At 58.3% G+C, this 57,434-nt stretch overlaps 1 protein-coding gene across 1 annotated transcript; it reads right to left on the reverse strand.

Annotated features, from left to right (window-relative positions):
• Positions 1–28,469: 28,469 nt before the first annotated feature.
• On the reverse strand, positions 28,470–51,657 carry LOC142477103 (uncharacterized; the record flags this gene model as incomplete). The annotated part of the gene is made up of 9 exons (XM_075582153.1): positions 51,520–51,657; positions 50,952–51,028; positions 46,505–47,222; positions 44,151–44,217; positions 37,310–37,392; positions 36,612–36,676; positions 34,997–35,149; positions 29,155–29,221; positions 28,470–28,594 (listed from the first exon to the last, which is right to left on the reverse strand). Coding segments are annotated over exons 1-9 (1,395 nt in total), but the record flags the coding sequence as incomplete, so codon positions are not given.
• Between the last annotated feature and the right edge of the window lie 5,777 nt (positions 51,658–57,434).

Below are 57,434 nucleotides of genomic sequence, written 5' to 3' on the forward strand. Positions count from 1 at the left end.
TTGGGTTAGGAGGCAGCGTGTGTGGGGTTAGGCGGCAGCGTGTGTGTGGGGTTAGGGGGCAGCGTGGTGTGGGGTTAGGGGGCAGCGTGCGTTGGGTTAGGCGGCAGCGTGTGTGGGGTTAGGAGGCAGCGTGTGTGGGGTTAGGCGGCAGCGTGTGTGTGGGGTTAGGGGGCAGCGTGTGTGGGGTTAAGAGGCAGCGTGTGTGGGGTTAGGGGGGCAGCGTGCGTGGGGTTAGGAGGCAGCGTGTGTGTGTGGGGTTAGGCGGCAGCGTGTGTGGGGTTAGGAGGCAGCGTGCGTGGGTTAGGAGGCAGCGTGTGTGGGGTTAGGAGGCAGCGTGCGTGGGGTTAGGAGGCAGCGTGTGTGGGGTTAGGCGGCAGCGTGTGTGTGGGGTTAGGGGGCAGCGTGTGTGGGGTTAGGAGGCAGCGTGTGTGGGGTTAGGAGGCAGCGTGTGTGGGGTTAGGAGGCAGCGTGTGTGGGGTTAGGCGCAGCGTGTGTGGGGTTAGGAGGCAGCGTGTGTGGGGTTAGGCGGCAGCGTGTGTGTGGGGTTAGGAGGCAGCGTGTGTTGGGTTAGGGGGCAGCGTGTGTTGGGTTAGGCGGCAGCGTGTGTGTGGGGTTAGGAGGCAGCGTGTGTTGGGTTAGGGGCAGCGGGCGTTGGGTTAGGCGGCAGCGTGTGTGTGGGGTTAGGTGGCAGCGTGTGTTGGGTTAGGTGGCAGGGTGTGTGTTGGGTTAGGCGGCAGCGTGTGTGGGGGTTAGGCGGCAGTGTGTGTGTGGGGTTAGGGGGCAGCGTGTGTGGGGTTAGGCGGCAGTGTGTGTGTGGGGTTAGGCGGCAGCGTGTGTGTTGGGTTAGGGGGCAGCGTGTGTTGGGTTAGGAGGCAGCGTGTGTGTTGGGTTAGGCGGCAGCGTGTGTGTTGGGTTAGGGGGCAGCGTGTGTTGGGTTAGGAGGCAGCGTGTGTGTTGGGTTAGGCGGCAGCGTGTGTGTGGGTTAGGAGGCAGTGTGTGTTGGGTTAGGAGGCAGCGTGTGTGTTGGGTTAGGAGGCAGTGTGTGTTGGGTTAGGCGGCAGTGTGTGTTGGTTAGGCGGCAGCGTGTGTGGGGTTAGGCGCAGCGGTGTGTGTGGGGTTAGGGGCAGCGTGTGTGGGGTTAGGCGGCAGTGTGTGTTGGGTTAGGGGGCAGCGTGTGTGTTGGGTTAGGAGGCAGCGTGTGTGGGTAGGCGGCAGCGTGTGTGGGGTTAGGCGGCAGTGTGTGGGGTTAGGGGGCAGCGTGTGTGGGGTTAGGTGGCAGCGTGTGTTGGGTTAGGCGGCAGCGTGTGTGTTGGGTTAGGAGGCAGCGTGTGTGGGGTTAGGCGGCAGTGTGTGTGGGGTTAGGCGGCAGCGTGTGTGTTGGGTTAGGCGGCAGCGTGCTCTATATACAACTCCCCCCTGCTGTATATTTATGTATAATATAACTAGGAATAAATAATAATAATAATGGAGACATACCTCTCGTTTCCTATGCAGCGTGCGTGGGGTTAGGCGGCAGCGTGCGTTGGGTTAGGTGCAGCGTGCGTTGGGTTAGGGCGCAGCGTGCGTGGGTTAGGCGGCAGCGTGTGTTGGGTTAGGAGGCAGCCGTGCGTGGGGTTAGGCGGCAGCGTGTGTTGGGTTAGGAGGCAGCGTGCGTGGGTTAGGCGGCAGCGTGCGTTGGGTTAGGCGGCAGCGTGTGTTGGGTTAGGAGGCAGCGTGTGTGGGGTTAGGCGGCAGCGTGCGTTGGTTAGGGGCAGCGTGCGTGGGGTTAGGCGGCAGCGTGTGTTGGGTTAGGCGGCAGTGTGTGTTGGGTTAGGCGGCAGCGTGTGTGGGGTTAGGGGGCAGCGTGTGTGGGGTTAGGGGGCAGCGTGGTGGGGTTAGGCGGAAGCGTGTGTTGGGTTAGGCGGCAGTGTGTGTTGGGTAGGCGGCAGCGTGTGTGGGGTTAGGCGGCAGCGTGCGTGGGGTTAGGCGGCAGCGTGTGTGGGGTTAGGAGGCAGCGTGTGTTTGGTTAGGCGGCAGCGTGTGTTGGGTTAGGCGGCAGCGTGTGTTGGGTTAGGCGGCAGCGTGTGTTGGGTTAGGCGGCAGCGTGCGTGGGGTTAGGCGGCAGCGTGTGTGGGGTTAGGAGGCAGCGTGTGTTGGGTTAGGGGGCAGCGTGTGTGGGGTTAGGAGCAGCGTGTGTGTTGGTTAGGCGGCAGTGTGTGTTGGGTTAGGCGGCAGCGTGTGTTGGGTTAGGAGGCAGCGTGTGTTGGGTTAGGAGGCAGCGTGTGTGGGTTAGGCGGCAGCGTGTGTGTGGGTTAGGGGGCAGCGTGTGTGGGGTTAGGGGGCAGCGTGCGTTGGGTTAGGCGGCAGCGGTGTGTGGGGTTAGGAGGCAGCGTGTGTGGGGTTAGGCGGCAGCGTGTGTGTGGGTTAGGGGGCAGCGTGTGTGGGGTTAGGAGGCAGCGTGTGTGGGTTAGGGGCAGCGTGCGTGGGGTTAGGAGGCAGCGTGTGTGTGGGTTAGGCGGCAGCGTGTGTGGGGTTAGGAGGCAGCGTGCGTGGGGTTAGGAGGCAGCGTGTGTGGGGTTAGGCGGCAGCGTGTGTGTGGGGTTAGGGGGCAGCGTGTGTGGGGTTAGGAGGCAGCGTGTGTGGGGTTAGGAGGCAGCGTGTGTGGGGTTAGGAGGCAGCGTGTGTGGGGTTAGGCGGCAGCGTGTGTGGGGTTAGGAGGCAGCGTGTGTGGGGTTAGGCGGCAGCGTGTGTGTGGGGTAGGGGCAGCGTGTGTTGGGTTAGGCGGCAGCGTGTGTGTGGGGTTAGGAGGCAGCGTGTGTTGGGTTAGGGGGCAGCGGGCGTTGGTTAGGCGGCAGCGTGTGTTGGGTTAGGCGGCAGCGTGTGTGTTGGGTTAGGCGGCAGCGTGTGTGTTGGGTTAGGCGGCAGCGTGTGTGTTGGGTTAGGCGGCAGCGTGTGTGGGGTTAGGTGGCAGCGTGTGTTGGGTTAGGTGGCAGGGTGTGTGTTGGGTTAGGCGGCAGCGTGTGTGGGGTTAGGCGCAGTGTGTGTGTGGGGTTAGGGGGCAGCGTGTGTGGGGTTAGGCGGCAGTGTGTGTGTGGGGTTAGGCGGCAGCGTGTGTGTTGGGTTAGGGGGCAGCGTGTGTTGGGTTAGGAGGCAGCGTGTGTGTTGGGTTAGGCGGCAGCGTGTGTGTGGGGTTAGGGGCAGCGTGTGTGGGGTTAGGCGGCAGCGTGTGTTGGGTTAGGCGGCAGCGTGTGTGTTGGGTTAGGGGGCAGCGTGTGTTGGTTAGGAGGCAGCGTGTTGTGTGGGGTTAGGCGGCAGCGTGTGTTGGGTTAGGAGGCAGTGTGTTGTTGGGTTAGGAGGCAGCGTGTGTGTTGGGTTAGGAGGCAGTGTGTGTTGGTTAGGTGGCAGGGTGTGTGTTGGGTTAGGCGGCAGTGTGTGTTGGGTTAGGCGGCAGCGTGTGTGGGGTTAGGCGGCAGCGTGTGTGTGGGGTTAGGGGGCAGCGTGTGTGGGGTTAGGCGGCAGTGTGTGTTGGGTTAGGGGGCAGCGTGTGTGTTGGGTTAGGAGGCAGCGTGTGTGGGGTTAGGCGGCAGCGTGTGTGGGGTTAGGCGGCAGTGTGTGGGGTTAGGGGGCAGCGTGTGTGGGGTTAGGTGGCAGCGTGTGTTGGGTTAGGCGGCAGCGTGTGTGTTGGGTTAGGAGGCAGCGTGTGTGGGGTTAGGCGGCAGTGTGTGTGGGGTTAGGCGGCAGCGTGTGTGTTGGGTTAGGCGGCAGCGTGTGTGGGGTTAGGCGGCAGCGTGTGTGTTGGGTTAGGCGGCAGCGTGTGTGTTGGGTTAGGCGGCAGCGTGTGTGGGGTTAGGAGGCAGCGTGCGTTGGGTTAGGGGGCAGCGTGTGTTGGGTTAGGAGGCAGCGTGTGTGTTGGGTTAGGCGGCAGCGTGTGTGGGGTTCGGTGGCAGCGTGTGTGGGGTTAGGCGGCAGCGTGCGTTGGGTTAGGAGGCAGCGTGTGTGTTGGGTTAGGCGGCAGCGTGTGTGTTGGGTTAGGCGGCAGCGTGCGTTGGGTTAGGCGGCAGCGTGCGTTGGGTTAGGCGGCAGCGTGCGTGGGGTTAGGCGGCAGCGTGTGTGTGGGGTTAGGCGGCAGCGTGTGTGGGGTTAGGAGGCAGCGTGCGTTGGGTTAGGCGGCAGTGTGTGGGGTTAGGCGGCAGCGTGTGTGTTGGGTTAGGAGGCAGCGTGTGTTGGGTTAGGCGGCAGCGTGTGTGGGGTTAGGCGGCAGCGTGTGTGTTGGGTTAGGAGGCAGCGTGCGTTGGGTTAGGAGGCAGCGTGTGTTGGGTTAGGAGGCAGCGTGTGTTGGGTTAGGAGGCAGCGTGTGTGGGGTTAGGCGGCAGCGTGTGTTGGGTTAGGCGGCAGCGTGTGTTGGGTTAGGAGGCAGCGTGTGTTGGGTTAGGAGGCAGCGTGTGTGGGGTTAGGCGGCAGCGTGCGTTGGGTTAGGCGGCAGCGTGTGTGGGGTTAGGAGGCAGCGTGTGCGTTGGGTTAGGCGGCAGCGTGTGTGGGGTTAGGCGGCAGTGTGTGTGGGTTAGGAGGCAGCGTGTGTGTTGGGTTAGGAGGCAGCGTGTGTTGGGTTAGGAGGCAGCGTGTGTTGGGTTAGGCGGCAGCGTGTGTTGGGTTAGGAGGCAGCGTGTGTTGGGTTAGGCGGCAGCGTGTGTGTTGGGTTAGGAGGCAGCGTGTGTTGGGTTAGGCGGCAGCGTGTGTGTTGGGTTAGGAGGCAGCGTGTGTTGGGTTAGGAGGCAGCGTGCGTTGGGTTAGGAGGCAGCGTGCGTTGGGTTAGGAGGCAGCGTGTGTGGGGTTAGGCGGCAGCGTGCGTTGGGTTAGGCGGCAGCGTGTGTGGGGTTAGGAGGCAGCGTGTGTGGGGTTAGGAGGCAGCGTGTGTGGGGTTAGGAGGCAGCGTGTGTGTTGGGTTAGGAGGCAGCGTGTGTGGGGTTAGGCGGCAGCGTGTGTGTTGGGTTAGGAGGCAGCGTGTGTTGGGTTAGGAGGCAGCGTGTGTGTTGGGTTAGGAGGCAGCGTGTGTTGGGTTAGGAGGCAGCGTGCGTTGGGTTAGGAGGCAGCGTGCGTTGGGTTAGGAGGCAGCGTGTGTGGGGTTAGGCGGCAGCGTGCGTTGGGTTAGGCGGCAGCGTGTGTGGGGTTAGGAGGCAGCGTGTGTGGGGTTAGGCGGCAGCGTGTGTGTTGGGTTAGGAGGCAGCGTGTGTGGGGTTAGGCGGCAGCGTGTGTGTTGGGTTAGGAGGCAGCGTGTGTTGGGTTAGGAGGCAGCGTGCGTTGGGTTAGGAGGCAGCGTGTGTTGGGTTAGGAGGCAGCGTGTGTGGGGTTAGGCGGCAGCGTGTGTTGGGTTAGGCGGCAGCGTGTGTTGGGTTAGGAGGCAGCGTGTGTTGGGTTAGGAGGCAGCGTGTGTGGGGTTAGGCGGCAGCGTGTGTGTTGGGTTAGGAGGCAGCGTGTGTTGGGTTAGGAGGCAGCGTGCGTTGGGTTAGGAGGCAGCGTGTGTTGGGTTAGGAGGCAGCGTGTGTGGGGTTAGGCGGCAGCGTGTGTTGGGTTAGGCGGCAGCGTGTGTTGGGTTAGGAGGCAGCGTGTGTTGGGTTAGGAGGCAGCGTGTGTGGGGTTAGGCGGCAGCGTGCGTTGGGTTAGGCGGCAGCGTGTGTGGGGTTAGGAGGCAGCGTGTGCTGGGTTAGGGGGCAGCGTGTGTTGGGTTAGGTGGCAGCGTGTGTGGGGTTAGGAGGCAGCGTGTGTGGGGTTAGGCGGCAGCGTGTGTTGGGTTAGGCGGCAGCGTGTGTTGGGTTAGGCGGCAGCGTGTGTTGGGTTAGGCGGCAGCGTGTGTTGGGTTAGGCGGCAGCGTGTGTTGGGTTAGGCGGCAGCGTGTGTGGGGTTAGGCGGCAGCGTGCGTTGGGTTAGGCGGCAGCGTGCGTGGGGTTAGGCAGCAGCGTGTGTGTTGGGTTAGGCGGCAGCGTGTGTTGGGTTAGGCGGCAGCGTGTGTGGGGTTAGGCGGCAGCGTGCGTTGGGTTAGGCGGCAGCGTGCGTGGGGTTAGGCAGCAGCGTGTGTGTTGGGTTAGGCGGCAGCGTGTGTGGGGTTAGGCGGCAGCGTGTGTTGGGTTAGGCGGCAGGGTGCGTTGGGTTAGGAGGCAGCGTGTGTTGGGTTAGGAGGCAGCGTGTGTTGGGTTAGGAGGCAGCGTGTGTTGGGTTAGGAGGCAGCGTGTGTGGGGTTAGGCGGCAGCGTGTGTTGGGTTAGGCGGCAGCGTGTGTGTGGGGTTAGGGGGCAGCGTGCGTTGGGTTAGGCGGCAGCGTGTGTTGGGTTAGGAGGCAGCGTGTGTGGGGTTAGGAGGCAGCGTGTGTGTTGGGTTAGGGGGCAGCGTGTGTGTTGGGTTAGGGGGCAGCGTGTGTGTTGGGTTAGGAGGCAGCGTGTGTGTTGGGTTAGGCGGCAGCGTGTGTGGGGTTAGGAGGCAGCGTGTGTTGGGTTAGGCGGCAGCGTGCGTTGGGTTAGGCGGCAGCGTGTGTGTGGGGTTAGGAGGCAGCGTGTGTGGGGTTAGGAGGCAGCGTGCGTTGGGTTAGGCGGCAGCGTGTGTGTGGGGTTAGGGGGCAGCGTGTGTTGGGTTAGGCGGCAGCGTGCGTTGGGTTAGGCGGCAGCGTGTGTGTGGGGTTAGGGGGCAGCGTGTGTTGGGTTAGGAGGCAGCGTGTGTGTGGGGTTAGGGGGCAGCGTGTGTTGGGTTAGGAGGCAGCGTGTGTGTTGGGTTAGGAGGCAGCGTGTGTGGGGTTAGGCGGCAGCGTGTGTTGGGTTAGGAGGCAGCGTGTGTTGGGTTAGGAGGCAGCGTGTGTGTTGGGTTAGGCGGCAGCGTGCGTGGGGTTAGGAGGCAGCGTGTGTGGGGTTAGGCGGCAGCGTGTGTGGGGTTAGGAGGCAGCGTGTGTGTTGGGTTAGGGGGCAGCGTGTGTGGGGTTAGGCGGCAGCGTGTGTGTGGGGTTAGGGGGCAGCGTGCGTTGGGTTAGGCGGCAGCGTGTGTTGGGTTAGGCGGCAGCGTGTGTGTGGGGTTAGGGGGCAGCGTGCGTTGGGTTAGGAGGCAGCGTGTGTGTTGGGTTAGGAGGCAGCGTGTGTGTTGGGTTAGGGGGCAGCGTGTGTGTTGGGTTAGGGGGCAGCGTGTGTGTGGGGTTAGGCGGCAGCGTGTGTTGGGTTAGGAGGCAGCGTGCGTTGGGTTAGGCGGCAGCGTGTGTGTTGGGTTAGGAGGCAGCGTGTGTGTTGGGTTAGGGGGCAGCGTGTGTGTTGGGTTAGGGGGCAGCGTGTGTGTTGGGTTAGGGGGCAGCGTGTGTGTTGGGTTAGGAGGCAGCGTGTGTGTTGGGTTAGGCGGCAGCGTGTGTGGGGTTAGGAGGCAGCGTGTGTTGGGTTAGGCGGCAGCGTGTGTGGGGTTAGGTGGCAGCGTGTGTTGGGTTAGGAGGCAGCGGGCGTTGGGTTAGGAGGCAGCGTGTGTGGGGTTAGGAGGCAGTGTGTGTTGGGTTAGGCGGCAGCGTGTGTGGGGTTAGGTGGCAGCGTGTGTGTGGGGTTAGGAGGCAGTGTGTGTTGGGTTAGGTGGCAGGGTGTGTGTTGGGTTAGGCGGCAGCGTGTGTGGGGTTAGGCGGCAGTGTGTGTTGGGTTAGGCGGCAGCGTGTGTGGGGTTAGGCGGCAGCGTGTGTGTGGGGTTAGGGGGCAGCGTGTGTGGGGTTAGGCGGCAGCGTGTGTGGGGTTAGGCGGCAGCGTGTGTGTGGGGTTAGGGGGCAGCGTGTGTGGGGTTAGGCGGCAGCGTGTGTGGGGTTAGGCGGCAGCGTGTGTTGGGTTAGGCGGCAGCGTGTGTGGGGTTAGGCGGCAGCGTGTGTGTGGGGTTAGGGGGCAGCGTGTGTGGGGTTAGGCGGCAGCGTGTGTTGGGTTAGGCGGCAGCGTGTGTTGGGTTAGGGGGCAGCGTGTGTTGGGTTAGGGGGCAGCGTGTGTTGGGTTAGGAGGCAGCGTGTGTGGGGTTAGGCGGCAGTGTGTGTTGGGTTAGGAGGCAGTGTGTGGGGTTAGGGGGCAGCGTGTGTGGGGTTAGGTGGCAGGGTGTGTGTTGGGTTAGGAGGCAGCGTGTGTGGGGTTAGGCGGCAGTGTGTGTGGGGTTAGGCGGCAGCGTGTGTGTTGGGTTAGGCGGCAGCGTGTGTGGGGTTAGGCGGCAGCGTGTGTGTTGGGTTAGGCGGCAGCGTGTGTGTTGGGTTAGGCGGCAGCGTGTGTGTTGGGTTAGGCGGCAGCGTGTGTGTTGGGTTAGGCGGCAGCGTGTGTGTTGGGTTAGGCGGCAGCGTGTGTGTTGGGTTAGGCGGCAGCGTGTGTGGGGTTAGGAGGCAGCGTGCGTTGGGTTAGGGGGCAGCGTGCGTGGGGTTAGGCGGCAGCGTGTGTGTGGGGTTAGGCGGCAGCGTGCGTGGGGTTAGGAGGCAGCGTGCGTTGGGTTAGGCGGCAGTGTGTGGGGTTAGGCGGCAGCGTGTGTGTTGGGTTAGGAGGCAGCGTGTGTTGGGTTAGGCGGCAGCGTGTGTGGGGTTAGGCGGCAGCGTGTGTGTTGGGTTAGGAGGCAGCGTGCGTTGGGTTAGGAGGCAGCGTGTGTTGGGTTAGGAGGCAGCGTGTGTTGGGTTAGGAGGCAGCGTGTGTGGGGTTAGGCGGCAGCGTGTGTTGGGTTAGGCGGCAGCGTGTGTTGGGTTAGGAGGCAGCGTGTGTTGGGTTAGGAGGCAGCGTGTGTGGGGTTAGGCGGCAGCGTGCGTTGGGTTAGGCGGCAGCGTGTGTGGGGTTAGGAGGCAGCGTGTGCGTTGGGTTAGGCGGCAGCGTGTGTGGGGTTAGGCGGCAGTGTGTGTGGGTTAGGAGGCAGCGTGTGTGTTGGGTTAGGAGGCAGCGTGTGTTGGGTTAGGAGGCAGCGTGTGTTGGGTTAGGCGGCAGCGTGTGTTGGGTTAGGAGGCAGCGTGTGTTGGGTTAGGCGGCAGCGTGTGTGTTGGGTTAGGAGGCAGCGTGTGTTGGGTTAGGCGGCAGCGTGTGTGTTGGGTTAGGAGGCAGCGTGTGTTGGGTTAGGAGGCAGCGTGCGTTGGGTTAGGAGGCAGCGTGCGTTGGGTTAGGAGGCAGCGTGTGTGGGGTTAGGCGGCAGCGTGCGTTGGGTTAGGCGGCAGCGTGTGTGGGGTTAGGAGGCAGCGTGTGTGGGGTTAGGAGGCAGCGTGTGTGGGGTTAGGAGGCAGCGTGTGTGTTGGGTTAGGAGGCAGCGTGTGTGGGGTTAGGCGGCAGCGTGTGTGTTGGGTTAGGAGGCAGCGTGTGTTGGGTTAGGAGGCAGCGTGTGTGTTGGGTTAGGAGGCAGCGTGTGTTGGGTTAGGAGGCAGCGTGCGTTGGGTTAGGAGGCAGCGTGCGTTGGGTTAGGAGGCAGCGTGTGTGGGGTTAGGCGGCAGCGTGCGTTGGGTTAGGCGGCAGCGTGTGTGGGGTTAGGAGGCAGCGTGTGTGGGGTTAGGCGGCAGCGTGTGTGTTGGGTTAGGAGGCAGCGTGTGTGGGGTTAGGCGGCAGCGTGTGTGTTGGGTTAGGAGGCAGCGTGTGTTGGGTTAGGAGGCAGCGTGCGTTGGGTTAGGAGGCAGCGTGTGTTGGGTTAGGAGGCAGCGTGTGTGGGGTTAGGCGGCAGCGTGTGTTGGGTTAGGCGGCAGCGTGTGTTGGGTTAGGAGGCAGCGTGTGTTGGGTTAGGAGGCAGCGTGTGTGGGGTTAGGCGGCAGCGTGTGTGTTGGGTTAGGAGGCAGCGTGTGTTGGGTTAGGAGGCAGCGTGCGTTGGGTTAGGAGGCAGCGTGTGTTGGGTTAGGAGGCAGCGTGTGTGGGGTTAGGCGGCAGCGTGTGTTGGGTTAGGCGGCAGCGTGTGTTGGGTTAGGAGGCAGCGTGTGTTGGGTTAGGAGGCAGCGTGTGTGGGGTTAGGCGGCAGCGTGCGTTGGGTTAGGCGGCAGCGTGTGTGGGGTTAGGAGGCAGCGTGTGCTGGGTTAGGGGGCAGCGTGTGTTGGGTTAGGTGGCAGCGTGTGTGGGGTTAGGAGGCAGCGTGTGTGGGGTTAGGCGGCAGCGTGTGTTGGGTTAGGCGGCAGCGTGTGTTGGGTTAGGCGGCAGCGTGTGTTGGGTTAGGCGGCAGCGTGTGTTGGGTTAGGCGGCAGCGTGTGTTGGGTTAGGCGGCAGCGTGTGTGGGGTTAGGCGGCAGCGTGCGTTGGGTTAGGCGGCAGCGTGCGTGGGGTTAGGCAGCAGCGTGTGTGTTGGGTTAGGCGGCAGCGTGTGTTGGGTTAGGCGGCAGCGTGTGTGGGGTTAGGCGGCAGCGTGCGTTGGGTTAGGCGGCAGCGTGCGTGGGGTTAGGCAGCAGCGTGTGTGTTGGGTTAGGCGGCAGCGTGTGTGGGGTTAGGCGGCAGCGTGTGTTGGGTTAGGCGGCAGGGTGCGTTGGGTTAGGAGGCAGCGTGTGTTGGGTTAGGAGGCAGCGTGTGTTGGGTTAGGAGGCAGCGTGTGTTGGGTTAGGAGGCAGCGTGTGTGGGGTTAGGCGGCAGCGTGTGTTGGGTTAGGCGGCAGCGTGTGTGTGGGGTTAGGGGGCAGCGTGCGTTGGGTTAGGCGGCAGCGTGTGTTGGGTTAGGAGGCAGCGTGTGTGGGGTTAGGAGGCAGCGTGTGTGTTGGGTTAGGGGGCAGCGTGTGTGTTGGGTTAGGGGGCAGCGTGTGTGTTGGGTTAGGAGGCAGCGTGTGTGTTGGGTTAGGCGGCAGCGTGTGTGGGGTTAGGAGGCAGCGTGTGTTGGGTTAGGCGGCAGCGTGCGTTGGGGTTAGGCGGCAGCGTGTGTGGGGTTAGGAGGCAGCGTGTGTGGGGTTAGGAGGCAGCGTGCGTTGGGTTAGGCGGCAGCGTGTGTGTGGGGTTAGGGGGCAGCGTGTGTTGGGTTAGGCGGCAGCGTGCGTTGGGTTAGGCGGCAGCGTGTGTGTGGGGTTAGGGGGCAGCGTGTGTTGGGTTAGGAGGCAGCGTGTGTGTGGGGTTAGGGGGCAGCGTGTGTTGGGTTAGGAGGCAGCGTGTGTGTTGGGTTAGGAGGCAGCGTGTGTGGGGTTAGGCGGCAGCGTGTGTTGGGTTAGGAGGCAGCGTGTGTTGGGTTAGGAGGCAGCGTGTGTGTTGGGTTAGGCGGCAGCGTGCGTGGGGTTAGGAGGCAGCGTGTGTGGGGTTAGGCGGCAGCGTGTGTGGGGTTAGGAGGCAGCGTGTGTGTTGGGTTAGGGGGCAGCGTGTGTGGGGTTAGGCGGCAGCGTGTGTGTGGGGTTAGGGGGCAGCGTGCGTTGGGTTAGGCGGCAGCGTGTGTTGGGTTAGGCGGCAGCGTGTGTGTGGGGTTAGGGGGCAGCGTGCGTTGGGTTAGGAGGCAGCGTGTGTGTTGGGTTAGGAGGCAGCGTGTGTGTTGGGTTAGGGGGCAGCGTGTGTGTTGGGTTAGGGGGCAGCGTGTGTGTGGGGTTAGGCGGCAGCGTGTGTTGGGTTAGGAGGCAGCGTGCGTTGGGTTAGGCGGCAGCGTGTGTGTTGGGTTAGGAGGCAGCGTGTGTGTTGGGTTAGGGGGCAGCGTGTGTGTTGGGTTAGGGGGCAGCGTGTGTGTTGGGTTAGGGGGCAGCGTGTGTGTTGGGTTAGGAGGCAGCGTGTGTGTTGGGTTAGGCGGCAGCGTGTGTGGGGTTAGGAGGCAGCGTGTGTTGGGTTAGGCGGCAGCGTGTGTGGGGTTAGGTGGCAGCGTGTGTTGGGTTAGGAGGCAGCGGGCGTTGGGTTAGGAGGCAGCGTGTGTGGGGTTAGGAGGCAGTGTGTGTTGGGTTAGGCGGCAGCGTGTGTGGGGTTAGGTGGCAGCGTGTGTGTGGGGTTAGGAGGCAGTGTGTGTTGGGTTAGGCGGCAGGGTGTGTGTTGGGTTAGGCGGCAGCGTGTGTGGGGTTAGGCGGCAGTGTGTGTTGGGTTAGGCGGCAGCGTGTGTGGGGTTAGGCGGCAGCGTGTGTGTGGGGTTAGGGGGCAGCGTGTGTGGGGTTAGGCGGCAGCGTGTGTGGGGTTAGGCGGCAGCGTGTGTGTGGGGTTAGGGGGCAGCGTGTGTGGGGTTAGGCGGCAGCGTGTGTGGGGTTAGGCGGCAGCGTGTGTTGGGTTAGGCGGCAGCGTGTGTGGGGTTAGGCGGCAGCGTGTGTGTGGGGTTAGGGGGCAGCGTGTGTGGGGTTAGGCGGCAGCGTGTGTTGGGTTAGGCGGCAGCGTGTGTTGGGTTAGGGGGCAGCGTGTGTTGGGTTAGGGGGCAGCGTGTGTTGGGTTAGGAGGCAGCGTGTGTGGGGTTAGGCGGCAGTGTGTGTTGGGTTAGGAGGCAGCGTGTGTGGGGTTAGGCGGCAGTGTGTGGGGTTAGGGGGCAGCGTGTGTGGGGTTAGGTGGCAGGGTGTGTGTTGGGTTAGGAGGCAGCGTGTGTGGGGTTAGGCGGCAGTGTGTGTGGGGTTAGGCGGCAGCGTGTGTGTTGGGTTAGGCGGCAGCGTGTGTGGGGTTAGGCGGCAGCGTGTGTGTTGGGTTAGGCGGCAGCGTGTGTGTTGGGTTAGGCGGCAGCGTGTGTGTTGGGTTAGGCGGCAGCGTGTGTGTTGGGTTAGGCGGCAGCGTGTGTGTTGGGTTAGGCGGCAGCGTGTGTGGGGTTAGGAGGCAGCGTGCGTTGGGTTAGGGGGCAGCGTGTGTTGGGTTAGGAGGCAGCGTGTGTTGGGTTAGGCGGCAGCGTGTGTGTTGGGTTAGGCGGCAGCGTGTGTGTTGGGTTAGGCGGCAGCGTGTGTGGGGTTAGGCGGCAGCGTGCGTTGGGTTAGGCGGCAGCGTGTGTGTTGGGTTAGGAGGCAGCGTGTGTTGGGTTAGGAGGCAGCGTGTGTTGGGTTAGGAGGCAGCGTGTGTGGGGTTAGGCGGCAGCGTGTGTTGGGTTAGGCGGCAGCGTGTGTTGGGTTAGGAGGCAGCGTGTGTTGGGTTAGGAGGCAGCGTGTGTGGGGTTAGGCGGCAGCGTGCGTTGGGTTAGGCGGCAGCGTGCGTTGGGTTAGGCGGCAGCGTGTGTTGGGTTAGGCGGCAGCGTGTGTGTTGGGTTAGGAGGCAGCGTGTGTTGGGTTAGGAGGCAGCGTGTGTGGGGTTAGGCGGCAGCGTGCGTTGGGTTAGGCGGCAGCGTGTGTTGGGTTAGGCGGCAGCGTGTGTGGGGTTAGGAGGCAGCGTGTGTTGGGTTAGGCGGCAGCGTGTGTGTTGGGTTAGGAGGCAGCGTGCGTTGGGTTAGGCGGCAGCGTGCGTGGGGTTAGGCGGCAGCGTGCGTTGGGTTAGGCGGCAGCGTGTGTGTTGGGTTAGGCGGCAGCGTGTGTGGGGTTAGGCGGCAGCGTGTGTTGGGTTAGGCGGCAGCGTGTGTTGGGTTAGGCGGCAGGGTGCGTTGGGTTAGGAGGCAGCGTGTGTTGGGTTAGGAGGCAGCGTGTGTTGGGTTAGGCGGCAGGGTGCGTTGGGTTAGGAGGCAGCGTGTGTTGGGTTAGGAGGCAGCGTGTGTTGGGTTAGGCGGCAGCGTGTGCATTGGGTTAGGAGGCAGCGTGTGTTGGGTTAGGAGGCAGCGTGTGTGGGGTTAGGCGGCAGCGTGTGTTGGGTTAGGCGGCAGCGTGTGTGTGGGGTTAGGAGGCAGCGTGCGTTGGGTTAGGAGGCAGCGTGCGTTGGGTTAGGCGGCAGCGTGTGTGTGGGGTTAGGAGGCAGCGTGCGTTGGGTTAGGAGGCAGCGTGCGTTGGGTTAGGAGGCAGCGTGCGTTGGGTTAGGCGGCAGCGTGTGTGGGGTTAGGCGGCAGCGTGTGTTGGGTTAGGTGGCAGGGTGCGTTGGGTTAGGCGGCAGCGTGTGTTGGGTTAGACGGCAGCGTGTGTTGGGTTAGGTGGCAGGGTGCGTTGGGTTAGGCGGCAGCGTGTGTGGGGTTAGGCGGCAGCGTGTGTTGGGTTAGGTGGCAGGGTGCGTTGGGTTAGGCGGCAGCGTGTGTGGGGTTAGGCGGCAGCGTGTGTGGGGTTAGGAGGCAGCGTGTGTGTTGGGTTAGGCGGCAGCGTGTGTTGGGTTAGGCGGCAGCGTGTGTTGGGTTAGGCGGCAGCGTGTGTTGGGTTAGGCGGCAGCGTGTGTTGGGTTAGGCGGCAGGGTGTGTTGGGTTAGGCGGCAGCGTGTGTTGGGTTAGGCGGCAGCGTGTGTTGGGTTAGGCGGCAGCGTGTGTGTTGGGTTAGGGGGCAGCGTGTGTGTTGGGTTAGGCGGCAGCGTGTGTGTTGGGTTAGGCGGCAGCGTGTGTTGGGTTAGGTGGCAGCGTGTGTTGGGTTAGGAGGCAGCGTGTGTTGGGTTAGGGGGCAGTGTGTGTGGGGTTAGGGGGCAGCGTGTGTATTGGGGTTAGGAGGCAGCGTGTGTTGGGTTAGGAGGCAGCGTGTGTGGGGTTAGGCGGCAGCGTGTGTGTTGGGTTAGGAGGCAGCGTGCGTTGGGTTAGGTGGCAGCGTGTGTGGGGTTAGGCGGCAGCGTGCGTTGGGTTAGGTGGCAGCGTGTGTTGGGTTAGGAGGCAGCGTGTGTTGGGTTAGGGGGCAGCGTGTGTTGGGTTAGGCGGCAGCGTGTGTGGGGTTAGGGGGCAGCGTGTGTGTTGGGTTAGGAGGCAGCGTGTGTTGGGTTAGGCGGCAGCGTGTGTTGGGTTAGGCGGCAGCGTGTGTTGGGTTAGGCGGCAGCGTGTGTTGGGTTAGGCGGCAGCGTGTGTTGGGTTAGGAGGCAGCGTGTGTGGGGTTAGGCGGCAGCGTGTGTTGGGTTAGGTGGCAGGGTGCGTTGGGTTAGGCGGCAGCGTGTGTGGGGTTAGGCGGCAGCGTGTGTGGGGTTAGGCGGCAGCGTGCGTTGGGTTAGGTGGCAGGGTGCGTTGGGTTAGGTGGCAGCGTGTGTTGGGTTAGGCGGCAGCGTGTGTTGGGTTAGGTGGCAGCGTGTGTTGGGTTAGGTGGCAGGGTGCGTTGGGTTAGGCGGCAGCGTGTGTGGGGTTAGGCGGCAGCGTGTGTGGGGTTAGGAGGCAGCGTGTGTGTTGGGTTAGGCGGCAGCGTGTGTTGGGTTAGGCGGCAGTGTGTGTTGGGTTAGGCGGCAGCGTGTGTGTTGGGTTAGGGGGCAGCGTGTGTGTTGGGTTAGGCGGCAGCGTGTGTGTTGGGTTAGGCGGCAGCGTGTGTTGGGTTAGGTGGCAGCGTGTGTTGGGTTAGGAGGCAGCGTGTGTTGGGTTAGGCGGCAGCGTGTGTTGGGTTAGGCGGCAGCGTGTGTTGGGTTAGGCGGCAGCATGTGTGGGGTTAGGCGGCAGCGTGTGTTGGGTTAGGCGGCAGCGTGTGTTGGGTTAGGAGGCAGCGTGTGTGTGGGGTTAGGCGGCAGCGTGTGTTGGGTTAGGCGGCAGCGTGTGTGGGGTTAGGCGGCAGCGTGTGTTGGGTTAGGCGGCAGCGTGTGTTGGGTTAGGAGGCAGCGTGTGTTGGGTTAGGAGGCAGCGTGTGTGGGGTTAGGCGGCAGCGTGCGTTGGGTTAGGCGGCAGCGTGCGTTGGGTTAGGCGGCAGCGTGTGTTGGGTTAGGCGGCAGCGTGTGTGTTGGGTTAGGAGGCAGCGTGTGTTGGGTTAGGAGGCAGCGTGTGTGGGGTTAGGCGGCAGCGTGCGTTGGGTTAGGCGGCAGCGTGTGTTGGGTTAGGCGGCAGCGTGTGTGGGGTTAGGAGGCAGCGTGTGTTGGGTTAGGCGGCAGCGTGTGTGTTGGGTTAGGAGGCAGCGTGCGTTGGGTTAGGCGGCAGCGTGCGTGGGGTTAGGCGGCAGCGTGCGTTGGGTTAGGCGGCAGCGTGTGTGTTGGGTTAGGCGGCAGCGTGTGTGGGGTTAGGCGGCAGCGTGTGTTGGGTTAGGCGGCAGCGTGTGTTGGGTTAGGCGGCAGGGTGCGTTGGGTTAGGAGGCAGCGTGTGTTGGGTTAGGAGGCAGCGTGTGTTGGGTTAGGCGGCAGGGTGCGTTGGGTTAGGAGGCAGCGTGTGTTGGGTTAGGAGGCAGCGTGTGTTGGGTTAGGCGGCAGCGTGTGCATTGGGTTAGGAGGCAGCGTGTGTTGGGTTAGGAGGCAGCGTGTGTGGGGTTAGGCGGCAGCGTGTGTTGGGTTAGGCGGCAGCGTGTGTGTGGGGTTAGGAGGCAGCGTGCGTTGGGTTAGGAGGCAGCGTGCGTTGGGTTAGGCGGCAGCGTGTGTGTGGGGTTAGGAGGCAGCGTGCGTTGGGTTAGGAGGCAGCGTGCGTTGGGTTAGGAGGCAGCGTGCGTTGGGTTAGGCGGCAGCGTGTGTGGGGTTAGGCGGCAGCGTGTGTTGGGTTAGGTGGCAGGGTGCGTTGGGTTAGGAGGCAGCGTGTGTGGGGTTAGGCGGCAGCGTGTGTGGGGTTAGGCGGCAGCGTGTGTGGGGTTAGACGGCAGCGTGTGTTGGGTTAGGTGGCAGGGTGCGTTGGGTTAGGCGGCAGCGTGTGTGGGGTTAGGCGGCAGCGTGTGTTGGGTTAGGTGGCAGGGTGCGTTGGGTTAGGCGGCAGCGTGTGTGGGGTTAGGCGGCAGCGTGTGTGGGGTTAGGAGGCAGCGTGTGTGTTGGGTTAGGCGGCAGCGTGTGTTGGGTTAGGCGGCAGCGTGTGTTGGGTTAGGCGGCAGCGTGTGTTGGGTTAGGCGGCAGCGTGTGTTGGGTTAGGCGGCAGGGTGTGTTGGGTTAGGCGGCAGCGTGTGTTGGGTTAGGCGGCAGCGTGTGTTGGGTTAGGCGGCAGCGTGTGTGTTGGGTTAGGGGGCAGCGTGTGTGTTGGGTTAGGCGGCAGCGTGTGTGTTGGGTTAGGCGGCAGCGTGTGTTGGGTTAGGTGGCAGCGTGTGTTGGGTTAGGAGGCAGCGTGTGTTGGGTTAGGGGGCAGTGTGTGTGGGGTTAGGGGGCAGCGTGTGTATTGGGGTTAGGAGGCAGCGTGTGTTGGGTTAGGAGGCAGCGTGTGTGGGGTTAGGCGGCAGCGTGTGTGTTGGGTTAGGAGGCAGCGTGCGTTGGGTTAGGTGGCAGCGTGTGTGGGGTTAGGCGGCAGCGTGCGTTGGGTTAGGTGGCAGCGTGTGTTGGGTTAGGAGGCAGCGTGTGTTGGGTTAGGGGGCAGCGTGTGTTGGGTTAGGCGGCAGCGTGTGTGGGGTTAGGGGGCAGCGTGTGTGTTGGGTTAGGAGGCAGCGTGTGTTGGGTTAGGCGGCAGCGTGTGTTGGGTTAGGCGGCAGCGTGTGTTGGGTTAGGCGGCAGCGTGTGTTGGGTTAGGAGGCAGCGTGTGTGGGGTTAGGCGGCAGCGTGTGTTGGGTTAGGTGGCAGGGTGCGTTGGGTTAGGCGGCAGCGTGTGTGGGGTTAGGCGGCACCGTGTGTGGGGTTAGGCGGCAGCGTGTGTTGGGTTAGGTGGCAGGGTGCGTTGGGTTAGGTGGCAGCGTGTGTTGGGTTAGGCGGCAGCGTGTGTTGGGTTAGGTGGCAGCGTGTGTTGGGTTAGGTGGCAGGGTGCGTTGGGTTAGGCGGCAGCGTGTGTGGGGTTAGGCGGCAGCGTGTGTGGGGTTAGGAGGCAGCGTGTGTGTTGGGTTAGGCGGCAGCGTGTGTTGGGTTAGGCGGCAGTGTGTGTTGGGTTAGGCGGCAGCGTGTGTGTTGGGTTAGGGGGCAGCGTGTGTGTTGGGTTAGGCGGCAGCGTGTGTGTTGGGTTAGGCGGCAGCGTGTGTTGGGTTAGGTGGCAGCGTGTGTTGGGTTAGGTGGCAGCGTGTGTTGGGTTAGGAGGCAGCGTGTGTTGGGTTAGGCGGCAGCGTGTGTTGGGTTAGGCGGCAGCGTGTGTTGGGTTAGGCGGCAGCGTGTGTGGGGTTAGGCGGCAGCGTGTGTTGGGTTAGGCGGCAGCGTGTGTGGGGTTAGGCGGCAGCGTGTGTTGGGTTAGGCGGCAGCGTGTGTTGGGTTAGGCGGCAGCGTGTGTGGGGTTAGGCGGCAGCGTGTGTTGGGTTAGGCGGCAGCGTGTGTTGGGTTAGGAGGCAGCGTGTGTGTGGGGTTAGGCGGCAGCGTGTGTTGGGTTAGGCGGCAGCGTGTGTGGGGTTAGGCGGCAGCGTGTGTTGGGTTAGGCGGCAGCGTGTGTTGGGTTAGGCGGCAGCGTGTGTTGGGTTAGGAGGCAGCGTGTGTTGGGTTAGGCGGCAGCGTGTGTTGGGTTAGGAGGCAGCGTGTGTTGGGTTAGGGGGCAGCGTGTGTTGGGTTAGGAGGCAGCGTGTGTGTTGGGTTAGGCGGCAGCGTGTGTTGGGTTAGGAGGCAGCGTGTGTTGGGTTAGGAGGCAGCGTGTGTTGGGTTAGGCGGCAGCGTGCGTTGGGTTAGGCGGCAGCGTGTGTTGGGTTAGGAGGCAGCGTGTGTTGGGTTAGGGGGCAGCGTGTGTGTTGGGTTAGGAGGCAGCGTGTGTGTTGGGTTAGGAGGCAGCGTGTGTGGGGTTAGGGGGCAGCGTGTGTTGGGTTAGGCGGCAGCGTGTGTGTTGGGTTAGGCGGCAGTGTGTGTTGGGTTAGGGGGCAGCGTGTGTTGGGTTAGGAGGCAGCGTGTGTTGGGTTAGGCGGCAGCGTGTGTTGGGTTAGGAGGCAGCGTGTGTTGGGTTAGGAGGCAGCGTGTGTTGGGTTAGGCGGCAGCGTGTGTGTTGGGTTAGGCGGCAGTGTGTGTTGGGTTAGGGGGCAGCGTGTGTGGGGTTAGGAGGCAGCGTGTGTGGGGTTAGGAGGCAGCGTGTGTTGGGTTAGGAGGCAGCGTGTGTGGGGTTAGGAGGCAGCGTGTGTTGGGTTAGGAGGCAGCGTGTGTGGGGTTAGGAGGCAGCGTGTGTTGGGTTAGGAGGCAGCGTGTGTTGGGTTAGGCGGCAGCGTGTGTGGGGTTAGGAGGCAGCGTGTGTTGGGTTAGGCGGCAGCGTGCGTTGGGTTAGGGGGCAGCGTGTGTGGGGTTAGGAGGCAGCGTGTGTTGGGTTAGGCGGCAGCGTGTGTTGGGTCAGGCGGCAGCGTGTGTTGGGTTAGGCGGCAGCGTGTGTTGGGTTAGGGGGCAGCGTGTGTGGGGTTAGGAGGCAGCGTGTGTTGGGTTAGGCGGCAGCGTGTGTTGGGTCAGGCGGCAGCGTGTGTTGGGTTAGGCGGCAGCGTGTGTGGGGTTAGGCGGCAGCGTGTGTGTTGGGTTAGGAGGCAGCGTGTGTGGGGTTAGGCGGCAGTGTGTGTGGGGTTAGGTGGCAGTGTGTGTTGGGTTAGGAGGCAGCGTGCGTTGGGTTAGGCGGCAGTGTGTGTGGGGTTAGGTGGCAGTGTGTGTTGGGTTAGGGGGCAGCGTGTGTTGGGTTAGGTGGCAGCGTGTGTTGGGTTAGGGGGCAGCGTGTGTTGGGTTAGGAGGCAGCGTGTGTTGGGTTAGGAGGCAGCGTGTGTTGGGTTAGGAGGCAGCGTGTGTGGGGTTAGGCGGCAGCGTGTGTGGGGTTAGGAGGCAGCGTGTGTGGGGTTAGGCGGCAGCGTGCGTTGGGTTAGGAGGCAGCGTGCGTTGGGTTAGGTGGCAGCGTGTGTGTGGGGTTAGGAGGCAGTGTGTGTTGGGTTAGGGGGCAGCGTGTGTTGGGTTAGGGGGCAGCGTGTGTTGGGTTAGGGGGCAGCGTGTGTGGGGTTAGGAGGCAGCGTGTGTGGGGTTAGGAGGCAGCGTGCGTTGGGTTAGGCGGCAGCGTGTGTTGGGTTAGGCGGCAGCGTGTGTGGGGTTAGGCGGCAGCGTGTGTGGGGTTAGGCGGCAGCGTGTGTTGGGTTAGGAGGCAGCGTGCGTTGGGTTAGGTGGCAGCGTGTGTGTTGGGTTAGGGGGCAGCGTGCGTTGTGGGTTAGGCGGCAGCGTGCGTTGGGTTAGGAGGCAGCGTGTGTGGGGTTAGGAGGCAGCGTGTGTGGGGTTAGGAGGCAGCGTGTGTTGGGTTAGGCGGCAGCGTGCGTTGGGTTAGGAGGCAGCGTGTGTGGGGTTAGGAGGCAGCGTGTGTTGCGTTAGGGGGCAGCGTGCGTTGGGTTAGGCGGCAGCGTGTGTTGGGTTAGGCGGCAGCGTGTGTGGGGTTAGGCGGCAGCGTGTGTGGGGTTAGGCGGCAGCGTGTGTTGGGTTAGGAGGCAGCGTGTGTGGGGTTAGGCGGCAGTGTGTGTTGGGTTAGGCGGCAGCGTGTGTTGGGTTAGGTGGCAGCGTGTGTGGGGTTAGGCGGCAGCGTGTGTGGGGTTAGGCGGCAGCGTGTGTGGGGTTAGGCGGCAGTGTGTGTTGGGTTAGGCGGCAGCGTGTGTTGGGTTAGGTGGCAGCGTGTGTGGGGTTAGGCGGCAGCGTGTGTGGGGTTAGGCGGCAGCGTGTGTGGGGTTAGGCGGCAGCGTGTGTTGGGTTAGGAGGCAGCGTGCGTTGGGTTAGGCGGCAGCGTGTGTGTTGGGTTAGGGGGCAGCGTGCGTTGGGTTAGGCGGCAGCGTGTGTGGGGTTAGGAGACAGCGTGTGTTGGGTTAGGAGGCAGCGTGCGTTGGGTTAGGAGGCAGCGTGTGCGTTGGGTTAGGCGGCAGCGTGTGTTGGGTTAGGCGGCAGCGTGTGTGTTGGGTTAGGGGGCAGCGTGCGTTGGGTTAGGCGGCAGCGTGTGCGTTGGGTTAGGCGGCAGCGTGTGTTGGGTTAGGCGGCAGCGTGTGTTGGGTTAGGCGGCAGCGTGTGTTGGGTTAGGCGGCAGCGTGTGTTGGGTTAGGCGGCAGCGTGTGTTGGGTTAGGCGGCAGCGTGTGTTGGGTTAGGCGGCAGCGTGTGTTGGGTTAGGCGGCAGCGTGTGTTGGGTTAGGCGGCAGCGTGTGTTGGGTTAGGCGGCAGCGTGTGTTGGGTTAGGCGGCAGCGTGTGTTGGGTTAGGAGGCAGCGTGTGTTGGGTTAGGCGGCAGCGTGTGTGTTGGGTTAGGCGGCAGCGTGTGTTGGGTTAGGCGGCAGCGTGTGTGGGGTTAGGCGGCAGCGTGCGTGGGGTTAGGCGGCAGCGTGCGTTGGGTTAGGCGGCAGCGTGTGTTGGGTTAGGCGGCAGCGTGTGTGTGGGGTTAGGCGGCAGCGTGTGTTGGGTTAGGCGGCAGCGTGTGTGTTGGGTTAGGCGGCAGCGTGTGTTGGGTTAGGCGGCAGCGTGTGTGGGGTTAGGAGGCAGCGTGCGTTGGGTTAGGCGGCAGTGTGTGTTGGGTTAGGCGGCAGCGTGCGTTGGGTTAGGCGGCAGCGTGTGTTGGGTTAGGCGGCAGCGTGTGTTGGGTTAGGCGGCAGCGTGTGTTGGGTTAGGCGGCAGTGTGTGTTGGGTTAGGCGGCAGCGTGCGTTGGGTTAGGCGGCAGCGTGTGTTGGGTTAGGCGGCAGCGTGTGTGTGGGGTTAGGCGGCAGCGTGCGTTGGGTTAGGAGGCAGCGTGTGTGGGGTTAGGCGGCAGCGTGTGTGGGGTTAGGAGGCAGCGTGTGTGGGGTTAGGCGGCAGCGTGTGTGGGGTTAGGCGGCAGCGTGTGTGTGGGGTTAGGCGGCAGTGTGTGTGGGGTTAGGAGGCAGCGTGTGTGTGGGGTTAGGCGGCAGTGTGTGTGGGGTTAGGAGGCAGCGTGTGTGTGGGGTTAGGAGGCAGCGTGTGTTGGGTTAGGAGGCAGCGTGTGTTGGGTTAGGCGGCAGCGTGCGTTGGGTTAGGCGGCAGCGTGTGTGTGGGGTTAGGAGGCAGCGTGTGTTGGGTTAGGTGGCAGTGTGCGTTGGGTTAGGCGGCAGTGTGTGTGGGGTTAGGCGGCAGCGTGTGTTGGGTTAGGAGGCAGCGTGTGTTGGGTTAGGAGGCAGCGTGTGTTGGGTTAGGCGGCAGTGTGTGTTGGGTTAGGCGGCAGCGTGTGTGTGGGGTTAGGCGGCAGCGTGTGTTGGGTTAGGCGGCAGCGTGTGTTGGGTTAGGCGGCAGCGTGTGTTGGGTTAGGAGGCAGCGTGTGTGTTGGGTTAGGGGGCAGGGTGTGTGGGGTTAGGCGGCAGCGTGTGTGGGGTTAGGGGGCAGTGTGTGTGGGGTTAGGCGGCAGCGTGTGTGGGGTTAGGCGGCAGCGTGTGTGTGGGGTTAGGGGGCAGTGTGTGTGGGGTTAGGCGGCAGCGTGTGTGGGGTTAGGAGGCAGCGTGCGTTGGGTTAGGAGGCAGCGTGCGTTGGGTTAGGCGGCAGCGTGTGTGTGGGGTTAGGAGGCAGCGTGCGTTGGGTTAGGAGGCAGCGTGCGTTGGGTTAGGAGGCAGCGTGCGTTGGGTTAGGCGGCAGCGTGTGTGGGGTTAGGTGGCAGCGTGTGTTGGGTTAGGCGGCAGCGTGTGTTGGGTTAGGAGGCAGCGTGTGTTGGGTTAGGCGGCAGCGTGTGTGTTGGGTTAGGCGGCAGCGTGTGTTGGGTTAGGCGGCAGCGTGTGTGGGGTTAGGCGGCAGCGTGCGTTGGGTTAGGCGGCAGCGTGTGTTGGGTTAGGCGGCAGCGTGTGTGTGGGGTTAGGCGGCAGCGTGTGTTGGGTTAGGCGGCAGCGTGTGTGTTGGGTTAGGCGGCAGCGTGTGTTGGGTTAGGCGGCAGCGTGTGTGGGGTTAGGAGGCAGCGTGCGTTGGGTTAGGCGGCAGTGTGTGTTGGGTTAGGCGGCAGCGTGCGTTGGGTTAGGCGGCAGCGTGTGTTGGGTTAGGCGGCAGCGTGTGTTGGGTTAGGCGGCAGCGTGTGTTGGGTTAGGCGGCAGTGTGTGTTGGGTTAGGCGGCAGCGTGCGTTGGGTTAGGCGGCAGCGTGTGTTGGGTTAGGCGGCAGCGTGTGTGTGGGGTTAGGCGGCAGCGTGCGTTGGGTTAGGAGGCAGCGTGTGTGGGGTTAGGCGGCAGCGTGTGTGGGGTTAGGAGGCAGCGTGTGTGGGGTTAGGCGGCAGCGTGTGTGGGGTTAGGCGGCAGCGTGTGTGTGGGGTTAGGCGGCAGTGTGTGTGGGGTTAGGAGGCAGCGTGTGTGTGGGGTTAGGCGGCAGTGTGTGTGGGGTTAGGAGGCAGCGTGTGTGTGGGGTTAGGAGGCAGCGTGTGTTGGGTTAGGAGGCAGCGTGTGTTGGGTTAGGCGGCAGCGTGCGTTGGGTTAGGCGGCAGCGTGTGTGTGGGGTTAGGAGGCAGCGTGTGTTGGGTTAGGTGGCAGTGTGCGTTGGGTTAGGCGGCAGTGTGTGTGGGGTTAGGCGGCAGCGTGTGTTGGGTTAGGAGGCAGCGTGTGTTGGGTTAGGAGGCAGCGTGTGTTGGGTTAGGCGGCAGTGTGTGTTGGGTTAGGCGGCAGCGTGTGTGTGGGGTTAGGCGGCAGCGTGTGTTGGGTTAGGCGGCAGCGTGTGTTGGGTTAGGCGGCAGCGTGTGTTGGGTTAGGAGGCAGCGTGTGTGTTGGGTTAGGGGGCAGGGTGTGTGGGGTTAGGCGGCAGCGTGTGTGGGGTTAGGGGGCAGTGTGTGTGGGGTTAGGCGGCAGCGTGTGTGGGGTTAGGCGGCAGCGTGTGTGTGGGGTTAGGGGGCAGTGTGTGTGGGGTTAGGCGGCAGCGTGTGTGGGGTTAGGAGGCAGCGTGCGTTGGGTTAGGAGGCAGCGTGCGTTGGGTTAGGCGGCAGCGTGTGTGTGGGGTTAGGAGGCAGCGTGCGTTGGGTTAGGAGGCAGCGTGCGTTGGGTTAGGAGGCAGCGTGCGTTGGGTTAGGCGGCAGCGTGTGTGGGGTTAGGTGGCAGCGTGTGTTGGGTTAGGTGGCAGCGTGTGTTGGGTTAGGCGGCAGCGTGTGTGGGGTTAGGCGGCAGCGTGCGTGGGGTTATGCGGCAGCGTGTGTGGGGTTAGGCGGCAGCGTGCGTTGGGTTAGGAGGCAGCGTGTGTTGGGTTAGGCGGCAGCGTGTGTGTTGGGTTAGGCGGCAGCGTGTGTGGGGTTAGGTGGCAGCGTGTGTGTGGGGTTAGGAGGCAGTGTGTGTTGGGTTAGGTGGCAGGGTGTGTGTTGGGTTAGGCGGCAGGGTGTGTTGGGTTAGGCGGCAGTGTGTGTGGGGTTAGGCGGCAGTGTGTGTTGGGTTAGGCGGCAGCGTGTGTGGGGTTAGGCGGCAGCGTGTGTGGGGTTAGGCGGCAGCGTGTGTGTGGGGTTAGGGGGCAGCGTGTGTGGGGTTAGGCGGCAGCGTGTGTGTTGGGTTAGGCGGCAGCGTGTGTGTTGGGTTAGGCGGCAGCGTGTGTGGGGTTAGGAGGCAGCGTGTGTTGGGTTAGGCGGCAGCGTGTGTTGGGTTAGGAGGCAGCGTGTGTTGGGTTAGGTGGCAGCGTGTGTGTTGGGTTAGGAGGCAGCGTGTGCGTTGGGTTAGGCGGCAGCGTGTGTGTTGGGTTAGGCGGCAGCGTGTGTGTTGGGTTAGGAGGCAGCGTGTGTGGGGTTAGGCGGCAGCGTGTGTGGGGTTAGGCGGCAGCGTGTGTGTTGGGTTAGGAGGCAGCGTGTGTGGGGTTAGGAGGCAGCGTGTGTTGGGTTAGGAGGCAGTGTGTTGGGTTAGGAGGCAGCGTGTGTGTTGGGTTAGGAGGCAGTGTGTTGGGTTAGGAGGCAGCGTGTGTTGGGTTAGGAGGCAGCGTGTGTTGGGTTAGGAGGCAGTGTGTTGGGTTAGGAGGCAGCGTGTGTGTTGGGTTAGGCGGCAGCGTGTGTTGGGTTAGGAGGCAGTGTGTTGGGTTAGGCGGCAGCGTGCGTTGGGTTAGGCGGCAGCGTGCGTTGGGTTAGGCGGCAGTGTGTTGGGTTAGGAGGCAGTGTGTTGGGTTAGGAGGCAGTGTGTTGGGTTAGGCGGCAGCGTGCGTTGGGTTAGGCGGCAGCGTGCGTTGGGTTAGGCGGCAGCGTGCGTTGGGTTAGGCGGCAGCGTGCGTTGGGTTAGGCGGCAGCGTGTGTGTTGGGTTAGGAGGCAGCGTGTGTGGGGTTAGGAGGCAGCGTGTGTATTGGGTTAGGAGGCAGCGTGCGTGGGGTTAGGAGGCAGCATGTGTGGGGTTAGGCGGCAGCGTGTGTGGGGTTAGGAGGCAGCGTGTGTGGGGTTAGGAGGCAGCGTGTGTATTGGGTTAGGAGGCAGCGTGCGTGGGGTTAGGAGGCAGCGTGTGTGGGGTTAGGAGGCAGCGTGTGTATTGGGTTAGGAGGCAGCGTGCGTGGGGTTAGGAGGCAGCGTGTGTGGGGTTAGGAGGCAGCGTGCGTTGGGTTAGGAGGCAGCGTGTGTGGGGTTAGGAGGCAGCGTGTGTGGGGTTAGGCGGCAGCGTGTGTGTTGGGTTAGGCGGCAGCGTGTGTTGGGTTAGGCGGCAGCGTGTGTTGGGTTAGGAGGCAGCGTGTGTGGGGTTAGGCGGCAGCGTGCGTTGGGTTAGGCGGCAGCGTGTGTTGGGTTAGGAGGCAGCGTGTGTTGGGTTAGGCGGCAGCGTGTGTGGGGTTAGGCGGCAGCGTGTGTGTTGGGTTAGGAGGCAGCGTGTGTGGGGTTAGGCGGCAGCGTGTGTGTTGGGTTAGGAGGCAGCGTGTGTTGGGTTAGGAGGCAGCGTGCGTTGGGTTAGGAGGCAGCGTGTGTGGGGTTAGGCGGCAGCGTGTGTGGGGTTAGGCGGCAGCGTGTGTGTTGGGTTAGGCGGCAGCGTGTGTTGGGTTAGGAGGCAGCGTGTGTGGGGTTAGGCGGCAGTGTGTGTTGGGTTAGGGGGCAGCGTGTGTGGGGTTAGGCGGCAGCGTGTGTGGGGTTAGGAGGCAGCGTGTGTGTTGGGTTAGGAGGCAGCGTGTGTGGGGTTAGGCGGCAGCGTGTGTGTTGGGTTAGGAGGCAGCGTGTGTTGGGTTAGGAGGCAGCGTGCGTTGGGTTAGGAGGCAGCGTGTGTGGGGTTAGGCGGCAGCGTGTGTGGGGTTAGGCGGCAGCGTGTGTATTGGGTTAGGAGGCAGCGTGTGTGGGGTTAGGCGGCAGCGTGTGTGGGGTTAGGAGGCAGCGTGTGTATTGGGTTAGGAGGCAGCGTGCGTGGGGTTAGGAGGCAGCGTGTGTGGGGTTAGGAGGCAGCGTGTGTATTGGGTTAGGAGGCAGCGTGCGTGGGGTTAGGAGGCAGCGTGTGTGGGGTTAGGCGGCAGCGTGTGTGGGGTTAGGAGGCAGCGTGTGTATTGGGTTAGGAGGCAGCGTGTGTGGGGTTAGGCGGCAGCGTGTGTGGGGTTAGGAGGCAGCGTGTGTATTGGGTTAGGAGGCAGCGTGCGTGGGGTTAGGAGGCAGCGTGTGTGGGGTTAGGAGGCAGCGTGTGTATTGGGTTAGGAGGCAGCGTGCGTGGGGTTAGGAGGCAGCGTGTGTGGGGTTAGGAGGCAGCGTGCGTTGGGTTAGGAGGCAGCGTGTGTGGGGTTAGGAGGCAGCGTGTGTGGGGTTAGGCGGCAGCGTGTGTTGGGTTAGGCGGCAGCGTGTGTTGGGTTAGGAGGCAGCGTGTGTGGGGTTAGGCGGCAGCGTGTGTGGGGTTAGGCGGCAGCGTGTGTGTTGGGTTAGGCGGCAGCGTGTGTTGGGTTAGGAGGCAGCGTGTGTGGGGTTAGGCGGCAGTGTGTGTTGGGTTAGGGGGCAGCGTGTGTGTTGGGTTAGGCGGCAGCGTGTGTGTTGGGTTAGGCGGCAGCGTGTGTGTTGGGTTAGGCGGCAGCGTGTGTGGGGTTAGGCGGCAGCGTGTGTGTTGGGTTAGGCGGCAGCGTGTGTGGGGTTAGGAGGCAGCGGGCGTTGGGTTAGGGGGCAGCGTGTGTGGGGTTAGGCGGCAGCGTGTGTGTTGGGTTAGGAGGCAGCGTGTGTGGGGTTAGGAGGCAGCGGGCGTTGGGTTAGGGGGCAGCGTGTGTTGGGTTAGGAGGCAGCGTGTGTTGGGTTAGGCGGCAGCATGTGTGTTGGGTTAGGAGGCAGCGTGTGTGGGGTTAGGCGGCAGCGTGTGTGTTGGGTTAGGAGGCAGCGTGTGTGGGGTTAGGCGGCAGCGTGTGTGGGTTAGGAGGCAGCGTGTGTTGGGTTAGGCGGCAGCGTGTGTGGGGTTAGGAGGCAGCGTGTGTTGGGTTAGGAGGCAGCGTGTGTTGGGTTAGGCGGCAGCGTGCGTTGGGTTAGGAGGCAGCGTGTGTTGGGTTAGGAGGCAGCGTGTGTGTTGGGTTAGGAGGCAGCGTGTGTTGGGTTAGGTGGCAGCGTGTGTGGGGTTAGGGGGCAGCGTGTGTGTTGGGTTAGGCGGCAGCGTGTGTGGGGTTAGGCGGCAGCGTGTGTTGGGTTAGGGGGCAGCGTGTGTGGGGTTAGGCGGCAGCGTGTGTTGGGTTAGGCGGCAGCGTGTGTTGGGTTAGGAGGCAGCGTGTGTTGGGTTAGGCGGCAGCGTGTGTTGGGTTAGGCGGCAGTGTGTGTTGGGTTAGGAGGCAGTGTGTTGGGTTAGGCGGCAGCGTGCGTTGGGTTAGGCGGCAGCGTGCGTTGGGTTAGGCGGCAGCGTGCGTTGGGTTAGGCGGCAGCGTGTGTGTTGGGTTAGGAGGCAGCGTGTGTGGGGTTAGGAGGCAGCGTGCGTTGGGTTAGGCGGCAGCGTGTGTTGGGTTAGGCGGCAGCGTGCGTGGGGTTAGGCGGCAGCGTGTGTGTTGGGTTAGGCGGCAGCGTGCGTGGGGTTAGGCGGCAGCGTGCGTTGGGTTAGGCGGCAGCGTGTGTGGGGTTAGGCGGCAGTGTGTGTGGGGTTAGGCGGCAGCGTGTGTGGGGTTAGGAGGCAGCGTGTGTGTTGGGTTAGGCGGCAGCGTGTGTGGGGTTAGGAGGCAGCGTGTGTTGGGTTAGGCGGCAGCGTGCGTTGGGTTAGGCGGCAGCGTGCGTATTGGGTTAGGCGGCAGCGTGTGTTGGGTTAGGAGGCAGCGTGCGTATTGGGTTAGGCGGCAGCGTGTGTGGGGTTAGGCGGCAGCGTGCGTTGGGTTAGGCGGCAGCGTGCGTATTGGGTTAGGAGGCAGCGTGTGTGGGGTTAGGCGGCAGCGTGCGTTGGGTTAGGCGGCAGCGTGCGTATTGGGTTAGGCGGCAGCGTGTGTATTGGGTTAGGCGGCAGCGTGTGTGGGGTTAGGTGATAAAGATATACATTCATACATTGAAACCGGTCCGGCCCACATTAATAGGATATTTGGATATATGACTCCATCCCTTGCTATATACACCCCGTATATGACTTCCCCCTGCTATATACACCCCCTGTGTATGACTCCCCACCCTGCTATATACACCCCGTGTATGTCTCCCTCCCCCTGCTATATACACCCCCTGTGTATGACTCCCCCCTGCTATATACATCCCGTGTATGACTCCCCCCTGCTATATACACCCCCTGTGTATGTCTCCCCCCCTGCTATATACATCCCCTGTGTATGACTCCCCCCTGCTATATACACCCCTTGTGTGACTCCCCCCCTGCTATATACATCCCCTGTGTATGTCTCCCCCCCTGCTATATATATCCCCTGTGTATGTCTTCCCCCTGCTATATACACCCGTGTATGTCTTCCCCCTGCTGTATACACCCCGTGTATGACTCACTCCTGCTATATACAGCCCCCCCCTCTCTCTCTCGCGGTGTCTCTTGCCCTTTTTCACAGCCTCTCTGTCCCTCTCTCTGACTGTCTCGTACCTCCAGCTCACTCATGGTTTCCTGCTCTCTCTGCTCTTCCTGCTCTCTCTCCTGGATATATCGCACGTGCTCTAATAGAGCGCAGTGAGACCACAGTGGCAGCAACTCTGGAGACATCCAGCGATCTAACAGAGAGACATGTGGCACTCTAACACAGAGGGACTTGTGGTGGTCTAATGCAGAGAAACGTGGCGCTCTAGTATAGAGAAACAGGTGATGCTCTAATACACAAAGCTATGTGACGCTCTAGTATATCTGCGTGACGCTCTAGTACAGAGACATGTGACGCTCTAGTAGAGATAAGTGCGCACTAGCGTGCGCTCTAGTAGAGATACGTGGGCTCTAGTAGATACACACGCTCTAGTAGACACGAGCGCTCTAGTAGAGATACGTGCGCTCTAGTAGAGATACGTGGGCTCTAGTAGAGATACGTGCGCTCTAGTAGATACGTGCGCTCTAGTAGAGATACGTGCGCTCTAGTAGAGATACGTGGGCTCTAGTAGAGATACGTGCGCTCTAGTAGATACGTGCGCTCTAGTAGATACGTGAGCTCTAGTACACAGAGACATGCCACACTAGTACAAAGAGAGAGAGAGACAGAGACATGTGGCAGTCTGACACCAAGAAATTTGAGAGGTCACTGGGTAGTAGGGTCAGAGGTCAGGAGTCCGGAGGTCGCACTCACTGTATGTGGGAGAACCGAGCAAATCCTCCGGTGTCCTGCGAGTCATGCGGGGTAACTTCACAGGGACCTGAAACGCAACAACACAAACACCACACAATAACACAACTATAGGAGAGCGCCATGTCTGAGTGTGTGTGTGTGTAGCTGTTGGTACCGCTGCATAGGTCTGTGTGTGTGTAGCTGTGAATACCGCTGTCCGGGTCTGTGTGTGTGTAGGTGTCGGTGCCGCTGCCTGTGTGTGTAGGTGGTGTGTGTGGGTGGGTGTATATGTGGGTACCGCTGCCTGGGTCTGTGTGTGGAGGTGTGTGGGTAGGTGTGTGTGTGTAGGTGGGTAGGTGTGTGTAGGTGGGTAGGTGTGTGTAGGTGTGTGTGGGTGTAGGTGTGTGTGGGTAGGTGTGTGTGTGTAGGTGGGTAGGTGTGTGTAGGTGTGTGTGGGTGTAGGTGTGTGTGTGTGGGTAGGTGTGTGTGGGTGTAGGTGTGTGTGTGTGGGTAGGTGTGTGTGGGTGTAGGTGTGTGGGTAGGTGTGTGTGTGTCAGTACCGCTGCGTGCGTCTGTATCGGGCGCTCCCTTATCTGCTCCGCCATTGTCTCCTGTTGTCTCTGTGGGTGTAGGTGTGTGTATGTGTGTGTAGGTGTTTGTGTGTGGGTGTAGGTGTGTGTGGGTTTAGGTGTGTGTGTGGGTGTAGGTAGGTATGTGGGTGTAGGTGTGTGTGGGTGTAGGAGTTTGTGGGTGTGTGGGTGTAGGTGTGTGTGTGTGGGTAGGTGTGTGTGTGTCAGTACCGCTGCGTGCGTCTGTATCGGGCGCTCCCTTATCTGCTCCGCCATTGTCTCCCGTTGTATCTGAGTCTCTGTGTGGGTAGGTGTGTGTGTTGGTGTTTGTGTGGGTGGGTGTGTGTGGGTAGGTGTGTGTGAGGGTAGGTGTGTGTGGGTGTGTCAGTACCGCTGTGTGCGTCTGTATCGGGCGCTCCCTTATCTGCTCCGCGATTGTCTCCCGTTGTAGCTGAGTCTCTGTGGGTGTAGGTGTGTGTGTAGGTCTGTGTAGGTGTGTGTGGGAGTAGGTAGGTAGGTGTGTATGGGTGTAGGTAAGTAGGCGTTTGTGTAGGTAGGTGTGTTGTGGGTAGGTGTGTGGGTGGGTGTAGGTGTGTGGGTGTGGGTGGGTGTAGGTGTGTGTGTGGGTGTAGGTGTGTGTGTGTAGGTGTGTGAGGGTAGGTGTGTGTGTGTCAGTACCGCTGCGTGCGTCTGTATCGGGCGCTCCCTTATCTGCTCCGCCATTGTTTCCCGTTGTATCTGAGTCTCTGTGGGTGAAGGTGTGTGTGTGTGTGTGTGTGTGTGTAGGTGTAGGTGTGTGTGTTTGTGTGTAGGTGTTTGTGTGTGGGTGTGGGTGTAGGTGTTTGTGTGTAGGTGTAGGTGTGTGTGGGTGTAGGTGTGTATGGCTGTAGGTAGGTGTGTGTGGGTGTAGGTGTGTGTGGCTGTAGGTAGGTGTGTGTGTGTGTGTAAGTAGGTGTAGGTGTGTGTGGGGGAGGTATGTGTGCGCGTGTAGGTAGGTGTGTGTAGGTAGGTGTGTGTAGGTAGGTGTTTGTGTGTGTGGATGTAGGTGTTTGTTTGTGTGTGTGTGTGTGTAGGTGTATGTGTGTAGGTAGGTGTGTGTGTGGGTGTAGGAGTTTGTGGGTGTGTGGGTGTAGGTGTGTGTGTGTGGGTAGGTGTGTGTAGGTGTCAGTAATACCGCTGCGTGCGTCTGTATCGGGCGCTCCCTTATCTGCTCCGCCATTGTCTCCCGTGTATCTGAGTCTTTGTGGGTGTAGGCGTGTGTGTGGGTGTAGGTGGCTGTAGGTAGGTGTGTGGGTGTAGGTAGGTGTGTGTGTAGGTGTGGGTGGGTGTAGGTAGGTGTGTGGGTATAGGTAGGTGTGTGGGTGTAGGTAGGTGTGTGTGGGTGTAGGTGTGTGTGTGTGTGTGTGGGGGTGTAGGTAGGTGTATGTGTGTGTAGGTGTGTGTGTGTGGGTAGGTGTCAGTACCGCTGCGTGCGTCTGTATCGGGCGCTCCCTCATCTGCTCCGCCATTGTCTCCCGTTGTATCTGAGTCTCTGTGAGTGAAGGTGTGTGTGTAGGTGGGTGTAGGTGTGTGTGTGGGTGTAGGTAGGTGTGTGTGGGTAGGTGTGTGTGGGTAGGTGTGCGTGTGGGTAGGTGTGTGTGTGGGTAGGTGTGGCGAAAATGGGGGTAATCATCGCATTAATAAAGGCAGTGGGCTCAGCTGGTTACCCCTATTTCGTATTGGGGATGAAGGGGTTAATTTTATATGCTGTTCCCCTGTACCATTTTCCCCTATATGCATTGTTGTCCACTTTTTGCAGGCTAGTCACTACCTGCAGTGCTGAATAACAGGAGCCGTTCCATTAAGACTGCTAATTTAGGAACGGAGTGAGCCAGCACCCTGATTTTTGGTGTGCAGCCTCAGTGTAACACCCCAAGCACACACATATTAAAAATATAACTTTGTCATAAGGGAAACATATATTTTTGATGAAGTGCCTTTCTGTTGCAGTTTTAAAATGTACCGGCAGGATGCTATTTTTTTCTGCCTGCCTTTGTAATGCATTAAGGAACAAATGTTATGCACCCCCTGCTGGGACATGCCGATGCGTCTAGGGACGTGTGGGGGGGATGAAAGACCCCAGAGCCTTAAAGTGTCACTTAATCAGGATGTTTCTGAGTAGCAGATCCTGTTACTCATCCTGGATATTTCACACCTTGGGACCAAACTCCAGACATTGCGTCCCCAGAAATGAGTGGCCCCTTTTTACTTAGCAGTGCTACCAAGCTGATTACTGAGCATGCTCAGAGTTACCTGGGCTGGCTGTAGGATTTGCCCATGTGACCTGGCAGGTTCTGATAGGAGGAAGATAATTCCTTGCCAAGGACTACATTTTAAAAGACAATCTTCTGGTGCTTTGCACCTTTCTGGACATTATCCTCTGTTTCTCTACCCGTGAGTGTAATTATTAAGTTTATTCTGCAGTTGTCGTGTGTTTGCCTATCAAGGGAATAAATCTCAGTTTATTTTGCTCAACCTGTTCTGCTCAATCAGGATCCACGAAATATAAATGTGTTATTAAGTGCGTCTCCCGTCACAGTAGGTGTGTGTGAGGGTAGGTGTGTGTGTGTGTGTCAGTACCGCTGCGTGCGTCTGTATCGGGCGCTCCCTTATCTGCTCCGCCATTGTCTCCCGTTGTATCTGTGTCTCTGTGGGTGTAGGTGTGTGTGGGTGGGTGTTTGTGTGTGTGTGTGTGTGTATGTGTGTGGGTGGGTAGGTGTCAGTACAGCTGCGTGCATCTGTATCGGGCGCTCCCTTATCTGCTCCGCCATTGTCTCCCGTTGTATCTGAGTCTCTGTGGGTGTAGGTGTTTGTGTGTGAGGGTAGGTGGGTGTGTGTGGTTGTGGGTGTGGGTAGGTGTTTGTGGGTGTGTGAGGGTAGGTGGGTGTGTGGGGGTGTGGGTAGGTGTGTGTGGGTAGGTGTGTGTGAGGGTAGGTGTCAGTACCGCTGCGTGCGACTGTATCGGGCGCTTCCTTATCTGTGTGAGGGTAGGTGTAGGTGTCAGTACCGCTGCGTGCGTCTGTATCGGGCGCTTCCTTATCTGCTCCGCCATTGTCTCCCGTTGTATCTGAGTCTCTGTGGGTGTAGGTGTGTGAGTGTAGGTAGGTGTGGGTGTAGGTATGTGGGTAGGTAGGTGTGTGTGTGGGTAGGTAGGTGTGTGTGGGTAGGTGTGTGTGTGTGAGGATAGGTGTGTGTGAGGGTAGGTGTGTGTGTGGGTAGGTGTGTGTGTGTGAGGGTAGGTGTATGTGTGGGTAGGTGTGTGTGGGTGTAGGTGTGTGTGGGTAGGTGTGTGTGAGGATAGGTGTGTGTGTGAGAGTAGGTGTGTGTGAGGGTAGGTGTGTGTGTGGATAGGTGTGTGTGTGAGGGTAGGTGTGTGTGAGGATAGGTGTGTGAGGGTAGGTGTGTGTGTGAGGGTAGGTGTGTGTGGGTAGGTGTGTGTGAGGATAGGTGTGTGTGTGAGGATAGGTGTGTGTGTGAGGGTAGGTGTGTGTGTGGGTAGGTGTGTGTGTGAGGGTAGGTGTGTGTGTGGGTAGGTGTGTGTGGGTGTAGGTGTGTGTGTGTCAGTAGCAGGCGTGGGAGAGACGGCAGAGAGCGAGACTTAGGAAGCAGGCGTGGGAGAGACGGCAGAGAGAGAGACTTAGGAAGCAGGCGTGGGAGAGACGGCAGAGAGAGAGACTTAGGAAGCAGGCGTGGGAGAGACGGCAGAGAGAGAGACTTAGGAAGCAGGCGTGGGAGAGACGGCAGAGAGAGAGACTTAGGAAGCAGGCATGGGAGAGACGGCAGAGAGAGAGACTTAGGAAGCAGGCGTGGGAGAGACGGCAGAGACAGGGAGAGACTTAGGAAGCAGGCGTGGGAGAGACGGCAGAGACAGGGAGAGACTTAGGAAGCAGGCGTGGGAGAGACGGCAGAGACAGGGAGAGACTTAGGAAGCAGGCGTGGGAGAGACGGCAGAGAGAGAGACTTAGGAAGCAGGCATGGGAGAGACGGCAGAGAGAGAGACTTAGGAAGCAGGCGTGGGAGAGACGGCAGAGACAGGGAGAGACTTAGGAAGCAGGCGTGGGAGAGACGGCAGAGACAGAGAGAGACTTAGGAAGCAGGCGTGGGAGAGACGGCAGAGACAGGGAGAGACTTAGGAAGCAGGCGTGGGAGAGACGGCAGAGACAGGGAGAGACTTAGGAAGCAGGCGTGGGAGAGACGGCAGAGACAGGGAGAGACTTAGGAAGCAGGCGTGGGAGAGACGGCAGAGACAGGGAGAGACTGCAGGCGTGGGAGAGACGGCAGAGACAGAGAGAGACTTAGGAAGCAGGCGTGGGAGAGACGGCAGAGACAGAGAGAGACTGCAGGCGTGGGAGAGACGGCAGAGACAGAGAGAGACTGCAGGCATTGGAGAGACGGCAGAGAGAGAGAGACTTAGGAAGCAGGCGTGGGAGAGACGGCAGAGACAGAGAGAGACTTAGGCCTGGGACCCGCTGCGCTCGGCGGCGCGGGCGGCTGCACGGGCTTTCCCCACCAGCAGGGGAATCCTCCCGAGCCGGTCCCGGTGCCCCCTGGCTGCACAGCTCACTACACGCTGTGACGCGTTAGCCACTACGGGATACAAGAGAATGGTGATCCCTAGCGTCGACGCGTCACGTGGTGTGGCTGTGAGCCAATGAGGAGGGGAGGCTTCGGGGAGAGGGGAGGAGAGTGTGGGGGGAAAGCAGCGTGAGTGCCTGTCTGTGCCTGTGTGTGTGTGTGTGTGCGTGTGTGTGCCTGTCTGTGTTTGTGTGTGTGTGTGTGTGTGTGCATGAGTGTGTGTGTGTGAGTGCATGAGTGTCAGCGTGTGAGTTAGTCTCCTGCTGCAGCCGGATACAGTGTCCCTCTCCCAGTGCTGTCTGTACAAGCCCAGCCGATCACACACCTAGGGCAGCCCGCAGCAACTCTCTGCTGCAGGCCGAGCCCGAGCCCGTGGAGGTGTGTGTGAGGGTAGGTGGGTGTGTGTGGGTGTGGGTAGGTGTGTGAGGGTAGGTGTGTGTGTGTGTATGGGTGTGTGTGTGTGAGGGTAGGTGTGTGGGCAGGTGTTTGTGTGTGTGTGTGTGAGGGTAGGTGTGTGTGTCAGTACCGCTGCGTGCGTCTGTATCGGGCGCTCCCTTATCTGCTCCGCCATTGTCTCCCGTTGTATCTGAGTCTCTGTGTGTGTGAGGGTAGGTGTGTGGGTGGGTGTTTGTGTGTATGGGTGTGTGTGTGTGAGAGTAGGTGTGTGTAGGTGTCAGTACCGCTGCGTGCGTCTGTATCGGGCGCTCCCTTATCTGCTCCGCCATTGTCTCCCGTTGTATCTGAGTCTCTGTGTCAAAGATCAGCCGGCGTCGGCTACGCCGTGTCCTGGGCACTGGGGGGCTCCGCAAGACCACCAGAGACAGCTCGGGCAGCTGCGAGAGGGAGAGAGAGAGAGAGAGATCTGAAAGACTGCGAGACCTGAGTCACAGTATAACAGGGTAACAGGATAAGAGACCTCAGCCGTACTGTAACTCTGCAGCACGGGGCAGTAACACGCGGGTCCGCGGGGCAGTAACGCGCGCGGGGCAGCAACACATGAGGGGCAGTAACATAACACGCGGGACCACGTCTATTGACACACTGCTATGGAGTGACTATGTAAAGTGTCGCGTATTGCCATGTAGGGTCCACTTCCAGCAGGCGTGGGAGAGACGGCAGAGGCAGAGAGAGATTTAGGAAGCAGGCGTGGGAGAGACGGCAGAGACAGAGAGAGACTTAGGAAGCAGGCGTGGGAGAGACGGCAGAGACAGAGAGAGACTTAGGAAGCAGGCGTGGGAGAGACGGCAGAGACAGAGAGAGACTTAGGAAGCAGACGTGGGAGAGACGGCAGAGACAGAGAGAGACTTAGGAAGCAGGCGTGGGAGAGACGGCAGAGACAGAGAGAGACTTAGGAAGCAGGCGTGGGAGAGACGGCAGAGACAGAGAGAGACTGCAGACGTGGGAGAGACGGCAGAGACAGGAAGAGACTTAGGAAGCAGGCGTGGGAGAGACGGCAGAGACAGAGAGAGACTGCAGGCGTGGGAGAGACGGCAGAGACAGAGAGAGACTTAGGAAGCAGGCGTGGGAGAGACGGCAGAGAGAGAGAGAGACTTAGGAAGCAGGCGTGGGAGAGACGGCAGAGACAGAGAGAGACTTAGGAAGCAGGCGTGGGAGAGACGACAGAGAGAGACTTAGGAAGCAGGCGTGGGAGAGACGGCAGAGACAGAGAGAGACTTAGGAAGCAGGCGTGGGAGAGACGGCAGAGAGAGAGAGAGACTTAGGAAGCAGGCGTGGGAGAGACGGCAGAGAGAGAGAGAGACTAAGGAAGCAGGCGTGGGAGAGACGGCAGAGACAGAGAGAGACTAAGGAAGCAGGCGTGGGAGAGACGGCAGAGGCAGAGAGAGACTGCAGGCGTGGGAGAGACGGCAGAGACAGAGAGAGACTTAGGAAGCAGGCGTGGGAGAGACGGCAGAGACAGAGAGAGACTTAGGAAGCAGGCGTGGGAGAGACGGCAGAGAGAGAGATTTAGGAAGCAGGCGTGGGAGAGACGGCAGAGACAGAGAGAGACTGCAGGCGTGGGAGAGACGGCAGAGACAGAGAGAGACTGCAGGCATGGGAGAGACGGCAGAGACAGAGAGAGACTTAGGAAGCAGACGTGGGAGAGACGGCAGAGACAGAGAGAGACTGCAGGCGTGGGAGAGACGGCAGAGACAGAGAGAGACTTAGGAAGAAGGCGTGGGAGAGACGGCAGAGGCAGAGAGAGACTGCAGGCGTGGGAGAGACGGCAGAGACAGAGAGAGACTGCAGGCGTGGGAGAGACGGCAGAGACAGAGAGAGACGGCGGTAGTACTGTACCTGTGGGCTGCGGAGAGAGGAGACTGGAGACACTAGCACAGGAGACCGCTTATCTGGAGTCACTTCTAGAGAGATAGACAGACTGCGATCAGGTGAAGGCAATACCGAGAGACAGACAGGGAGCCAGACAGACAGGGAGAGAGACAGCTAGGGAGAGAGAGACAGCCAGACAGAGAGTGGCAGACTGGGAGAGACATATAGACAGGGAGATAGACAGGGAGAGAGACAGACAGAAAGTCAGACAGACACAGAGAAGAGGGACAGACAGACACAGAGACAGACACTGAGACAGACACGGAAACAGAGGGACAGACACGGAGACAGACAGACACGGAGACAGAGGGACAGACAGACACTGAGACAGACACGGAAACAGGGACAGACACGGAGACAGACACAGATGGAGGCAGACAGACACTGAGACAGACAGACACGGAGACAGAGGGACAGACAGACACTGAGACAGACACGGAAACAGAGGGACAGACAGACACGGAGGCAGACAGACACTGAGACAGAGATGGAGGCAGACAGACACGGAGACAGACAGAGATGGAGGCAAACAGACACTGAGACAGACAGACACGGAGACAGAGGGACAGACAGACACTGAGACAGACACGGAAACAGAGGGACAGACAGACACGGAGACAGACAGACTCGGAGACAGACAGAGATGGAGGCAGACAGACACTCACCTGTGGGCAGTAAGATTGGTTTGCCTGTAACGTCATCCAGAAGAATGGGCGTGTCTAACTCAGGTCCCATCTCTAGGGGGAGACTGCAGAGACAGTGAGAGACTGCTGAGAGACAGAGACTGCAGAGACAGTGAGAGACTGCTGAGAGACAGAGACTGCAGAGATAGTGAGAGACTGCTGACACAGTGAGAGACTGCTGAGAAAAAGAGGGGCTTATTGTAGAAGCTTTGATAACCAACTGATTGAGGATTTTGAGCAGTTTTTTGCTAGGTAGCTAATCAGAAAGCCTCCGTGAGTTGGCCAAATCGTACGGGGAGGCATTTTCCCGAGAGTTCCTGGCCAAACTCGCAGAGCGGGAGCTGCCAAAAAGTAAAATAGTGCCATTGTGATAAAATCCCGCTATTCTAGTAGCCTCGATAAACTCATCGGGCTCTGGAATAGCGAGTTTATCGGAGATCTCATCTCACCAGCCCCAGGGCAGCGAGACGGGCCTGAGAGCAGGACACAGATTGAAGCCGGGAGACTCCGGAGCGGATGCACATTAATACCAGCCCCAGGGCAGCGAGACGGGATCTGAGAGCAGGACACAGATTGAAGCCGGGAGACTCCGGAGCGGATACACATTAATACCAGCCCCAGGGCAGCGAGACGGGTCTGAGAGCGGGACACAGATTGAAGCCGGGAGACTCCGGAGCGGATGCACATTAATACCAGCCCCAGGGCAGCGAGACGGATCTGAGAGCGGGACACAGATTGAAGCCGGGAGACTCCGGAGCGGATACACATTAATACCAGCCCCAGGGCAGCGAGACGGGATCTGAGAGCAGGACACAGATTGAAGCCGGGAGACTCCGTAGCAGATGCACATTAATACCAGCCCCAGGGCAGCGAGACGGACCTGAGAGCAGGACACAGATTGAAGCCGGGAGACTCCGGAGCGGATACACATTAATACCAGCCCAAGGGCAGCGAGACGGGATCTGAGAGCGGGACACAGATTGAAGCCGGGAGACTCCAGAGCGGATACACATTAATACCGGCCCCAGGGCAGCGAGACGGACCTGAGAGCAGGACACAGATTGAAGGCGGGAGACTCCGGAGCGGATGCACATTAATACCAGCCCCAGGGCAGCGAGACGGGACCCGAGAGCAGGACACAGATTGAAGCCGGGAGACTCCGGAGCGGATGCACATTAATACCAGCCCCAGGGCAGCGAGACGGATCTGAGAGCAGGACACAGATTGAAGCCGGGAGACTCCGGAGCGGATGCAAATTAATACCAACCCCAGGGCAGCGAGACGGGATCTGAGAGCAGGACACAGATTGAAGCCGGGAGACTCCGGAGCGGATGCACATTAATACCAGCCCCAGGGCAGCGAGACGGACCTGAGAGCAGGACACAGATTGAAGCCGGGAGACTCCGGAGCGGATGCAAATTAATACCAACCCCAGGGCAGCGAGACGGGATCTGAGAGCAGGACACAGATTGAAGCCGGGAGACTCCGGAGCGGATGCACATTAATACCAGCCCCAGGGCAGCGAGACGGACCTGAGAGCAGGACACAGATTGAAGCCGGGAGACTCCGGAGCGGATGCACATTAATACCAGCCCCAGGGCAGCGAGACGGGATCTGAGAGCAGGACACAGATTGAAGGCGGGAGACTCCGGAGCGGATGCACATTAATACCAGCCCCAGGGCAGCGAGACGGGATCTGAGAGCAGGACACAGATTGAAGGCGGGAGACTCCGGAGCGGATGCACATTAATACCAGCCCCAGGGCAGCGAGACGGATCTGAGAGCAGGACACAGATTGAAGCCGGGAGACTCCGGAGCGGATGCACATTAATACCAGCCCCAGGGCAGCGAGACGGGACCTGAGAGCAGGACACAGATTGAAGGCGGGAGACTCCGGAGCGGATACACATTAATACCAGCTCCAGGGCAGCGAGACGGACCTGAGAGCAGGACACAGATTGAAGCCGGGAGACTCCGGAGCGGATGCACATTAATACCAGCCCCAGGGCAGCGAGACGGGATCTGAGAGCAGGACACAGATTGAATCCGGGAGACTCCGGAGCGGATGCACATTAATACCAGCCCCAGGGCAGCGAGACGGATCTGAGAGCAGGACACAGATTGAAGCTGGGAGACTCCGGAGCGGATGCACATTAATACCGGCCCCAGGGCAGCGAGACGGACCTGAGAGCAGGACACAGATTGAAGCCGGGAGACTCCGGAGCGGATGCACATTAATACCAGCCCCAGGGCAGCGAGACGGACCTGAGAGCAGGACACAGATTGAAGCCGGGAGACGCCGGAGCGGATGCACATTAATACCAGCCCCAGGGCAGCGAGACGGGATCTGAGAGCAGGACACAGATTGAAGCCGGGAGACTCCGGAGCGGATGCACATTAATACCAGCCCCAGGGCAGCGAGACGGACCTGAGAGCGGGACACAGATTGAAGCCGGGAGACTCCGGAGCGGATGCACATTAATACCAGCCCCAGGGCAGCGAGACGGGATCTGAGAGCAGGACACAGATTGAATCCGGGAGACTCCGGAGCGGATGCACATTAATACCAGCCCCAGGGCAGCGAGACGGATCTGAGAGCAGGACACAGATTGAAGCCGGGAGACTCCGGAGCGGATGCACATTAATACCAGCCCCAGGGCAGCGAGACGGACCTGAGAGCAGGACACAGATTGAAGCCGGGAGACTCCGGAGCGGATGCACATTAATACCAGCCCCAGGGCAGCGAGACGGATCTGAGAGCGGGACACAGATTGAAGCCGGGAGACTCCGGAGCGGATACACATTAATACCAGCCCCAGGGCAGCGAGACGGGATCTGAGAGCAGGACACAGATTGAAGGCGGGAGACTCCGGAGCGGATACACATTAATACCAGCCCCAGGGCTGCGAGACGGATCTGAGAGCGGGACACAGATTGAAGCCGGGAGACTCCGGAGCGGATGCACATTAATACCAGCCCCAGGGCAGCGAGACGGACCTGAGAGCGGGACACAGATTGAAGCCGGGAGACTCCGGAGCGGATGCACATTAATACCAGCCCCAGGGCAGCGAGACGGGATCTGAGAGCGGGACACAGATTGAAGCCGGGAGACTCCGGAGCGGATGCACATTAATACCAGCCCCAGGGCAGCGAGACGGATCTGAGAGCAGGACACAGATTGAAGCCGGGAGACTCCGGAGCGGATGCACATTAATACCAGCCCCAGGGCAGCGAGACGGGATCTGAGAGCAGGACACAGATTGAATCCGGGAGACTCCGGAGCGGATGCACATTAATACCAGCCCCAGGGCAGCGAGACGGACCTGAGAGCAGGACACAGATAGAAGCCGGGAGACTCCGGAGCGGATGCACATTAATACCAGCCCCAGGGCAGCGAGACGGGTCTGAGAGCGGGACACAGATTGAAGCCGGGAGACTCCGGAGCGGATGCACATTAATACCAGCCCCAGGGCAGCGAGACGGATCTGAGAGCGGGACACAGATTGAAGCTGGGAGACTCCGGAGCGGATGCACATTAATACCGGCCCCAGGGCAGCGAGACGGACCTGAGAGCAGGACACAGATTGAAGCCGGGAGACTCCGGAGCGGATACACATTAATACCAGCCCCAGGGCAGCGAGACGGGATCTGAGAGCGGGACACAGATTGAAGCCGGGAGACTCCGGAGCGGATGCACATTAATACCAGCCCCAGGGCAGCGAGACGGGTCTGAGAGCGGGACACAGATTGAAGCCGGGAGACTCCGGAGCGGATGCACATTAATACCAGCCCCAGGGCAGCGAGACGGACCTGAGAGCAGGACACAGATTGAAGCCGGGAGACTCCGGAGCGGATGCACATTAATACCAGCCCCAGGGCAGCGAGACGGACCTGAGAGCGGGACACAGATTGAAGCCGGGAGACTCCGGAGCGGATGCACATTAATACCAGCCCCAGGGCAGCGAGACGGGATCTGAGAGCAGGACACAGATTGAATCCGGGAGACTCCGGAGCGGATGCACATTAATACCAGCCCCAGGGCAGCGAGACGGATCTGAGAGCAGGACACAGATTGAAGCCGGGAGACTCCGGAGCGGATGCACATTAATACCAGCCCCAGGGCAGCGAGACGGACCTGAGAGCAGGACACAGATTGAAGCCGGGAGACTCCGGAGCGGATGCACATTAATACCAGCCCCAGGGCAGCGAGACGGATCTGAGAGCGGGACACAGATTGAAGCCGGGAGACTCCGGAGCGGATACACATTAATACCAGCCCCAGGGCAGCGAGACGGGATCTGAGAGCAGGACACAGATTGAAGGCGGGAGACTCCGGAGCGGATACACATTAATACCAGCCCCAGGGCAGCGAGACGGATCTGAGAGCAGGACACAGATTGAAGCCGGGAGACTCCGGAGCGGATGCACATTAATACCGGCCCCAGGGCAGCGAGACGGATCTGAGAGCGGGACACAGATTGAAGCCGGGAGACTCCGGAGCGGATGCACATTAATACCAGCTCTGGAGACCCCGGCTTCCATCCTATGCAATAACAATACATTTACACGCAGCTTCATTACCTAAGCGGGTAGCTAAGCGATGAAGGGGTTAACTACCAATGTCCGGTTCATTGTGGCTAGTGGGGGTGGGTGAAGGTCGTATTTGGCCCGCAGTGGGTGTTTTGGCCTTGCGGGGGGAGGGGTGTTGCAGGAGGAGTTAACCCCTTCATTACCTTAGCGGTTAATACCGCTACGGTAATATAGGGGTTAACCTCTCCCGCTACCCACCCGGTAGGCATAAACACTCACCATGGGCACAATACCACCTTCACCCACCCCCGCTACCCCCAATAAAAATTAACACACAATACTATCCAATACACCCATTCATTGCCAGTGTGGTTACATGTGCCCTCAATGGGAGCAAAGATAACCCCAATGGCAAGGAATGGGCACCCTACTACCCACCGCCTCTACCCCCCCAACAACCATAACATTACTGTACAGTAATGGGCAAAATTACTATTAGCGAAATTTGCCCATTCAAAATAAAACATTATCCAGCCAGCATAAAGTAAATAAGACGTCTACTTACCCCTGCCAGGATGAAGGCCGTCCTCATCACCGTCCTCCACGTCCATGTCCTCCGTGGGCAGCAACAGTACAATAAAAATTCAAACTAATGGCCACTAACCACTTCCAGACCTTAGCGGTTAGTAACCGCTATGGTAATTAAGCGTTTAACCCCCCTTCCCTGCTACCCACCCGGGAGACCTAACCACCCTCCCCGGGGCAACTACCCTCTCCCTCTACCCATTGATTGGCACAGTGGTACCTCATGTCCATATAATATGGGCACGATTAACCACTATGGCATTCAATGGGCAACCTAAAAAAAAAGCACACAACAAATAAAGAAAACAATCAGCAAAAAATACACAGATAAAATAACCAATAACAATAATCAAGAATCAAAAAACCACAATAACAAGAATCATAAAACACAATAACAAGACTCAGGATAAAAAAAAACACAATTAAAAAATCAAAAAATACAATCAAAAAAATAAGAATCAAAAAAACACACTGAAACAAAATACAATCGATGTTTTTATTACCTTTGACATCTTCACCCTCCGATTCCGAGTCCTGCAGCAACAGCAGGAACCTCTTGACACTCAACGCAATGCTCCTCAACAGCCGGTAAGTCCATCTTCTTTATCTTCATCTGTCCATTGGAATCCAAAAGGCAGATGTCCCGTCGGCTTCCTAAGGTCAAATGAGACGGGCCAGGCTTCATATAAGGCCTGTGATGTCACATTTGAATGTCAGATGGTACAGCTCCAATCCGATTGGATGCTGTACCATGTGACAGGGTAATTTTATTTTTTAAGGATGTGACATCATCTTCAAGGGAGGTACGTCACATCCTTTAAAAATGGCTGCTGTCACATGGTACTACAAGCAATAGGATTGTGAGATATAACATGTGAGACATCACATGGTACATCCCCAATCCCATTGGTTCCTTTACCATGTTATATCTTCCATTTTTTTTAAAGGATGTGTCATCATCTTAAAAAAAAATGGCTGCCCTCACATGGTACTTCAAATCGGATTGGGGGTGTACCACGTGGTATATCTCACAATCCGATTGGTTCCAGTACCATGTGACATCTTCCATTTTTTTTTAAAAGGATGTGACATCAGATGTCACATCCTTTTAAAAAAAAATGGAAGATGTCACATGGTACTGGAACCAATCGGATTGGGAATGTACCAGTGATGCCTCACATGGTATATCTCACAATCCGATTGGTTGTAGTACCATGTGATGGCAGCCATTTTTTTAAAGGCCTGTCCCGTCTCATTTGACCTTAAGAAGCCGACGGAACAACATCTACCTATTGGATTACAATGTACAGGTGAAGATAGAGATGAAGATAAAGAAGATGGACTTACCGGCTGTTGAGGATCATTTCGTCGAGTGTCAAGAGGTTCCTGCTGTTGCTGATGGACTCGGAATCGGACGTCAGCCAAAGGATGTCATCTGACGTCAGCGAGAGGGCGTCCGCAAGAGGGCGTCAGCCAGAGGATGTCAGCAGGAGTACCCCGTTACAATATATGAACTCTAACTGTCCATGAAATGTCTATATATATATATATATATATATATATATATATATATAATGTATAACCTTTATCCATTTAATGTAACCATGTATTGAGCCCAGGACATACATGAGAACGAGCGCTGACTCTCAATATACGAGTTCCTGGTAAAACATTTTATAAATATATGTGTACAGAACGTATGAGTTACCCTGTGGTGGGAGATAATCCGGGCGTCATCATCTCCACTTCTCTCCTGCGCGTCTCATCCACAGACTCTGAGAAAACCAAAACGTGTATGTATGTAGGTGTGTATATATATATATATATATAAATACATACATACATACATACATACATACATACACACATACATACATACATACACACATACATACATACACACACACACACATACACACACACACACACACACACACACACACACACACACACACACACACACACACGTCTCCATCTTTGCTGATGACATTAAATTGTGTAAGGCAGTAGAGTCAGAGCAGGATGTAATTTCTCTCCAGTAGGACTTGGAGAGACTGGAAACGTGGGCAGGTAAATGGCAGATGAGGTTTAATACAGATAAATGTAAGGTTATGCATATGGGATGCAAGAATAAACAGGCGGCATACAAATTAAATGGGGATAAATTAGGGGAATCCTTGATGGAGAAGGATTTAGGAGTGCTTGTAGACAGCAGGCTTAGCAATAGTGCCCAATGTCAGGCAGTAGCTGCAAAGGCAAACAGGATCTTATTTGTGCATTAAATGGGGAATGGATGGAAGGGGAGTAAACATAATTATGCCCCTTTACAAAGCACTAGTAAGACCACACCTGGAGTACAATTTTGGGCACCACTCCTTAGAAAAGACATTGTGGAACTAGAGAGAGGGCAGAGAAGAGCCACCAAATTAATAAAGGGGATGGACAATCTATCTTATGAGGAGAGGCTAGCTAAATTATATTTATTTCCAAACGACGTGTCACTACGCACGTGCGTCACCGCGTGCGCCTGGAGCACGGAGTCACGGAGGAGCTTACTATTCCAAGTGATCTGAGCACCTGATACCAGCTCTGATCCACTAGCAGATGAGTACTCTCCAGAGCCCCCGTTATCCAGTTCTGTGGTATGAGTAATGCTAACACAGCATCCGCCCACCTACACGTAGCGTCCGCACCGATTGTCTCAATCAAATGTGTTTTTACCCCCTATGTGAGTACCTGTCTTACAGACTACTCCATGTTATAATGTCCTAATGTGACAGTATCATGCTACGCGGCTGGCGCTCCTTGTCTTTTGTTTTCGGTAGGTTACCAGTGGTCAGGCTGGGTCACATTAGAAGCGTGCCTCCTCCATACAGACCGTGTCCTGATACTGGGCATTTCAGCACGTCCCTGTGTTTGGTTTCACAACTTTCTCACCTTTTTTTTATATATAAATATTTACATTCATACACTTATATATTTTTTTCACATTTTTATTGGTTGTCTATCAAATATAGATTGTCTAAATCAATACGACTACAAAAGTGTATCTTTTTTATGGAAAAAAAAAAAAAAAAGCCTATGTTTACTGTAGCCTGTACTAGTAATAATCCCCTCAGAACAGGGCATTACTGGCCAATAATGCCTGGCTGGGTTACCTCGGCTTCGCCTCGGGCCTTCAACTCTTCCATCCAGGGCATTATTGGCCAGTAATGCCCTGTTCTGAGGGGATTATTACTTAATTATCGCTAACTGTGCATGCAATGTCTTGTATATAATGTATATATCTCTTACGTAACTATGTAATGTAACCATGTATTTGTCTTAACTCTGTGCCCAGGACATACGTGAAATTGAGAGGTAACTCACAGTATATTACTTCCTGGTAACACCTTTTATACATACTGTAAATAAATAATGTGTCGCTGAGGGTGTTTGCTTACTCCTCTCCCACGCTCTCTCCTCCTCTCCCACGCTCTCCTCCTCTCCCAGACTCTCTCTACTCCTCACACATGCACGCTCTCTTCTCCTCTCCTAGACACTCTCTCTTCTCCTCCCAGACGCTCTCTCTCTTCTCCTCTCTCAGACGCTCTCTCTCTTCTCCTCTCTCAGACGCTCTCACCCCCTCTCCCAGACGCGCTCTCTCCTCCTCTCCCAGACGCTCTCTCCTCCTCTCCCAGACGCTCTCGCTCCCAGACGCTCTCGCTCCCAGACGCTCTCGCTCTCATCTCCCTCTCCCAGGCGCTCTCTCACCCTCCTCTCCCAGATGCTCTCTCTCACCCTCCTCTCCCAGACGCTCTCTCCTCGCTCTTCCACTCTCTCCCTCTCCCAGGCGCTCTCTCACCCTCCTCTCCCAGACTCACTTTCTCCTCTCCCAGACGCGCTCTCTCCTCCTCTCCCAGACGCTCTCGCTCTCATCTCTCTCTCCCAGGCGCTCTCTCACCCTCCTCTCCCAGGCGCTCTCTCACCCTCCTCTCCCAGACGCTCTCTCTCACCCTCCTCTCCCAGACGCTCTCTCCTCCTCTTCCAGACTCTCTCTCCCTCTCCCAGGCGCTCTCTCACCCTCCTCTCCCGGGCGCTCTTTGTCTCTCTTTTCCTTCTCAGTTTCTCCCTCTCTTTCTCGCAGAGCTTCTTTGAGATGCTTAATCTTTCTTTCAGCGTCTCTCAGTCGCTCTTTCTCTCTCGTGACCTCTTCCTGGCGCTCTCTGTCTCTCTCAGATTCTCGGAGGCGCTCTCTTTCTCTCTCCGCTTCCCGCCGGCGCTCTTGTTCTCTCTGTAATTTCTTTAGACGCTCTGTTTCTCTCAGCACTTCCTGCAACTCCTCGTCCTCTGTGCCAGTCTCTCTGAGACGCTTTAACTCTCTCAAAGACTCTCTCAGGCGCTCTCTATCGCTCTCAGCCTCCATTTGGCGCACTCTTTCTCTCTCGGCATCACTGAGGCGCTCTCTTTCTCTCTCAGTTTTATGGAGGTGCTCTCTTTCTCTCTCGGCATCACGAAGGCGCTCTATTTCTCTCTCGGCATCATGGAGGCGCTCTGTTTCTCTCTTAGCTTTACGGAGGCGCTCTCTTTCTGTCTTGGCTTCAGGGAGGCGCTCTCTTTCTTTCTCGGCTTCACGGAGCCGCTCTCTTTCTCTCTCGGCTTCACGGAGGCGCTCTCGTTCTCTCTCTTCACGCTCCCTGCCTGTCTCTTTCTGGATCGGCTCTTCTTCTGGGAAGGGAGGCACGTCGGACATGAGGAACTCCAGCTCGAGAGCGCTCACTTCAGGGAGATCTTCAGTAAACTGTGGGAAGAGACAGCCAAGGACTGAGAGACGGTCAGAGTCAGGAAGAGACAGCCAAGGACCGAGAGACAGACAGAGGCAGGAAGAGACAGCCAAGGACTGAGAGATGGTCAGAGTCAGGAAGAGACAGCCAAGGACTGAGAGATGGTCAGAGTCAGGGGAGACAAACAGGGACTGAGAGACGGTCAGTCAGGAAAAGACTGCCAGGGACTGAGAGACATCCAGGAAGAGACAGACAAGGACTGAGAGACAGCCAGAGTCGGGAAGAGACGGCTAAGGACTGGGAGAAGGTCAGTCAGGAAGAAACAGCAAGGTACTGAGAGACGGCAAGAGTCAGGAAGAGACAGCCAGGGACTGAGAGATGGTCAGTCAGGAAAAGACAGCCAAGGACTGAGAGGCAGTGAGGAAGAGACAGACAGGGACTGAGAGACAGTAAAGAAGAGACAGCAATGAAGACAGTCAGTGTCAGGAAGAGACCAACAGGGACTGCGAGATGGTCAGTCAAGAAGAGACAGCCCGGGACTAAGAGAAAGTTAGGAAGAGACAGCAGGGGACTGAGAGACAGTCAGGAAGAGACCACGAGAGACTCAGAGACGGTTAGTCAGGAAGAGATAGACAGGGACTGAGAGACAGTCAGAGTCAGGAAGAGACTGCCATGGACTAAGGGATGGTTTGTCAGGAAGAGACAGCCAGAGATTGAGAGACAGTGATGCAGGAAGAGACAGCCAGGGACTGAGACACAGTCAGAGTAAGGAAGAGACCACCAAGGACTGAGAGACAGGCAGTCAGTAAAAGACAGCCAGGGACTAAGAGAGACTCAGGAAGCGACCACGAGGGACTCAGAGACACGATAAGAGTCAGGAAGAGACAGCCAGGGACTGAGAGATGGTCAGAGTCAGGAAGAGACAGCCAGGGACTGAGAGACGGTCATAGTCAGGAAGAGACAGCCAGGGACTGAGAGACGGTCATAGTAAGGAACAGACAGTCATTGACTGAGAGACAGTCAGTCAAGAAGACACCTAATGACACTGCTCTGACCTGTGTGTGTGTGACTGCGTGTGTGTGTGTGAATGAGTGTGTGACACTGCTCTGACCTGTGTGTGTGTGTGTGTGAAACTGCTCCGACCTGTGTGTGACTGCGTGCGTGTGTGTGTGTGTGTGTGTGTGTGAATGAGTGTGAGACACTCCTCTGACCTGTGTGTGTGTGACTGTGTGACTGTGTGACTGTGTGACTGTGTGACTGTGTGTGTGTGACTGTGTGACTGTGTGTGTGTGTGTGTGTGTGTGTGTATGAGTTTGTGACACTGCTCCGACCTGTGTGTGACTGTGTGTGTGTGTGCGTGTGAATGAGTGTGTGACACTGCTCTGACCTGTGTGTGTGACTGTGTGTGACTGTGTGTGTGTGTGACTGCTCTCCCTATATCTCTGGCAGGGTGATTGTGTGAGTTTGTGAGTGTGTGAGTGACACTGCTCTGACCTGTATCTCTGGCAGGGAGATACTGTGTGTGTGTGTGTGTGTGTGTGTGTGTGTGTGTGTGTGTGTGTGTGTGTGTGTGTGTGTGTGTAAGAAACTGCTCTGGCAGGGTGACACTGTGTGTGTGAGTGTGTGTGTGTCACACACTGACCTGTATCTCTGGCAGGGTGACACACTGTGTGTGAGTGTGTGTGTCACACACTGACCTGTATCTCTGGCAGGGTGACACTCTGCGAGTATCTGTGAGTGTGTGTGTGTGTGTGTCACACACTGACCTGTATCTCTGGCAGGGTGACACTGTGTGTGTGAGTGTCTTTGAGAGTGTGTGTGTGTGTGTGTGTGTCACACACTGACCTGTATCTCTGGCAGGGTAACACTCTGTGCGTGTGTGTGTGTGTGTGTGAGTGTGTGTCACACACTGACCTGTATCTCTGGCAGGGTGACACGCTCCTCCTCCCGCAGGGTGATACTCTCTGTATGAGTGTGTGTGAGTATGTGTGTGTGAGTGAGTGACACTGCTCTGACCTGTATTTCTGGCAGGGTGACACGCTCCTCCTCCCGCAGGGTGATACTCTCTGTGTGAGTGTGTGTGAGTATGTGTGTGAGTGAGTGACACTGCTCTGACCTGTATCTCTGGCAGGGTGACACGCTCCTCCTCCCGCAGGGTGATACTCTCTGTGTGAGTGTGTGTGAGTAAGTGTGTGTGAGTGTGTGTCACACACTGACCTGTATCTCTGGCAGGGTGACACGCTCCTTCTCCCGCAGGGTGATACTCTCTGTGTGAGTGTGTGTATGTGTGTGTGTCACACACTGACCTGTATCTCTGGCAGGGTGACACGCTCCTCCTCCCGCAGGGTGATACTCTCTGTGTGAGTGTGTGTGTGTGTGTGTGAGTGTGTGTGTGTCACACACTGACCTGTATCTCTGGCAGGGTGACACGCTCCTTCTCCCGCAGGGTGATACTCTCTGTGTGAGTGTGTGTATGTGTGTGTGTCACACACTGACCTGTATCTCTGGCAGGGTGACACGCTCCTCCTCCCGCAGGGTGATACTCTCTGTGTGAGTGTGTGTGAGTATGTGTGTGTGTGTGAGTGACACTGCTCTGACCTGTATCTCTGGCAGGGTGATACTCTCTGTGTGAGTGTGTGTGAGTATGTGTGTGTGTGAGTGACACTGCTCTGACCTGTATCTCTGGCAGGGTGACACGCTCCTCCTCCCGCAGGGTGATACTCTCTGTGTGAGTGTGTGTGAGTATGTGTGTGTGAGTGACACTGCTCTGACCTGTATCTCTGGCAGGGTGACACGCTCCTCCTCCCGCAGGGTGATACGCTCTGTGTGAGTGTGTGTGAGTATGTGTGTGTGTGTGAGTGACACTGCTCTGACCTGTATCTCTGGCAGGGTGATACTCTCTGTGTGAGTGTGTGTGAGTATGTGTGTGTGTGAGTGACACTGCTCTGACCTGTATCTCTGGCAGGGTGACACGCTCCTCCTCCCGCAGGGTGATACTCTCTGTGTGAGTGTGTGTGAGTATGTGTGTGTGAGTGACAGTGCTCTGACCTGTATCTCTGGCAGGGTGACACGCTCCTCCTCCCGCAGGGTGATACTCTCTGTGTGAGTGTGTGTGAGTATGTGTGTGTGAGTGACACTGCTCTGACCTGTATCTCTGGCAGGGTGACACGCTCCTCCTCCCGCAGGGTGATACTCTCTGTGTGAGTGTGTGTGAGTATGTGTGTGTGAGTGACACTGCTCTGACCTGTATCTCTGGCAGGGTGACACGCTCCTCCTCCCGCAGGGTGAAACTCTCTGTGTGAGTGTGTGTGAGTGTGTGTGTCACACACTGACCTGTATCTCTGGCAGGGTGACACGCTCCTCCTCCCGCAGGGTGATACTCTCTGTGTGAGTGTGTGTATGTGTGTGTATGTGTGTGTGAGTGACACTGCTCTGACCTGTATCTCTGGCAGGGTGACACGCTCCTCCTCCCGCAGGGTGATACTCTCTGTGTGAGTGTGTGTATGTGTGTGTGAGTGTGTGAGTGACACTGCTCTGACCTGTATCTCTGGCAGGGTGACACGCTCCTCCTCCCGCAGGGTGATACTCTCTGTGTGAGTGTGTGTATGTGTGTGTGAGTGTGTGAGTGACACTGCTCTGACCTGTATCTCTGGCAGGGTGACACGCTCCTCCTCCTGCAGGGTGATACTCTCTGTGTGAGTGTGTGTGTGTGTGTGTGTGTGAGTGTGTGTGTGTCACACACTGACCTGTATCTCTGGCAGGGTGACACGCTCCTCCTCCCGCAGGGTGATACTCTCTGGAGAGGAGATGTACTCAGCGTCTTCTGGGGGTTGAGGAGAATATATTAGGGGAGGGCAGGGGAGAGGAGGCAGAGTCTCACTCCCCCACCTGTCTCATCCCCCTCTCACCCCACAACCTCCCCCCTCTCTCTCCCCACAACCTCCCCCCTCAACCCCCACACCCTCTCTCCCCACAACCTTCCCCCTCTCTCTCCCCACACCCTCGACCCCCACACCCTCCCCCCTCTCGACCCCCACACCCTCCCCCCTCTCGACACCCACCCCTCTCTCCCCACACCCTCCCCCATACCTTCCCCCCTCTCCCTACCCTCCTTCCCTTCTCACCCCCACCCTCCCCCTCCTCTCTCCCCCCACACCCTCCCCCTATCTCCCCCATACCTTTCCCCTCTCTTCCTTCTCACCCCCACCCTCCCCCTCCCCTCCCCCCCCCTCCCCCTCCCCTCCCCCCCCTCCCCCACCCCTTCCACACCCTCCTCCGCCTCTCTCCCCAAACCTTCCTCCCCCACAACCTCACCCTCTCTCCCTCTCCTCCGTCTCTGAGGGGGTTTCTCCATTCTTATTCTTTCCGGACTTGGCGTCTCCAGGAGGAAGCGAATCTATTAAAGAGGAGATAAAGGGAGCAAAGGAGGGAGGGGAAGAGGTTAAAATAGTGAGAGGGTGAGAGAGTGGGGAGAATAAAGAGAGGGAGGGGGAGAAGGTAGAGGGAAAGGAAAAGAGAGGGTTGAAGACAGGGAGTGCGAGAAGGAGGAGAGAGGAAGTGAGATGAGGGGGAAGAGGGCAGAAGAAAGAGAGGGTGAGAGAGGGGAGAAGAAAGAGGAGATAGGGAGAGGGGGGAAAGACAGTAGTCCCAAAATAGGGGCCGTCGCCTACATAAGGGCTGCTGTGCCTCTAGGGGGTGCATGCTGTTGCTGGCTTTCATTCCCCCTCCCCCACCAGGAGGTTTGTTAAATTCGCACGCACGCGCCAACGGGGGGAGGGGAGGTACTCGCGCAGGCTATTTAAACCCGGCGCTGGCTGGTATCTCCTCATTGATTTTGTTTTGCAGACGCCACCCACTTTGGGACCCTCTCGTTTCGGATTGGGGCGGCAGCGGTAGCCTCCCAGCGGGGGGCTGCCTATCGTGCAGATTAAGGAACTGGGGAGGTGCAAATCTGATGCTTACAGGGGGGTACGTCAGGTCCCGGCAGGCGAGTAATTAAGCTAATCGTGCAGTCCTAACGTGCTCTCTGTCTTCCCAGCGGGAGAGGCGGGCGCGGGGCGCGGGAAGTCTGGCTGAAAGGTCATTCTTTCATGTACTGTGCCCGGGAGCGGGCAGCGAGCGCGCTGGGTCTGCAGCTGGGAATACCACAAGGGAGCATGAACATCCGATGGCTGGGTAACAGAGGAATGTGCTGGAGAGATTTGGTGCCGACCACCACAAGCGCGCTGGCAGTGAATGGAAGGAAGCCCCACGTGGTAATGATCCACCTGGGCGGGGACGATACGGTGTCCACCAAGTCTTTAGACTTAATCCTCCAGATACACGCCGACTGCGCCAGACTTAAAGCCCTATGGAGACCCGACGGACGAGGGCAGGGACATTTTTATTAATAACATGCGCAGGCCTTTGCAAGCGATCAGCAGTCAGGGTTTAGGGTCACAGCTTGGTGTGTGGGGTGAGTCCCCAGTAAGTGGCCTTAATGGGTCCTCCGGGTGGCGGAACTGTCAGGCCAGTCATCGTAGGGACACCGTGAATACCCGAAATGGGGCTCCATCCGATGCGGGTGGGCCCCAGATAGCGGTCCTCCCGAAAAGAGTGTGCGGGCCGGAGGCTGTACCCCTGGCACCAATCTTTGGAAGCCGGGCTCTATCCTATGCGGGTAGGCCCAGGCGGCCATGATAAGGAGGACCTAGGATGAACGGATGATGTGGCGGTCGAGAGTGTCTCTCGCGGTGGAGAGTGTCTATCCCGGTGGACTTGGAGAGTGTCTCTCCCGGTGGAGAGTGTCTCTCCTGGTGGAGAGTGTCTCTCCCGGTGGAGAGTGTCTCTCCCGGTGGAGAGTGTCTATCCCGGTGGACGTGGAGAGTGTCTCTCCCGGTGGAGAGTGTCTCTCCCGGTGGAGAGTGTCTCTCGCGGTGGAGAGTGTCTCTCGCGGTGGAGAGTGTCTCTCGCGGTGGAGAGTGTCTCTCGCGGTGGAGAGTGTCTATCCCGGTGGAGAGTGTCTCTCGCGGTGGAGAGTGTCTATCCCGGTGGACGTGGAGAGTGTCTCTCCCAGTGGACGGTAAATTAGGGCAGTTGGAGAAGGGCTCCCCCCGCCGGAAGATACCGAGAATAGGGAGGACAAAGGACTAAGATTATGGCTGACAGTTATTTTCAAGTATTGTTATAACAAAGAAAGCTGTGACCAATTTTTACTGCCACAAAACTGTCGTCTCGGTTTGTTAGGTGAGATGTAAGCAAACCCCGCGGTAGGCAGGCACACTAAGCCTTTAAACGAGGGAGTAGAGACAGGGAGGGAGGATCCGAACTTGCAGTTAATGCAGAAACCGACCCCACATACACTCACTCACAAACACTCACACTCACTCACAATTTTCTTTTAAAGAAGTTGCTTGACTCAGGGGGGTAAAGAGAGGGGGGGGTAAGGAGGGGGTGATCTTTGAGCTTCCCTCCCCCCAGCCCAGTTCCTGCCTCACGAGCCAAAGTATTTTACTACCGGGCACAAAATGGCATAGGGCTCAGGGCTTGCTTGGCTCTCTCCTGGCGACCCCGACTACCGTGTTTGTCATGTTAAACATTTTATTTCCTTTAAGCGTCAAAATATTATAGGAGCCACGTGAGAGAGACCCTTTCCAGGTCCACTCGGCATCGCACAACGGGTGTGCGGGAGGCCTACGGTGGCCCAGCGGTGCCTCATGGCGTCAGGACCAGGAAGGGGTACTCCTGAAGATGAATGGGTGTGAGGCTAGAGCTGGCCAGGGGGAGTCACGGCAGGAGGAGGAGGGAGATGAGGCCTGACAGTGGAGACGAGGCCCTTGTGGATATGAACTTACAGAGGAGAGATTCTCTGAGCTGAGAAGGGGACAGAGAAGAGTTCTCCCCAGCTGTGGAAGCTGGCACAGCCCCCTGGGCCTGCTGGACGGTGGTCACGGACTCTGCTGGGACTGCCTGGGTTGTTAATCCCAGGAAGAAGGAAGGACGAGAGACCGTGCTGAAGCGGGATGTCCTGTCCTTAACATGGGACTTACAGAGGAGAGATTCTCTGAGCTCTCGTGGGGCCAAGCTCCCCCTAGGAAGGAAGGACGCGAGACCGTGCTGAAGTGGGGACGGCTGCTCCAAACACTGGAGTAACAGATAAGCGAAACACTTTATTGCGGTGTTCAGAAACTATATATGTTCAGCTATAATAGTACCTGTTTGGAGTGGTAACCAGCTTAGCTGCCCATCCAGTTAGTAAGGGTTGAAGCTAAATGTATAGTCTCCAAGAGGAGTAGGAGTTTATTTTATGATTTTGTTTTGACTTAAAAGGACAGTGGGCCTGTTAGTGTATTATTTATCCCTGTAAATAAACCCCATACTGAAAAATACTACGTTTCCTGTCTTAATCTGGGACTAAAAGATGCTACAACGTGGTGTGGGCATCACAATTGGTGGAGTTTAATGCGGCCAATCCAAAAGGCACTGAGCAGCGGAAACTGTGGGTTTCAAAATAAATGCGGGATTTAAAATGGCCACCCAACTGAAGTGAAAAAACAACATTTTGCACGCAAAGTCTGTCCCACTGTGTATGACCAGTTGTGCTTACAGGATCAGGAGAATAAATGACAAAAAGCCCAAAAACGCTACACCACTTGAATAAATGAGAGAAGAGGGTGAAAAATAAAACGATTTATTTAAAGCAAAAAACGGGAGAAAATTACATTGACATGTTTCGCTCCGTAGAGCTTTATCAAAATGTTTTGATAAAAAACAAAATGTCTGAGACAGAAAAATTCAGACTCGACTGACCAGGTCAGTGAAGGAAATAAGAAGCTTCGCCAAGCAGAAAAAGTGAAAAAGCAATTGACCCAGGAAAAGTTAGAAGTGCAGGAAGCACTACAGACTGCAGACTGCAGAGATAGGGCTGCAAGAAGAACGTGTGTTCCTGGAGCAGTGCACACGAGCAGCACATCTACTGTACAGCCAGGTGCAAGGTCTGCGCACAAGTTTGCAGGAGGCCAAGGAGAAACAGGCGGATGCTGAGGAGATGCGGCGAGTGCTACACAAAGAAAGGGTCCAGGCTGCTAACCATGTACAAGTACTCAGTATGTCCCCACAGAGCAGCATGAGGAGCTGAAGGCTACGCTGAACGTCACCAGAACATCACTGGAGGCGAAGCTTAGATGACAGGTGACTCTGTACGAGAGGGAGCGGTAAAAGGTCCAGAAACTGGAGCAAGAGCTGGAGAAGCAAAGAGGCTGCTCCATCCCCATGAGTCAGTACGCCAAGGAGAAAGAGGCCTAGAAAACAGAAGCAGCGGTGATCCTAGCGACAAAAACTGTAGAGCTCCAAAATATGAAGGAGGCGCTGATGCAAACCCACAGCAAGCACCGGGAAGAGGTGAAGGCCCTAAGAGGGGACTTGCAGGATCAATCTGAAGAACTGCCGATGCAGATTGCTGAGCGCAAGATACAGCTCGCCGAGAGGGAGGAGGTGTCCGTCCATCAGGTGGCCTGCCGGACATTGCGCTATGAAACCGAGATGGCTGACACTCGCAAGCTGCTGGACCACACGGCCAATGAGAGGGCCCGGCTGGAACTGGACAAGGTCCGGGAGGAGCACCGGCAGCTGCAGGTCAGAAATAGAGGAAAAGAAACAGAGTTAAGCCGTGCCCTGAGTCTGATAGGAGATGTGGAATCGCGACTCAACGCCAACGAAGCTGAACTAGCACCTGCACTGAGTGGAAAAAGAAATGCAGAAGGACAGCTTCAAGACCTGAGGAAGAACCTGGAGTCTGAGCGTGCTGGCCGCAAGATGGCAGAGAAACAAAAGCATGACCTGGGCGACGAGCTCGAGGCTCTGAAGACTGAGCAGGACGTTACGTTGGACTCTACTGCTGCCCAGCAGGAGGTTTCTCAGATGAAGTTGGAGAAAAAAAGTTACAAACCTAAAACAGACACTTGGGTCACAGAAGCAGAACATGGAAAAGATGGCGGTAGAGTTAAAAAGGAACGAGGCTCAACAGGACAGTAATGCACAAGTGTCTCCACTAGAGGAAAAGGTATTGGCCAGGCCCAAGTGTCTATATCCCACAGAAACTAATGCCCGTCAAGACAAGGGTACAGTGAGAGCTGGGAACATCGCTCAACTGCAAAACGAGATGGCAAAGTTTGAACCGCCTGAGCAAGTTGTGCGCACAGGTAATCGTGACTACAATACCGTTGCACTACCACAGTCTACTTTTCACAAGGCACGAAATGGAAGGACCAAGTTGCGATGGAGTAGCACAGTAAGAATCCAGTCATACTGCAGTGCCCGTGGGGTTCAAAGTGGACTGCTTGCCTTGAGGGCAGCCGCTGTAAAGATACAGTCTCGGATGAGAATGGGACGGAAGTGTGTCCGTGATCATAAGATGATAAAGACCTCACAGATTGTCCAGCGACACTCCCACCGGAGTAAGTTAAGGAATCAAGAAAGAAGGACTCAAGCCTACGAGTCTGCCGACTGTAATAGAGAGGCGCCATGGGGTGCACTTGGGGTTAATAAGAATCCCGCCCAAGTTGAAATACTGAAGATAAATGTTGTGGAACCAAACACAGGACTTGTGGTAAATGACCGGTCTCTAGTCCCAAACGCTGAAGGTACACTGATGGAGAAAGGTCCAAAAGCCAGTCACTGGCGAGTGAACGCAATGAGCTGACCAACGAGGTCAAGCCTCTTCTGCAGGGTAAGGGAGACTCTGAGCACAAGAGGAAGAAGACGGAGATGCATCTTCAGGATATGCAGATCCAGGTCACAGAGTGGGATAGAGTCCGGGTAGAGTTGGCAGAGAAAGCCAACAGACTGCAGGATGCTCAGGAACTTTTCCAAAAGGTAACACGCCAAAATCTGAGCTTCAACGCTAAAATCAAACAAGTGAAAGACAAGAAGGTAGTGAAGTACCAGTCTGCAGGCACAGAAGACCTAGTACTTGCCCTGAATGAAAAACCCGTCAACTGAAAGGCAAGGAAAAAGAACAGATGGGTGTCAGACGTCTCTGACAAAGAGGCTGGTGCACGGGAATAGCGCACGGGCCGTGTCACAGGACAATGTTACACTGGGGAGGGGGATATGTGATACATCACTGTCCTCTAGGTGCAGGAATAGGGCAGCTATGGGACGTTCCAACGCACAGAAAGTTAATCTCCCTAAAGAAGCCAGCAGCAGCTGCTGGCTAATTGAGCAGGCTGAACTCCTGATTGCTCACAGAG

This window comes from Ascaphus truei, unplaced genomic scaffold (assembly GCF_040206685.1).
Source record: "Ascaphus truei isolate aAscTru1 unplaced genomic scaffold, aAscTru1.hap1 HAP1_SCAFFOLD_1939, whole genome shotgun sequence".
In the NCBI taxonomy this organism is placed as follows: domain Eukaryota; kingdom Metazoa; phylum Chordata; class Amphibia; order Anura; family Ascaphidae; genus Ascaphus; species Ascaphus truei.